Source organism: Cryptomeria japonica, chromosome 7 (genome assembly GCF_030272615.1).
Source record: "Cryptomeria japonica chromosome 7, Sugi_1.0, whole genome shotgun sequence".
Taxonomy (NCBI): Eukaryota; Viridiplantae; Streptophyta; class Pinopsida; order Cupressales; family Cupressaceae; genus Cryptomeria; species Cryptomeria japonica.
This window is the reverse complement of record NC_081411.1, coordinates 438738985-438811073: the sequence shown is the minus strand read 5'-3', so window position 1 is coordinate 438811073 and position 72089 is coordinate 438738985.

Below are 72089 nucleotides of genomic sequence, written 5' to 3'. Positions count from 1 at the left end.
AAACCTTACAAGCAAAAATTGAGAAAAATGCATCCAAGTATTGCATTACTGGTTAAAATAGAACTACAAAAGTTGTTGGATATAGGTTTAATTAGACCTATTAACTATGTGGAATGGATATCCAACCTGGTATGTATGACTAAGCCCACATGAGGCATAAGAATATGTACTAATTTTTAGGATCTAAATAAAGCTTGTCCTAAGGATGACTTCCCGCTACCTAATATCGACATGATAGTTGACCTAACAGTTGGAAATGGGATGCTATCCTTAATCGATGGTTTTTAAGGATACAACCAGAATAAAATTGTACCAGAAGATCAACATAAAATGGCTTTTACATGCCCATGGGGAACATACTACTGGAATGTGATGCCATTTGGTCTCAAAAACATTGGAGCAACATACCACAGAGCCATGACAACATTGTTTCATGACATGATCCACAATATAATGGAAGATTACGTGGATGATATATTGGCTAAATCAAAAACAAGAGAAAGTCACCTTGCAGTTATTACACAGACATTTGATTGGTTAGAATAGTATAATGTCAGATTAAACCCGAAGAAGTGTGTGTTTGGCATAACAATAGGTAAACTGTTAGGGTTTATAGTATCAAATAGAGGAATTGAAATAGACCCTGCCAAGGTCAAGGCAATCATTGATATGAAACCTTTGTCGACACTTAAACAACTCAGAGGGTTACAAGGAAGACTGCAATCCATAAGGAGATTCATAGCACAATTGGCAGATAAGTGTCACCCATTCCAACATTTACTTAGGAAAGGAGTTACTTTAAAATGGACAAAACAATGCCAAGAAGCTTTCCAAGCTCTGAAAGATTATCTTTTGAACACACCAATGTTAATATCTCCTACTCTAGGACAACCTCTATTATTATACATATCAGCAACAAACTTAGCTCTAGGAGCTCTATTGGCACATTATGACAAAAATGGAAAAGAAAGAGCCATTTATTATATAAGTAGGACTCTGATCGGCTATGAGCTTAATTATACCCCCATAGAGTGAGCATGCTTAGCATTAATCTTTGCATCCCAAAAGCTCAGACATTACATGTTGAGTCATAAGGTACAACACATTGCACGCTTTGACCCACTCAAGTACCTATTGAGTAGAGAAACATTGACTAGGTGATTGGCTAAGTGGGTTATGATCTTGAGTGACTTTGATATAGAATACATAGATAGAAAAACCATCAAAGGACAAATTAAAAATATCAATTAGCAAAGGCTCCTTTATAGGATAGTCACCTGTTGCTAATAGACTTTCCAGATGAATCTGTGTTTACATTAACTACCTCAGTAATGTGGAAGTTATACTTTGATGGGTCATATACAAGTCATGGATCTAGAGAAGGGATTCTCTTCATTACTCCTCAAGGGGACGTTATACCTAAGTCATTTAGGATCAATTTCCAATGCACCAACAATATGGCTGAATATGAATCTCTCATCATAGGGCTTCGTACAGTTGTACAATGGAAAATACAAGAGTTACAGGTCTATGGTGATTCGCAGTTGATTGTAAACCAGGTCAATGATGATTACAACATGAAGGATGACAAACTCATTCCTTATAAGAAGTTGGTCAAATGTTACAAGGAGCACTTCAGCAAAATTACCTTTGAACAAATCCCAAGAATACAAAACAAGGCAATAGATGCAATGGCAACCATAGGATCTCTTCTCAATATGCCTACTAATGAAACTCAGTTTGAGTTCATCATAGAACAGTTGATGCTACCTGCATATGAGACTCCCCTATCAGAATATGTATGTGCAATCGTGGGTCCAAAATCACCTTGGTATAATGAAATATATACATATTTACATACTCAATACATGTCACCAGATCTGTCCAGGAAGCAAAAGAAGACATTTATTCATTAGGCATCTAGGTACACCATTATAGCTAATACTTTGTATAGAAAGGGTTTCAATGGAACTCTTCTCCGATGCCTAGATGAGAATGAGGCACACCATGCTTGAAGAGAAGTCCATGATGGAATCTGTGGGGCTCAGTAAAGTAGTCTGCCATTATCAAAAAAATTGTTGAGAACAGGTTATTACTAGCCAACCATGGAAAAGGATGCTTATGAGTATGTACAAAAGTGTAAACAATGCCAAATACATGGAGACCTTATTCATGCACTAGCACAAGATCTTCAACCCATCACATCACCATGGCCATTTTCACAATGGGGATTAGATTTAGTGGGTAAAATCAACCCTACTTCTTCCAATGGGCACAAGTTCATCTTGACAGCCACTGAATACTTTACCAAATGGGTTGAGGCAATTCCTCTAACATACATCACTGGAAAGAAGACAGCAAAATTTATGCTCAACTACATTATATGTAGATACGAAGTTCCAATGTGCTTTGTTACAGATAACATGCATCCATTTAAAAACCAAGAAGTGAAAGAATTATGTGACAAAATCCACATACAACAGAGATTTGCCACGCCATACTATCCACAAAGTAATGGACAAGCGGAGGCTAAAAATAAAACAATACTAAAAATTCTTAAGAAAGTAGTCACTGACACAGGGCGGGACTGGCATCTTTAGTTAAATCCTGCTCTTTGGGCTTACAAAATAGGAATACGCACACCTACAACAGCAACACCATATTCCTTGATCTATGGGATAGAAGTGATACTCCCCATTGAAATAGAAATACTGTCTCTAAGAGTTTCCTTACAGAACATCATACCAGAGGAAGACTACAGGGTAGCAAGGTTACAAGAAATTGAAACCCTTGATGAAAAAAGACAAACAACATTTAACCATCTACAAGGATATCAAAACAGACTGAGACGAAGTTATAATAAATGGGTCCGCCCACAAACTTTTCAAGTGGGAGATCTAGTACTTAAAGATAATCAAAGGAACCTAGCAAAATGAGAAAGGATAGGAAAATTCGAACCTAACTGGCTAGGTAATTTCATTATAACAAGGGTCATAGGCAATGGAGCATATAATTTGGCTACCATGGAGGGAGATCCACTCTCTAACCATATGAACAACATGCACCTCAAGAGATATTATACTTAAGGGTTGTATAGTTTAGGTTTTATTTTCCACATTGCATGTCATGTCATTTAAAACACTCCATTACATATAGTTTCTTTTTTAAATGCATCACATTCTCAAAGTTCAGCAATTACATATAGCAGCATCAATAAAACAAGGCAATTGTCCAAGTTTATCATTTGTTTGCATCTAAGGAAACACCAGGGTCATTTCCTTTCTTAGATATTTGGACATGAAATCTTTGAGGTCCTAAGGTCATTCATTATCAACATTACCTTGTAATGACACTTTACTTATGGTTGGGTAGTGATTTCACTATTTGAGACTTGTTAACCCAAAATCTATCAATTTCTATATCTCAAGCATATTAAGAAGATATCTAATTCATTCTAGACACCTAGTTGATCATATGACTAGTGAAAAATCTAAAATTCTACTTCAGCACCACTATAATTATCACACCCAAGTAGGTTTCATTACTTACAAGTCAAGACAAGAAAATATAAAAAGAAAAAAAGCTATGCCAAATATCCACCTCAAGGAAAAAGAGCAATGATATATAACTGAAATATCATGTATACAAAGTATGATAAAAAGCTTGACTATGGGAACATGCAAGTAACTCCATTAGAGGTATGAACGCCTACTAGCAATGGAGCAATATTTGGGAAATTATAGTCTATAACCTCGTCGGAGCTCTCAAGGCTTGTTGGCAGCGAGGCTCTATTTGGGATGCTTTTGAAGTTAGAATAATCCATGTAGCTAGTCATATAGGATGCTAAGGATCTTTAGGGACCACAAGAGAAGGAATTAACTCATCTACACACACATGGGTAAATGAAGATCTAAGTTTCAAGAACCAATGGGGAAGTTTTCTGCATCTCCATTTGTAAATCCTAGTCACTAAGTGTGTTGAGATGAATGTTCCAAGGGACCTTAGGGATCGAGTGACGGCTTATCTATGAGATGTCTTACACCTTCATTTCAATTGGTGTATTAAAAATGCTAAAACAAACATAGTCAACCTTGTTCGAATAGGAAATGCATCTTCATCTTTCATATTGCATTCACATAGGTCATCTCAAAAATTCATTTGTCTCCACATACATTTTGCAGATGATCATGTTTTATAGGTCTGCACACTGGGGGGATAACTAAAAAAAATCCCAAAAAATCATATAAAGTCCTAAAAAAATCCAAAAAACCATACAAAGTCATGAAAAAATCCTAAAAATCAGATAACGTCCTTCGAAAAATTCAAAAACAGTGAAAAACACAAAATTCAAAAACACTGAAAAACACAAAATCCAAAAAATCATATAATGTCCCACAAAATCCAAAAACATTGAAAATCATAAAATACCAAAAACATCCATATAGAGTCCTGAAAAAATCATAAAATACCAAAAACATCCATATAAAGTCCTGAAAAAATCATAAAATCCCAAAAACATTCAAATAAGATCCTGAAAAAATCAATCCAAAAACATTCAAATATCGATCTACATAATCCAAAAACATCGGAAAAAGATCTTGGAAAAGAACTAAAAATTGAAAATCAATCAATCAAAAAACTTGCAATAAAATGTCTTGTGAGAAACAAATACCCTAGCAGATATCCAGCAAACGCTTCGCACAAAGTTAACAAAGGATACAACTATCCAATCAAACATCTGCAATCAACTGACCAAACTATCTTATCAATCATATCATATCCATATCAAAGTGATCATTATCTTATCTTAAACAGGAGAGGATACACTCGAAATCAAACAGGTCAGTCTTAAACGGGGTCCGCAACTTTCTGAGATCAGACATTATCAACTATCACATCAAGCAACTGAGAACGAAGGCACAAGGTTAGTATAGCTGCTGAATTTTGTTCAGGTCAATCTTTATCTTTGATCATTTGGTGACAAATTATGTTCCTATGCTACTCAAGGATATCCACAAGTGACTAGAGGAGCCATGATGGGCATTATATTTTTCTTTGTTTGCTGCTTATCTACTATGTGTTTGTTTCTTCAATAAGATATCTTTACATATTGGTTCCTTATACTCTGATGTTCTAAGCTCCATTATTCAATAATAAGGCTCAATGATGAATATATATTGCGCAATAAAATAAATAATGATATAGGTTCGTGAATCAATCATTCTCATTCTCATCTCATTTGCTTATTGCTAGTTTGTTGATTCTTTTCTCATCATCTCTTTCAAAATCATTTTCTAATTCTCATCTAACATTATTCTTTCATCAATTCATTCTCTCATATTCTGTCTCAATATCATCTTCACATCACCTATCTCTATCTCTAATCAACTAACTATTCTTTCATCTCACATTCTTCTAATTTCATCAAATTCAATCACATATGCATGATTTCAAAAACCAAATTGAAAATCAAAGTCAAGTTCTAAATATATTCAAATTCAAATACTAAATTGAATAAATAAATTCAATTATTTTAATTAAAATCTCATGCAAAGATTAAATTAAAATTCTAAATCTAAATGCAAGCACATGCTAAATTAATTAATTCAATCAATTAATTAATTAAATCATTTATCTCTCCAATCTTTGTTTCCATCTTTCAGTTAGCTTTTTCTAAATTAAGTTCTCTTTGTCATCCTCTTTATTTCCTCCAATCATTCTTTTTCTTCCTTCAATCAACTTTTTCTCAGTCATTTGACACAATTAATCTATTCAATCTATTGAGTTTCACTCCTACAATCACTAGTTCAACTATCAAATTTCATGTGAGCTCACCTGAGTTCCACCTTTTGATCAATATGTTCCACCTTTCAATCAATCTTCTCCAAAAATATATAAATTGAGCATTCAATCTCCATTTTCAATCCTCCTCCATCTTGGACAATTACTCTAAATCATGAACTTTGAATCTTTGTGTCACTTGCAGGTTACCAGCATAATATCTGAGAGCCATCATACCACAGAGAGGAGAAGAGCAATGGAAGCAATACACGATCTTGGGATAGGAAGTTTTGATTTCATTTGATTATTTTAATTCCTATTTGCTTGATTTTGTTATTCCATTGTATTATTTGTTAAATTCTTTGGTTAGAAGGGATTTGTGATTTCCCTTTTGCTTCTAATTGATTACTTGTTTTTAAGATGAATTTTACATGTACACACATGGTTTTACCTAATTTGTGGGGATTTTTTGTTTCTTTAAAGGCAGAGGATGGTCTTAGAGTTGTTTCACCACACCATCAGATCTATCGATTTGATCTCTCTCTCTCTCCTCTAATATTTTTGTAACCTAACCCAGGTGGGGTTAGGCTTTTCTCAAATGGAAACCATCTGAGTTATGCTTAAACTATAAAAGCAATTTTGTAACATTTTGATCGGATCTTCTCCTCTTTTTCTCTTATAGTAATCTATGATTTGTACAACTGTAAAATTGCCTTGCCTTTACATTAATAAATTCATCTTTTTGCCTCTATTTAGTTTTAGCAATTTGTGTAGTGTTACCTCCTTTCTTGAATGTGTTCTTATTTGTTTTTCTTTAGTTGCAGGTGTTTGTGTTGATCCCTCTAGGGAGGTTGATTGTGAACTATCTTAGTTCCTCTCTTCATTTTATAGAATTTTGAACTTCACCCTTCTTTAGGAGACTAATTAGAATAGAATATTTTGCATACTTGGGTAGTTTTATTGATGTTTTATGTAGTTATAGGTGGGGTAGATCTGTTTTAAGTCTAGGTGCAATCCTTATTTCTCTTCTTTCATGCAACCCTTCTCTCTCTCCCTTTTCCCTATCAGAACATAGATTAGTTTTATCAGTGTTGGGTTGGTCCAACACCTGCATCTAATTGGAAAGGAAGTCACCCTTCTTTGGAGATTCAACCTCACAGTAGTGCAAGGTCCCACACTTAAGAGGTTGTTTCCATGTTTCACAAGGTTGGTGATCAGGTCTGATCACCAAAGGTGCAAACTTTTGTGACAACCGTTTGTATAAATAAAAGTAGGGTAAAAGTACAAACCTGTGTGACACTTTTATAAAGGAAAAGTTTAACACAACAATAAATATTCAATTTCGACACCATAAAAGTGGCATTTGTATTTTGAATTTGAAGATGATGTAAACTGATGAAATGTGTAAAATTTGATGAAGTTTGAGTCTATTATTTGAAAAAAAAATGTCAAGGATTGATATGTTTTTCTGCTTTTAAAGTCAAAATTTTTATTGCTAAAAATCAGGGGGTTTAGTTCCCACCAAAAAACAAAATATAAATCAACTTTTTTTTTTCTTGATTTTGATATCCCTAATAGATGACATACATATACAGTGCATAAAAAAGTTTTAATTTTTGATTTATATTTTCTTCGTTATAACATTTTAAAGTCGAACTACCTGAATTTGAGAACTTTTTTCTCCCACCATGTTTTGTTTATTTAATTTTTGATAATCAAAAAAAAAAAAAACCCTTTTGGAGAAGACTCTCTCCTCTAGTGAACCATATTTTTTTCAATTTTTTTTTAGCTGATTCAATTATTTTTTTGTTTTTCAAACCAACCTCTTACTGAACATTAGAATACCTACTTGTAGTATTTAATGAATAATATATATTATATCTAATCAAAAAAATTTAAAAAAATTAATATGAGTAGATTCTTGACTTCGACCTCTATAAAAGGGTATTTTTTGTTTTCTAATAAATTGAATTTACTTATAGAATTTTGTTGTAGAAGCTAGAAGTTTCAGAAATTTGTCAAATTTGGTGATGTGGCTGCCACTTAGAATGCCACTAAGGAGGTTCCAGCTAGAAGGGTTCCAGCGGAATGTTGAAGGTCGACGTGATCGGTCATTTGAGTGACCATGCCTCTTAAACCCCATTTAAATAATGATCTATTTTTTGTTTTTAAATATGAAAATCAAGGAGTACGAATTAATATAATTGATTTTTGAACTAAATCAGTTGTTTTTCAAATAAAAGAAGCATTTTTTATATAAAGCGGCGAAGATTTCCAATTTTTTTGAAGATTTTGGTTGAAGGCTTCTACTTTTCTCAAGTATGTTATATTAAAATAAATGTATTTTTAGATTTTATTAAACCTTATTTTTTGGATGCATAAATTGTTAGAAAAAATTGCATTGAAATGTTATTTACCTTTTATTTTGGGATTCATTCATGTAATTGTTTTTGAAAAACATTTTTTAATTGTTGATCCAATAATGTATTTTTACATGAACTTTTTATTTACATGTATGGATTCATTTATACGTGATCATATATATATATATATATATGATCACGTATTAATATATATATATATATATATATATATATATATATATATATATATATCTGTGTGTGTGTGTGTGTGTGTGTGTGTGTGTGTGTGTGTGTGTGTGTGTGTGTGTGGATTCATTCTTATTTACATGTACATGGATTCATTTTTATTTACAAATAAACTAATGAAGTTTAAAAGACATTCAAAATAGTTGTCATCATTTTTGTTAAGTGAAAGATAAAATATTACAAAGACTGTAGAAATGTTTTTTAGATAGATCAATTTTTTTTAACATGACCAACTAACTAACTACTCTAAAATGAGAAGTTTGAGTGGGAACTTGCACGGGCAACCTGCCCCTTCAATTTCAACGAATCTGTAGGGGAATACTGCAAACGCTGGCAGTCAAGGACTACTGGTGGGTGAAAAGACTAGGAGCAGTTAGGATGACAACATATTTTTTGAAGATGGGGACCCAAAAAAGGTGGGGATTCTAGATGACCCTGGAAAGGAACCTCATCATGTGGGGGGGGGAGTAAACCTTGGGCCTCCCTCTTTGGTATCAAACCTAGTGGTAAGTCGGCATTCCCTCCTGTAAATAATATTTTGAATCCAGCTTCTGGGTGTTTTGCGATTGTTGTCTCTGATCTGGTGATTGATCACAATATCTTTGTTATGTCTTTATCATTAGTTGGTAAATTTATGGGCCCTTGGCCTAATATTGATATTTTTTAGATCTTTCACTAAGAGGAGATGGTGCCTGAAAGGGTAGATTGAAATCATAGCTATGGCTAAAGGGTTTTTCTCATCTACCTTCTCTTGTGAAGAAGACTTGTCTGATGTTATTTGTGGAGTTCATTGGGTTATTGGGAAGAATTTTTTGGCTTTGAAGCATTGGTCCCCTAATCTAGATCTGAATGAAGGTATTTTTGGTTCTACCCTTGTTTGGGTTAGATTGTCTAGTTTTCCCTTGGAGTTCTTGCATGATGATGTATTTAAGGGTTTGGCTAGTTCATTTGGGGAACTTATTTCTGTTGACTTAATGGTGACAGCTAGAAAAGAATGGTTTATGCATGGATCTATGTTTGTGTTAATCAAAATACTGATCTCACATCCTTAGTGGATATCATTTCTAGGTTGGGGAAATGGACCCATCCACTTGAGTTTGAGACTATGACTTTTATCTCTTTTAACTGTAAAAAATCTAGGCATTGGGTTTTAAAATATCCTCTACAAATTAATAAGGTTGTTGCCCCCCCAAACTGAAATTTGGATACAAAAATGGTCTGCATAAGTAGATTTGGAAAGAAAAATGTCAAAGGTGGCCCATAATCAATATGGTAGTATTGAGACGGTCAAGGATATTGGGAACCTGATTCTTCTAGTCTGATTCAATTAGAGAAAGATGGAGATATTGATGTTATCAAGACTACATTGCAAGACCATTAGGAGGAGAGGAATGATATGATAAAAGGTAATAGTGAGGATGGTTCTAGTGAAACATAGTGTTTTAGTAAAGATGGTTGTATGTTTAATCCAATTATTCAACAACTTAAGGAAGGAGAAATTGATGTTGGACTTAATGATGTTGGAGCTACTTTTCTAGTCATAAGAGCATGGAAAAGGAGGATTAGAATGAGGTTGTGAATTGCATGTACTCTCAATCTAAGGAGAATGTGAAGTCTACCTATCTTGCGGAGGAGAGGTCCCCTCTCCCCCATAACTTATTGGAGGAAAAGAAGAGTAAGTATGGTGGTGGGAGTGGTCCATTAAAATCAGGGAAAGAGAATCACTTTCCGACCCAAGAGGCTATGAGGGGTGAAGATCCATTTATCCAAGTTGAGAAAAACAAATATAAGAAATCTGGATAGATTGTTGGGGCTCCACATGTTGGTGTTTCTACAAGGCAGAAACATAAAGATGATGCTGGTACACTGAATACCACTCCTGGTAGAAAATCTACTAAATAGTTGAGAGAGAAAGAATACAGAAGTAACTTGGCGGATGGTAGTCAGACAACTATCTATGAGGTTTGTTCCCCTGGTAAAAAAGTAAAATTTATTTCCTGGAACATACAGGAACTTAATGTGCCCCATAAACAAGATATAGTTCATAACATGATTAGAGATCATAATCCGGATATTTTCCTTATTCAAGAAACTAAAATGATTAGGAAAAATGTGGAAAATATAAAGTTTTTCAAGCATTGTGGGGTTGCTGGTAGTAGCTCAGAAGGTGTTTCATGGGGAACTACTATTTTTTTGGAATTTGAATTACATAAAGGGTGAAATCTTTGATGTTGATTCCAATTTTGTTTCTGATAGATTTCACCATATTAGAGATGGTTTTTCTTGGGTTCTCTCTAATATATATGCTCCCAACTCTAAAGCAACTAGGAATAAGTTTTGGAAGAAACTAGAGGTTCATCGCTCCAAGCACTATAATGAAAACTAGATTACTGTGGGAGATTTTAATACTTCCCTTCACAACTCTAAGAATTTTGGAGGTTCTCATATCCAAATGGATAGTCGGTTGGACTTGATGGTGTTTATTGATGCTAAATCTCTACATGATATTGACCTTCAAGGTGCCTCGTTCACCTAGACCAATAGGAGAGTGGGTGATGATACGATTCAATTTCGTCTTGATTGGGCTCTTATCTCCAATAACTTGTTGGTTAAGTATGTCTTCTCCCTTATGTCTCTCCCTATGGTTGGTTCAAATCATTTCCCCATCTCTTTTTGTTGCAGATGCTATTGATGGTAAGATAAACTGTCCTTTCAAATTTGAAAAAATATGGTTGTCCCAACCCCTGCTGGAAGATTGTATCATGTGATGGTGGAATATACCTATGGTTGGGTCTTCTATGTTTAGAGTTACAAAAAAATCAGATTTGTGAAAGATAATGTTAGAAGATAGAATAAAGAAGTGTTTGGCAAATTTTTACTTCTAAATCTGCTATTCAATGTGAGTTGAAAGACATTCACGATAAAATTCAAGTTGAGCGTTATTCCTTGGGATATTTTAAAAAGGAAAATGATATTTTGAGAATGTATCATGATGTCATAGCTAAGGAAGAGGTCTTTTGGAGACAAATATTTAGGGCCTTATTGTTGTCTGTTGGGAATAAGAACACAAGATTTTTTCATTTAACTACCCTCAAACATAAAGCTGCCAATAGGATCTCTAAGTTAGTGGTGGATGATGGTGTGATGGTGAAAGAGGAGGAAATATGTGGGGAGGCTTCTCATTTTTTTCCTATCCTTCACTTGGCTGAGGCTAATCTAGATGTTGATGCTTAGAATTCTCTTTTGGGAGCCATCCCCTCTATCTTGAAAGAAGAGCATAATAAGTTCCTGACTGCTATTCCTTCTAAAGATGAAATTAAAGTTGTTGTCTTTTCTTTTGATGGTAACAAAGCCCTGGGTCGAGATGGTTTTCCATTGTTTTTCTTTCAATATATTTAGAATATTATTGAGAAGGATGTTTTGGATGGGGTGAAAGAGTTTTTTGGATCTAGATCTTGCTCAAATAACTCAATTCTACCTTTATTGTGTTGATTCCAAAATATGTTGGGATTGATTCTATGAATAACTTCCACCCAATAAGCCTTTGTAATTCATTCTATAAGATTATTTCTAAGGTTCTCACTCTAAGGATTTTGTCCATCTTGTCGAATATCATTTCTCCTCAACAGAATGGATTTATCCCTGGTAGACTGATTCTAGATTTTATCATTACTATGCATGAGAACATCCATTCCTTGGAGGTATCTCATAAAGAGGGATTGCTTATCAAGTTGGATCTTTCTAAAGCTTATGATAGAGTTGATTGGTCTTTTCTTTCACTAATCCTTCATGCGTTTGGATTTTTTGATAGAGTTATTAAGCTCATTTGGCAGTTGGTCTCCACGCCTTTCTTTGCAGCTCCTGTTAATGGATCCCCTTCTTTCTTTTTCAAATCTTCCAGAGTTTTGAGACAGGGGGGTCTGAGTTTTTCCATCCTCTTTACTATTATGGTGGAGGCTCTTTTCAAGTATTTGTTGAAACTGGTTATGGATGACTCTTTCTAGGGTTTGAGATTGTCTTCATCCAGTCTTGTGTGCTCCCACCAACAGTTTGTTGATGAAACTATTTTATTGGGAAGTTCTTCTATCAAGGAAGCTAGAACTTTGAATAATGTTATTGATCTGCATAGAAAAGCATCTGGTCAATTGATAAATTGGAGTAAAAGCTCTCTTTTATTTTTCAATACTCGAGATATTAGACAGAGAAGGATTGCAGATATTATTGGTTGTGTTATTGGTTCTTTTCCTTCCACTTATCTAGGCCTCTTGCTTTGCTTGAAACAACTGGATTTTTTTTGTTATCTTTGATTGGTAGTCAAATAAAAATTGGTTGGCTAGAAAGATTCTTTATTAAGTTAGGCTGGGAAAGTTCAACTATTCAAAATCTCCCTATTTATGCTCTTAGTCTCTTCAAAATCCCTTCCAAATTTGCTGAAGTTATTGAAATAATTTAGAAGCGGTTCCTCTGGTCTAGGGTGGAGGAGAAAAAGTTTATGTCTCTTCTTTCTTGGGAGATTGTTTGTATACCTAAATTTGGAGGAGGCATGGGTATTCGAAGTATCCAATCTTTTAATCAAGCTCTTTTGGCTAAATAGATTTAGAGAATTTTTTAAAACAATCGTGAATGGAACTTGATCTGGCGTAGTAAGTATTTGTTTTTCTCCCCCTCTTTGCATGATTTTTTTAATGTGGGCACTCTCCCTTTTGGTTCTTTTCTTTGGAATAATGTGCTTAAGGCTAGGGAGGTTGCTTTGAAGGGAAGTTTTTGGAAGCAGGGAGATGGCAAGACTATCAGATTCTAGGAAGATTCCTGGCTCCCTTTTGGTCCTCTCTTTGATATCCCAGATTTTTCTCCTTTTATGGATGATTGAAAAGATGCTTTTGGTGTTTTTTTTGTTGATTACTGGAGAGATTCTGGCTGGGTTAGCCTTTCAGAGGATTTTCCTCACTTGTCTGAACTCTAAGGACTCTCTGATTTGGAAGGGGACTTCTTCTAGTCGATTCTCGGTGGCTTCTATTATTTCTTTGTTGTCTCTTGTTCCTTCTCCCCCCCTTGTTGGGAAAAATCTTGGGTGAAGAACCTTATTCCTAAAGTTAACATTTTTTTCTGGCTTATGCTTCAAAATAAAATTCTTACTACTGATAGTTTATGTAAAAGGGTTTATTTTCTCCCCAATAGATGTTTTATTTGCTTGCAAGAGGAGGAATCAGTTTCTCATTTGGTTCCTCACTACTCTTTTTCTTTTGAAAGTTGGAGCTGTGTGTTCCGAAAGTGGAGCCTTAATTGGGTCTTCCCCTAGTAGACTTTGGATTTCTTTAAAAAATGGAGATGCCCCTCTTCTAATTATTCCATCAAGTTGTTGTGCTCCTTTATTTTCCCTAATATTTCTTGGAGGATTTGGAAGGAGATAAATAATCATGTTTTCAAAGATTTCTCTCTCCCCCATAGTGTGGTTGCTGAAAATGATTTGCAGAGATATTTCTAAGAATGTTAATATGGTCTTCAATGCTGGATCTGTTTACTCCTCAAACCTAATCAATGACTTTGATATTGTTGTTTCTAAGGAATGAAGATTGGTTCTTCCTAAATGTCATAGACAGAGACATAAGACTAGAGATAACTATGTGTGGAATTCCCCTCCTTCAGATTGGGTTAAAATTAATTTTGATGGGTTAGCTAAGGGCAATCCTAGGTTGGCTGGGTGTGGGGGAGTGATAAGGGATCACAATGGTAGGTGTATTGCAGAGGTGGCACTCCCCATGGGTACCCAGACCAACCACCTTGTTGACTCCATGGGCACTTTCCAATATTTGCAAATTGCTAAGCAACTTTGATGCAGGAAGGTGTGGATTGAGGGAGACTCAAATAATACTATTCAATGTCTTAAGGAGAAGAGTTCAGCTTCATGGATGATTCAGAATATTATTAATGCCTCCAAGAAAATAATCAATACTTTCAAGGAGTTTTATATTTCTCATAACTATAAAGAAGGTAATTGTGTAGCAGATTATTTCACTAACACTGGGGTTACAATTAACACTACGAAGGTGTGGTTTAATGAAGACACCTTGAATTTTGAGAGTCAATCACTCCTTATGAACAATCAAACACATGAAAGATATGAGGAGATCCCTACTATATTCAATAATGAAAGTTATTAATATTGTCATCATTTTATGGCAAGCATTTGGGTTGGTTGCCTTAAGTTGCTATTATTACTGCCAGACTTCGCATGTTGTATGGGCGCTATTTGATTTTTCTCTTGCAAACCCTATTCTTCTAAAGTTGGTTGTCTCTAAGCTGATTTTTAATACTATGGGGGGTCAATGGCGCTAGGTGGAACCTCCTAATTGGAAGAATAATCCTACTATTTGCAATAGATTACAAAAGGGGGTGTGGTGACTTTTATGGAGAAGTTGCATGGGCACAATCAGAGTGTTACGAGATAATTTGTGAAGGGATGGAAGGATGGTAAGGTGCATCTGTTTGGTATGGTGACTGAGATTAATGAAGAACTTATTGTTGAAGTCATAGGGATGTCTACAAAGGGGATTAAGTTTTATAGAGATAGAAAAACTCTGATGCTGTTGTGAAGAGAATCTGTTGGATACAATTGTTTAATTGTGTGTTGTCTTTGATGTTACACAAATGTCATATCAGTCTACCGAGTTCAGAATGTTCGGCAAAGCAGTCAGACAGAGTCTACCGAGTTCAGACGGTAAGAGAAGCAAGTTAAGTCGGTCTTCGAAGAATATGTGAAGGAAAGTTAGTCTATACCGAGTTCACAGTCTTTACCGAGTTAAGTCGGTCTTCGAAGAATATGAAGGAAAGTCAGTCTTTACCGAGCTCGCAGTACTTACCGAGTTCAGTCGGTTATCGAAGAATCAGCAGTGTTCACCGAGCATCAGTGAAATGTTTATGCAGCCGACCGAAGCAATATTTAATTTATTGAAACTTGTATATGTAGCCGACCTATGTAATATTTATTGTAACTTATAATTGAGCCGACTTGGTAACCTGAATGGTATATATGAGAGATCAAGTTGCGATTTTGAAGTGTAAAAAAAAAAAGGAAGAGTGAAAAGTATGGAGATGTGAAGGAGCAGAAATGTGCGAATTCTGATGAAGGATCAGTGATATCCTTGAGGTGCAGAAAAGATATATGTGATCAGTAAGGATCTATTGGCACAGAACAGAGATCTATATCAGCAAGATAAGTTGTGTTTAATTCAGGTCACTTCATTGTTGCTTTCTAACCATTGTAGCAGTGATACCGAAATCTCTTAACAGAGTTGGTCTAACAACCATTTTGTAAATCCTCTGACAAGTTGACAATTCGGTTGAATTGTTCTTAAGACCTTTCACAAGGCCACTCCTAGCAGGGTGATCAAATCCTCTAACCGGGTCACACCTAACAGTGTGTTTTGTAACCTTTAACAGGGTTGGCTCCTAACAGGGCTCACTTTAGAAGAGTGAAAATCAGTAACTAGTTACATTGGTGGTTTTCCCAAAATTGGGTTTCCATGTTATATCTGGTGTTACTTGTGTTCATGTTATTTGTTTCATGCATATTAATGTTTGATGAACAATGATAAGCTAATTTACCGAGTTACAACAGTTTATATTTAAGACATCTAAGGGACTTGTGGATTTATTTTTGTGGTAACTGATTCACCCCTCCCCTCTCAGTTACTCCATCCATATTTCCAACAGAATCCCCAAGAAGGAGAGGAATGTGAAAGCCCGGTGAAAGCCAATAAAACCTATTTTGAGCCGAAGCTGATTAAATACACATGGCAAGGGATTTTGAAGGTGATTATGGAATTCTTCACTCTGAACAATAGGTTCATTAAAATTTATGTGTATAACTTTGTGTTCCTTAACCAATTTTGTCATAATGAGAAAATGTTGTTCCCATTTTATTTGTTGTCTTCTTTGAATGCAAGTATTGCCGATTTCAAGGAAAACCCCCATGTTAATCCACACCAAGGTTTAATTGCTCTGATTTTTTAGCATTTGAATGCTAGGATTCTAAAACCCGAGTAAGCCATCCCCTATTTTTGTTGAAAATATTGATGGTAGTGAGGAATTAGAGTCGAAAGGATGGCAAATCGATAGTGATGATGGGGATTATGCCCCTCATTTTAGCAAAAAGGCCAAAATTGGGGCAAAGATGGTTGTTACGGGTGTGAGTATGGGTTTCCATGGTGTTGGTGTGGAAGGCTTGAGTAAATGCCCTAAGGGTAAATCTCAAAAAGCCACTTTGAAGGTTTCTGATATCTCTGATGACTAGGATTCCATGGAGAAAACTCAAAATGTTGAGGTGTCATCTCCCTCTCATGGATCGGAGTAGAATTCTCAGGATTCAACAAATTTTTCCCCTCATAATTTTTATCCTAAACAAGAGATACCATTTGATGTGCTTAATGTCACTAAAAACTACTCTTTGGAGGTTTTGTGTCTTTTCAGATGGGTATTATATGAAATAAAAAATATCAATCTTAAGCAGCAGTGTTTATCTTCCAAGATGGAAGTAATGTAGGCTAATGCTAAAGATTTATTGCATAATACTGTGAGAACTCACCCTGTTGATGCTAGTAAAGTGATTATTGAGGGTACTTTGATTGGTATTTTGTGGACTGAAAGTGGAAAACAGGTGATGAAAAATTGTTTGTCCAAGAATATGGAAGCTACTCAACGTGTTAAGGAAAAATATGACAAAAAATTTGTGGATATGGAGGCCAAAATTGCAAAGTGTGAGACTACCCTCAGGGGAAGTATGGAAATTAGTTAGAACATTGTGAAGGCTTCTGCAAACACTATGTCTACCATGGTCAACAAGCTGGAGAAAGCTCACATGGACATGGTTGTTGTGAACATGGATAAGGAGATGGTTGCTGGTGTTGATGATTCAGGTCCTCCAAGAAAGTGCACTCATGCTAGTATGAAGAAGAAATCCATTGAGATACCTCAAGATATTATGGACTTGAAGAATGTCACCAAGAAGATGCACTAGCTTAGTGTTGATGTTGAGAAGAACCTTAAAAATTGGGGTTAATCTTTTTATGTTGCTAATTTTGAAAATTTTGCTAGTCTTTTGTTGTTTTGTGGGTTGAGCGGTCTTTTGTTGTCTCTCAATCCTATTTGGTTGTTTTTTGCTATAATTTTGTTATGATTGGACTCTATTTGATCTATGTTTTGTAATTTGTTGTAAAGGGTTTCGGGTCCCTTCAAAACTTGTTTTTCCCATAATAAAAAATATGACTACCAAAGAAATAAGAATATTATTAAAATAAGTCTTGAAATTGTTACTAACTATTGTACTAATTGAAAAACAATTTGAGTGAGTGAATTTGCAAAATATATTACACTAATAGAAATGAGTATGACACTAAATTGTGACAAATAATTTTATTTCCATACACAACTCAACTTCTTTCTATTTCAAAAATTGGAGTTTAGGTTCAAATGATAAATCGATGATGAGAATGATTACTATATTAGTAATAATTTGAATGGAAACAAGTCTTAAATTTCACTCTCAATAATGTGTTTTAGAAGGAAGCAAAAAATAACTTCAATAATGTATGGATCATTATTTAAAACTATATATTTTATTTAGTTGTCATTACCATATCACCAATGGGAAAAATTATAGTGATCTTGAAATTATATAAATTTGTCCACCTTACTTTTATAGCTCTTTTTTTTCTATTTAAATGCTACTACATATGTGCAATCCATCCTCAACACTTGTATAACAAGCTAACACCTATCTAGCAAGTTTAAGAATGCAAAATTATACTTTTCATAATCAACATTGTGAGCAAATCATAGATCTCTTTTTTAAGAAAAAGGAAAAGTAACTTTAACTTTTGTATATATACTATGTACTAACAAATCTTTTAGATCTAGAACAATAGTTATATTTATATGTGTTTACAAATGAACTCTATATGTATCTAACTCTAATGTATTGTTCAACATTTAAAATAACTTGTGCATGATCTATGATTTTTTTCTTATATATGGTATATATGTGCTTGTGTGTTTAGGTGTTCAATTGAAATTGAATCTGAATATTTTGTGCAATGGGGAATAAGAGGAGTAGATCAAGGTTGTATGATCAAAAAAGGGACAATAAGATGAAAGGTCATACAAAACATAGTCAACAACAATCCATTGATGTTCAAGATGAACCTATTAATGTTCAAGAAATGACAACTTAGGTATGATGTCAGATTGGTATAGTGTCAAGTTCAAAAATTTTCTCTGGTATGAAAAATGGATGAAGATAGTCCTTTCAATTAACTTCCTTCTAAAGATATGGTGCCTGAAAGCATGATAAAAATTGCATTGTAAGAAAATGTGGGATGATTATTTTGAAAATAAGTCTATTATTGGAAGAGCACAATTATTTGCTAAGTTATTTAGCAAAAGAGAAATGACCCCTATTTTGGAGTTGTTGGGTGTTGATAATAAGAAAATCTCAAATGATACATCAGTAAAAGAAACTATAATTGAAAATTTGCAAGCATTGAAATGTATTGGCAGCACAAGCCAAGGTGTTGAATTAAGTGTTGCACGTAGAGCATTGATGACTATGATTTCTAGTAAGAAATCATCTCATAAAAATCAAGTTCATGCAATTTCTCAATTAATCAAGGTATCTAGAAGAATTGTTTAAAGATATATTAGGAAGAGAAATATGTTAGATGAAAACATTGAAAACAATTGGGTAAATATCTATAGGGTTCCTCAAAAAGATGAAATGTTTGAAGGTGTAAAAAGATAGGTCATTGATTATTGGACCAACCACTCTCATGTTTCTTTCAATAGAAGGGACAATATATAGATGATATATGAAGATGGTACAAAAAATTTCAGATCCAAAATATTTTCTAGATACAACAGAAAGTGAATTGTTTGAAGCATTCAAGAAAGAATTTTCAGATGTGAAGATTTGTCAAAGTATGTTTGAGACATTGCATACTTTCTTTGTACGCATAAATAAGGTATGTGAAACTTGTTTTTGTTGAAATCATGTTGAATTTCATCTACACTTGCAATCATATAAAAAAAGTCATGGCAAAAATTAATCCAAATCTAGTCATTCATACAAGTACAAAACAATTTGTGAATCTATTTTATGTGATAAATTAGAAGATTTAGATGAGTTCAAAATACAGTGTATAAAAGGTGCATGAAATGATTGTGGATATTTGAGTAAGTTTTTATTGTAAACTAGGAATATTGATTTTACAATGCAAGTTATGTGGAAGAGATTTGAATATGAGACATACCAAACTAAGTCAAGACCTAAATCCAAAAAATCATGTTGAAAGAGAGTGAATTGCCCTACATTGAGTTTATGACTAGATTTTGTAGTATCATATATCCACATATCCAACATTGTCATGGTGCAAGATGGAAAGCTAAACAATTTTTTGAGTCAAAGAATTGTTTTCCACTCAATTGTATTCTTTCAATTGTAGATTTCTCCGAGAACTATACATTTAGTCCTCATAGAGAAATTCAAAGTCAATATTATTATTTGGAGCAAGTTGCAATATTTCTACAAGTTTTCTATAGACATGCACAATTTCATAAAGATGGTATAGAGAGTACTGAAAATGAACGCATTATCATCAAGGAGCTTCATTTCTATATCAGCGATGATATGTGTCATGATAGGAGCTATGTAGCACATTGTTTTGGAATGATTTTTGAAGATATTAGAGAATGTGGGAATAATTGTTCATAGCATTGGATTTGATTATATGGATGTGTCGATAAGTGTTCTTCTAAAATTGATTTGAAATTTTCTTATTTGTATATGTGGAGGGGAAAAAGGGAGACTGGGTGACTAGGACCTAATCCCACTTTAGCCAACACATTGGGAATAGGAAAGAGCCTAGAGAGATAGATCACTTTGGATACTTCTTGTGAGAAAGAGAGAGCCAAGGATTATCTCTTACGTTTTCTATTCCTCTTGTTGTAAATAAAGATAAGATTTGAAAGATTGATCAACTAGACTACTAGATAAACAATGAAGCATATATGAACTGAAATTGCATACACTTGTAGATCTGAAATTGAGATACTAAAAGAAAAGAAGGGGGAGGAATTTGGATGTGTACTTGGTGTTGAAAAATGAGCCACATTGACCTAGACAAGAGTGCCACGTTGTGGTCCTATCTCTGTAAATAGGGAGTTGTAATTGAGAGACTGCAAACTGAACGTTCTGAGCTTCCACCCTGCCAAATTTCACTTGAAACTAGGAGGACCGAGGCATAGGACTAGGGAATCTAGAAAGGACCAGAGCAGCACCTAGAGAGGACCAAAGTGCCCAGAGAGGACTAGAGTTCCCTAGCATGCCCCTATCCTAGTGATTTTTGCTCAAATTTGATCTTTGGGGCTGTGTCTGTGTGCTTTGTCGAACTTGAAAATTGCAGTGATGATCGGATCCTATACCTGCACCTGTAATTGAAAATAGGGTTTTGGGTGGCTATATAGGGTTTTGCCAAGTAGTCAAACCCCTATTTTGGTGGGTATGTGCAGGATCATGGTGTGCCAAAATCGACCCTTAAGTGACAATGAAATTTCAGAAAATTGGAGTTATGCAACTTGACATGAAAATTTGAATAAGTCGTGAACATTATTTTTAAAATATGTAAGAAGAGAATCTATAGAAAATTGAATTTAGTTTCTAAGATACTAGTTGTTTTTTAAAAAAAAAAATCCTATTTGATGAAAATTTCAAATTTCAATGCAGTGGTACTTAAATTTTAGGAAAAAGATAAGAAGTAGACATATGTTTGACCACCCTAATCACAATAAAATTATAATATTTTTTTATAATATTTATAATATAAGTATTACACTCATGTCTGGATGTGACACACATTTTTTAATAATTTTTTCTAAAGTAAATAATTATTTATGAATTTTTTACTATAGCTTTTTCAGAAATGTAGAAACTCCTACGTCTGACCACCTTAAATTGGTCAAAACCTTATGAAATATATTTTTTTTTTTTTTCCCTATAGTATATGAAGCATAGGATGTGATGCATGGTTCGGATTCAATAAATATTATACTGTTTGAAAGTTATGAGTGTTTTTCAACCAGTCTATCAATCAAGACTATTGTCAGAATTCAATTAGAAAATAAATAATAATTTTTTATTAAATTCAAAATAAGACAAGCCTTATATTGTTGGAAAGTTGAGAAAGTCCTTAAAAAACCCTTTTTGTTTGATCAATTTTGGCTACAAAAAAATTTGTCAGCCACTAGTGTAAAGTCTAGAAAATCAAGGAATACTGAAAAACACAATTTTTTCAGATGACTTTCTAGGCTTGTCACTTCCAAGCCAAATCCCAAAGCATTCCCAAGCCAAATTTTGAAATTTGAAAATTGTACAACAAAAATCGAATATCCAATTTTAATAAGGGGTCATATTGTGTCCTACGACCCCTTCAGACACCATATGACCCCTTATGACACCATATTGGGTCGTTATGGGTTCTATGATGTCCTAAGGGGTCATATTATGTCCTATGACCCCTTAGGACACCATATGACCCCTTAAGACACCATATTGGGTCATTATGGGTCCTATGGTGTCCTAAGGGGTCATATTGTGTCCTTCAACCCCTTAGCACACCATATAACCCATTAACACACCAAATTGTGTTGTTATGGGTCATATTATGTCCTAATGGGTCATATTGTGTCATATGACCCCTTTAAGACATCATATGACCCCTTAGGACATAATATGACCCTTTACGACTCTATAAGGTGTTGTTATGGGTCATATGACCCCTTATGACACCATATGATGTCATTAGGGGTTCTATGGTGTCCTTAGGGGTCATATTATATCCTGCGACCCCTTAGGACATCATATGACCCCCTAAGATAGCATATTGAGTTGTTATGGGTCTTGTGGTGTCTTAAGGGGTCATATTATATCCTATGACCCCCTAGGACACCATATGATCCCTTAAGACACCAAATTGTGTCATTATGGGTCATATTGTGTCCTAAGGGTTCATGGGACATAATATGACCCCTAAGGACAACATACGACCCCTTATGACACCACATTGGGTTGTTATGGGTCCTATGGTGTCCTAAGGGGTCAGATTGTGTCCTACGACCCCTTAGGACACCATATGACCCCTTAAGACACCAAATTATGTCATTATGGGTCATATGGTGTCTTAAAGGGTCATGGGACACCATATGACCCCTAAGGACAACATACAACCCCTTATGACACCATATGGTGTTGTTAGGGGGCATATGGTATTGTAAGGGGTCATATTGTGTCCTACGACCCATTAGGACACCATAAGACCCCTTAAGACACCATATTGGGTCGTGATGGGTCCTATGATATCCTTAGGGGTCATATTATGGCCTATGACCCCTTAGGACACCATATGAACCCTTAAGACATCAAATTGTGTCCTTATGGGTCATATTGTGTCCTATGACCCCTTTAAGAAACCATATGACCCCTTAGGACACAATATGACCCTTTATGACTTTATACAGTCTCGTTATGGGTCATATGATCCTTGTTGACACCATATGGTGTCATTAGGTGTCCTATGGTGTCCTAAGGGGTCATACTGTGTCCTACGACCCCTTAGGACACCATATGACCCCTTAAGACACCATATTTGATTGTTATGGGTCCTATGGTGTTGTAAGGGGTCATATTGTGTCCTACGACCCCTTAGAACACCATCTGACCCCTTTAGACACCAAATTGTGTCATTATGGGTAATATTGTCTTCTAAGGGGTCATGGGACACCATATGACCCCTAAGGACAACATATGACCCCTTATGACACCATATTGGGTCGTTATGGGTGCTATGGTGTCCTAAGGGGTCATATTGTGTCCTACGACCCCAGAGAACACTATATGACCCCTTAAGACACCAAATTATGTCATTATGGGTCCTATGGTGTTCTAAGGGGTCTTGGGACACCATATGACCCCTAAGGACAACATATGACCCCTTATGACACCATATGGTGTCATTAGGGGTCATATGGTGTCCTAAGGGGTCATATTTTGTCCTACGACCCCTTAGGACACCATATAATACCTTATGATACCACATCAGGTTTTTATGGGCCATATGGTGTCCTTAGGGGTCATATGGTGTCCTATGACCCCTTAAGACACCATATTGGGTCATTATGAGTCCTATGGTGTCCTAAGGGGTCATATTGTGTTCTATGATCCCTTAGGACACCATATGACCCCTTAAGACACCAAATTGTGTCATTATGGGTCATATTATGTCCTAATGGGTCATATTGTGTCATATGACCCCTTTAAGACACCATATGACTCCTTAAGACACAATATGACCCTTTACGACTATATACAGTGTCATTATAGGTCATATTACCCCTTATGACACCATATGGTATTGTTAAGGGTCCTATGGTGTACTAAGGGGTTATATTGTGTCCTACGACCCCTTAGGACACCATATGACCCCTTAAGACATCAAATTGTGTCGTTATGGGTTCATATGGTGTCCTAATGGGTCATATTGTGTCTCTCTCCCTCTGTCTCTGTCTCTCTCTCTCTCTAAAATATGAGTAATATAATTGGATGTCTGATTTTTGTCATTGCCATTAATGTGGCAACAGTAAAAAAAGGAGGCAACGGGAAAATTTTTTGGGACCATGAATTTATACACTAAAATTGAATATCCTATTTTATCAGATATCTAATTTTTGTAAATAAAAAAGAGCCTTGTGGGCCATTTTGTGGATTCCAATGGCCCACAGTCTGCATATTCTATTTTTTGTCAGCAATCATAGATTTTTAGATAGGTTGAGATAAATTTGTGGTTTTGAGAAATTCTTAAAGTCAAATCTTACATTGTCAATCATTTAGGAGCATCTTTGTGGATGTAAATGGGGCGTAGTAGTTGTCAGGAGTCTAAACGCAAAATAAAACTTTCAAATGACCAAATTGAAGTGTATAGAGAAAGAGATAAAGAAGGTCATAGGAGGAGAAGACAAGGTATGTTAAATATTGCTAATGTTACTTCAAGTGAAGATGAGATTGAATTTGAAAATGTGTCACAAGTTATTGAATATGAAAATGTAGATTTTGAAAGTGAAAATTTTGAAAATGTTGAAAATGTTGAAAGTGATAATGAAAATGCTCAACATGTGGAAAATTTTGACATAGGAGGTGAACATGTGGAAAATTTTGACATTGGAGGTGAACATGTGGTAAATTTTGACATTGGAGGTGAAAATGTGGAAAACTTTGACATTGAAGGTGGAATTGCTCAACCAAGTGAACAATATGTAAGACTTGATGACTTCAGAATTGAAGACCCTCTCATAAATGAAAGACAAATTCCAAATCCAAGACCTTCAAGAACCCCAAAATGGTTACTTTAAATCAATGAGAACATTATTGTGAATCTTGAAGGTGAGAGGTCAACAAGAACCCTTTTGTTGTGGGCTACACAACTTTTCGACCAAAATTTTAGCAATAAAACATTGACCGAGCAATGCCAACTCTTTGTTAAATTGCTAAAGATGATAAAGATGATACCATTGCTAAAGAAATTGAAGATTCATATGAACAAGAAGATGGAGATAAATTCTATTATTGCCAAAAATCTATTTGATGCTCTCAATTGTATTTGAAAGAATACCAAAGAAAGAGATAAGAGAGTTGCTCGAAGAGTGATTATAAGCTCCTTAGTAAGCCATCAATTAAGGAAGGCTCGTCAAATGAGATAGACTTGTGTTGATTTTAACATAAACCATAAATCTTTGGATAGAGCACTTGCATGAAGAAAAAGACTTGATGATTCATGTCAACAAGATACATGGGCTTTTGGTGGGAGACTTCCATGTGTTGATACAAAGCTAATTGAAAATGTGAAGGAGGAGATTCAACAATTTTGGCACTCTAATTATAGAGTGTCACCCAATGTAAAGGGCATTTTTAAATTAAGAATTGACAACCGAGACCACACACTGCATCCCAAACATTTCTTGGAATCAAGCCAAACAATGTTGTACAAATTTTTTTGTGAAGTACATCCAACTGTGCAAATGTCACAAAGGGCCTTTGAATCTTTGAAGCCATTTTATTGTGTTCCTCTTAAGATTTGTAATACTTGTTGTTCCAAGTACCATGTGGAGTTTTCAATGTACCATGAGCTTTTATGTCATATTCGTTCTAAGATGCTTACTAATGAGATGTTGCAGGATTGTGGTGCAATGCTATTTCTGAGATCATCAAGAGACTTGCAAGATCTATTTTTATGCCCTAGAGATGATGGCTGCTATTTCTATAGAAATGATTGTCTGAATGAGAAGTGCTCATAATGTGGTGGGTTGTCAAAGTTTGTTTCATGTTTTCATGAGGGCAGTGAACACAATTTTGGAAAAATTATGTTGAGAAAAAAAGATATGAGACATTGAAATATACTTTGAAGAGTGGAGGTGAAGGTTCTAGATGTGAATTAGTCTCAAGAGAAGTGAGTATTTCTGATTTTATTTTGGATTTTAAGGAAAATATTTTCTACAAGTATGCAAGGCACACCCATAGGTCTCAGTGGTTGGATCAATAGTTTAGGATGTGTAAGAACTCTTTCCCTATTGGCACTATTGTATCAGTGGTTGATTTTGTAGAGAACTATACATTGCAACCACAAAATGAGGTACAGTCTCAGTACCACAATTCAATCCAAGTTGCTATTTTTGTCCACATTACATATAGACATGCTCCTGATAGTACAAAAGAGGACAAGAAGATAATCACAGAGTATCATTTTTATATGAGTGATGATAGATCACACTCCTCCAAGTATGTGCAACATTCTTTCAAGAATTTTTTTGAGTTCTTGCATGATAAAGATATTACGATTGATCAACATATCATATGGTCAGATAACTATATGGGTCAATTCAAGAATGCCTGTATGTTTTATTGGTTGAGTAGAATGCATGTAGAGAGGCGTATACCTCATATTTGGTGTTGTTTTTAGGCAAGGCATGGGAAGGGGGAGAATGATGGAGCAGATGTATGTTTGAAGATAGCTCTAGTTAAGGATAAATTGAGGATTTCAGGTGCAAATTTCTTTTATCCACATTCTATTGTTGATTGGTATAGTTCAACATTGTCACATGGAGGTACTCTTGATTCAACAGTGATCAAATTCTTTTTGTTGGTTGAGGAGGGCATAGTGGGAGACAGATTGGATTGCCAAACAATTAAAGGTTCTTCAAAGATGCATTCATTTCTCAACTCATATGCAAGTACATGGACCATTTGGACATGAGCATTGGCTTGTTTTTGTCAGAGTTATGTTTAGTGTGATTGGGATCAATGCAAGTCAAGTGAGTGGGTTGATACGTGGGTTCCCCAATATCTAACTCCTTTATCTCAAACAATATCCTTGTCAAATGATGACATGGAAAATTCACTTGAGTATGACCATCTATCAGATCTTGTACAACCAAGACATGTTTTTGCAGTTGTTGCACTGCAAGGGAATGAAGAGAGATCAAAATATAGGTTGGCACGATGTGTACAGGGAAAAAAAAAGCTAACACAACCAGTGACAAATGATGATGGGTTCAGATATCCTACATGTTCAGTTGTTGTTGTGGGAACTTGGTTGTGAACATACATGATTAGAAAGAATGGCATGCCTGCATTTGAAGACTATGAGAGACACAAAACCATTATAATGTATTCACACCTTATTATATCTACAAATATCAATTTGTTGAAGCATCAAGAAAAAAAGAAGACCAAAGAGATATGGACAGTGACTACTGTTGATCATGAAGCAATACAAGATACTCTTAAGCAAAGAGATGACTCTTCAGGCATACTTGAGTAGTAGGTCTTTAATGGTGCCTTATTTTTTTTATCATGCATTTCATTTCAAACAATGATAATTAAACCTTAATGTTCAAGTTTGTTACGTGTATATTAAGGATGTGTTCAAAATGCAGGTCTATTGATGAACATTTTTTGTTGGCAACATCGTTTTTGCATGCACATAGCGGGTACACTCGATATAATTGGAAGGGACATATTTTTTCAACATGACTTATTATCATGCACTTTATGAGCTTTACAATTTTTATTATTAGACAACACTATTTGACAATTTTTGATGATATAATTTTCGCAAAACCTTTATGCTCATGCAGGTCTTTTTTGATGATATACAACAGTATCACATTATGATTTTTGCGTCAACATAGTGGGTTCTATTGATATAATTCAAAGGGACGTATTTTTATGGTATATAATCCCACCTTTTCATTTATTATCATACATTTCCATTGAAGTGATTATCATAAATCCTTTATGTTCATCCATGCATTTTATGTGTAGACTAACAATTCTTAAAAGTACAGGTTCATGCTAGATCATTCACCGTTGACAAGACCCTCTCTTGGTGATGGTACATATTCCTTTGTTCATTAATGAGATTAAATTTTGTGCATAAAAACTAAGTCAAGTGAATGTATTTCTATTTAGAAATGACCATATCTACCATCGTCTTCAACCATGCAGAGAAATGTAGTGAGAAGGGCTTTAATCAACATGCGTGTTTCTTCAAAGTTATGCTTGTATACTTTGCAGAGAAACTAGTAAGTTTCGTAACTATACAATCTTGTAAGTCTTAAAAATGTTTCAAATGATCTATTTATAATTTGACAAAATAATTTGTATTAAGTGTTATAATATTGTTTCTTTTAGCACATTCATTCCACATAAAAAGGTTACTTATGTTGGTCTTCATTTATATGCAGGCATTGTTGTACGTAAGCTTTTCTCTTAGGACATGAGGATGTTTGATAAAGATGAAGTGGGATGTTGTATTTGTATATGGATGTGAATTGATGTAACTTTGTTATGATGATATACAATGTCCTTGAGCAAATTGGCTTAGTTATATTGATGATATACAATGTATTTGTACATGAGTACATTGGTGTAGTTATATTGATAATGAAAATAAATCATGTTTGCATATCCCTTCATGGATGTCACATGAAAGTGTAATGGTAATTATGTGTATACAATACATGGAAATATTGATGATCATTATGTGTCTATAGTGTAATTCTTGTTTATCTATGTTTTTCATTGAATGAGACTCATGATTTTTTTGCCAACTTTGCATAAAATGCCGCCCTAATAAAACCTAAGAGAAAATTTTTAAAATGAGATAAGATTTTGTAGGTACCCCTCTCATGGACCCATAGGTTCAAATGGATCATTAGAACGTGCCATGAATTTTGAGTTAGGGCCCGTCAAAGTTTGACAATTTTTAGCACTTAGGGTGCTCAAGGGATGACGTCGGTAGGGTATGACCCCGAGTGTTCTACCAAGTGGGGGGGAAAATGGGAGCATGCATAGGGTAATAATGCCTAACTGGACATGTCAGAGCCAACAATTCATTATCACGATGAGTAGAACGAGAAATTGGTCTTGCGACAACATTCGATTGAATGAGACTATCAATTTTTTCACCAACCAAAAAAATGTTTCCCTAATAAAACCTAAGGGAAAATTGAAAAAATGAGATAGGATTTTGTAGGGACCCCTCTCATGGACCCATAGGTACAAACGGATTATTTGTAGGTGCCATGGATTCTGAGTTAGGGCCTATCAAAGTTTGACAATTTTTAGCAGTTGGGGTGCTCAAGGGACAACGTCGGTAGGGTATGACCCCGAGTGTTCGACTGAGTGGAAGGATAAAATAGGAGCATGCATAAGGTAATAATTCCTAACTAGACATGTCAGATCCAATGGTTCATTATCAAAATGAGCAGAACGAGAAATTGGCCACGCGACAACATTCAATTGAATGAGACTAACAATTTTTTCGCCAACCGATAAATGTTGCCCTAATAAAACCTAAGAGAAACTTGAAAAACTAAGATAGGATTTTTTAGGGACCCCTCTTGTGTACCTATAGGTTCAAATGAATCATTTGCAAGTGCCACAAATTCTGAGTTAGGGTCCATCAAAGTTTGATAATTTTTAGCACTTAGGGTGTTGAAGGGATGACACCTGTAGGGTATGACCTCGAGCGTTCAACCGAGTCGGTGGGGAAAATAGGAGCATGCATAGGGTAATAATGCCTAGATGGACATGTTGGAGCCAATGGTTCATTATCATGATGAACAGAACGAGAAATTGGCCACGTGACAACATTCGATTGAATGAGACTGGCGATTTTTTTGCCAACCGAAAAAATGCTGCCCTAATAAAACCGTAGGGAAACTTGAAAAAATAAGATAGGCTTTTGTAGGGACCCCTATTTTAGACCTGTAGGTTCAAACAAATTGTTTGCAAGTGCCATGGATTCTGAGTTAGTGCCCACTAAATTTTGACAATTTTTAGCACTTAGGGTGCTCAAGGGATGACATCGATAGGGTATGACCCCGAGGATTCGACTAAGTGGGGGGGAAAAATAGGAGAATGTATAGGGTAATAATTCATAACTAGATATGTTGGAGCTGACGATTTGTTATCACAATGAGAAGAACAAGAAATTGGCCACGTGACAACATTCGATTGAATGAGTGATGATTTTTTTTCCAACCGAAAAAATGCTTCCCTAATAAAACCATAGGGAAACTTGAAAAACCAAGATAGGATTTGGTAGGGACCCCTCTCATGGACCCATAGGTTCAAACGGATCATTCGTAGGTGCCACAGATTCCGAGTTAGGGGCCATCAAAGTTTGATAATTTTTAGCACTTAGGGTGCTCAAGGGACGACGTCGGTAGGGTATGACCTTGAGCATTCGACCAAGTGGGGGGGGGAATAGGAGCATGAATAGGGTAATAATTCCTATCTGGACATGTCAAAGCTGATGGTTCGTTATCATGATGAGCAAAACGAGAAATTGGCCATGTGACAACATTCGATTAAATGAGACTAATGATTTTTTTGCCAACCGAAAAAATGCCGCCCTAATAAAACTGTAGGGAAAATTGAAAAATAAAGATAGAATTTTGTAGGGAGCCCCCTCATGGACCCATAGGTTCAAATGGATCATTTGTAGATGCCATGAATTATGAGTTAGCACCCGTCAAAGTTTGACAATTTTTAGCACTTAGGGTGCTCAAAGGACCATTCATAGGTGTCGGTAGGGTAATGACCCCGAGTGTTCGACTGAGTGGGGCTCCATTATAGGAGAATGCATAGGGTAATAATTCCTAACTAGACATGTCAGAGCCAACAGTTCGTTATCATGATGAGCAGAATGAGAAATTGGCCACGTGACAACATTCTATTGAATGAGACTGATGATTTTTTCACCAACCGAAAAAATGCTATCGTAATAAAACCATAGGGAAAATTGAAAAACCAAGATAGGGTTTCGTAGGGACCCCTCTTGTGGACTCATAGGTTTAAACAGATCATTTGCAGGTGCCACAAATTCTGGGTTAGGGCCCGTAAAAGTTTGACAATTTTTAGCCCTTAGGGTGCTAAAGGGACTGTTTGCAAGTGCCGGTAGGGTATGACCCCGAGCATTTGACCGAGTGGGGGGCCAATATAGGAGCATGCATGGGGTAATATTGAATTGTATCAAGTATTGTTCATTAAATTAATTGTATTGTATTATTAATTAAATGAATTGTATTGTTCATGAATTATATTGTTCATTAAATGAATTGTATTGTATTGTTCATTAAATAACCATTATTAACCATTGTTAATTATTGGAATGAAAATTAAAGATTTCCATGATAACGCCATGCACAAATGAGCAACAATTTATATGATCAAATATCAACTTGTGTATATATGAAAATGTCAAATGATTACAAATATATGTTTATACATAAATATGGCACAAACACCAACTCAAACAAAATGTATGTCTATATATGTGAATGTATGTCCATATACAAAATATACATGCCAAATAGACATGTAAGAATCCTAAAATTATCTATAACATCCTAAGTTGTTGATGGATCATCAAAATCGATCCTCTTTGCAACACTGCTCGACTCTGACGGATCCTGCACAAGAAAAAACAAACCACTATTAATATTAGCTATATTATATAACTCACATTCAAAAAGTTAACATAAAAATGAACTATAATTGAACTATTCTTGTTTACCTCATCTCCACATTTTCTCTTCAGCTTTGTAGGAATCTTGATGTATGTCTTTGGTAGAGGAGGTATGTTTTCAATATTTTCATACACAACCTACATATGTTCACAAACATGACATTGATACAAGTTAGCATATAATTGTCACTGATAATAGCAAATTATATCTACTAAACACAAAAGAAAATAAACACACGTACTCGAGGCATCTCTTCTTCTACTTTATCTTCAGGTATACGGGTGTAGTCAACAAGGACATGAAGCCAAGAATTCTTTGTACATATACACAACAAGTATATGAAACTATCAATCTATGTCTAGATCTATATAATCACTATAAGTTATTTAAACTATTCATTCAATCATATTTGCATTCAATTACCTTTCCCTTGTCTCCAACTGCACTACCAAATTCTAAATCACACTGCCTCACACTCATGCTGCTTGTGCCCTACAAGAGTAAAATAAGATATACATGCAAGTTACTACATAATCTAATTAATACCAATATAAATGATGAGCATTTATGTACAATAAAATACAAATGACTAGGTGCAATAATATATGTATCGTCAAGCTATCAAGGCCAAATGAAATGGCCATCAAGGTGCCCTCCTAAATCTATGTCAACTCCTCCTCGATCATCAAATATTAAATAGACCATGTAAATAAAAATTAGTACTTAATATTATCTAGATTATAAATTTTCATTTAAAATATAGCATGAAATGTGAAAATACAATTCTTACCACTACATCATCAATGTATGATGATGGTGCCTCCTTGTCTCTAGCATGCGAGAACTCCCCAGGGTATCCTCCAGTCTGTGTCATAACATCTAGTGCATTGTGCATCTCATGCACCTCATAATCTGCATTGTCTCCAAGATGATCAATAGGTTGTCCAACTAGACCCAAGCATACGTGCCCACACATGACAAAACTATGGGGCACACAAATGTGTGGAGCTGAGGATGACATGTCAACACCACTAGATGCACCGCTACCATCAAAAGTAGGCTAAGCTACTGACCCAGCCTGAGAAACCAAAAGGCTACTCAAAGAGTGAATAGACGATATGGTATGTGATGCCACCTCACAAATGATATCTGGCTGGTATACTAGAGGTGGGGGATCAACAGGAGGAGGGGGGACATATGGGCCCTAGACTACTCTAACTACCCTAGGTCTATTTTGGGGCATACCTAAACCCACACCCTGGAAAGGTTGGATGTCAAATTAGTTCACATGTTTTCCTAAAACAAACTCAGCATACAATTTTTTTATGAAGTAGAAGGGGACATCAAGATTGTTGTTGGGTGGTTTGTCAAAACCCATCCACCAACGATCCCAAAAGTTTTTTACAATACCATCATTTGTGCACCATTTAATAGAAAGTTTTTTTTTTGGTCTATGGGTTGAACAGTGTGGGGGATTCACAAACAATGAGGTGATATCAACCTTGGATATCTTGAGATCCTTGCTCTCCTTAAAGGACAAGTCATCCGCATATTGTTCCCTCATAGAATATTGCCACAAAAGGGTGACATTGTGCTCCTCAGTCATGGTTTCCATACTCTTTATGATCGACGTGAGAGGATCAAATATTGAGTTTAGGTGAGGGATCCTATGATATACATCTACAATCCCCCTCAATTCTTTCAAATTTTGTGCAAATAAATCTTGATTTGAGGGGGGGTTTGGCAAAGGAGGGTTTGGTTGTTGCGGTTGTGGTTGATCAATGTTTCAACTATTATCCCACATTTTTAACCTAATTGAATGTAAACAATTGAATTTAGTTAACAAATTTAAACAATTTTGTATATGATTTAAAGAAACCTAGTTTCATGAAAAAAACCATATTTTCAATGAAAACCCAAATAAACATTAAAAAGAATACAAAAATTGAATGAAATGATTGAAAACAATAAAAAACTTACCTTTCAATGTATTTTTTAGCAATTTTTGGGCGAAAAAACCAGATATTGGATCCAACCAGATATCGGATTCCCAAAAATCGCGCAGCCCATGGGTGAAAAATAATTCACGAGCTATCACAGTCCAAATATATTGTCTCTGAAAAATCTTAAATTATTTTAAAATAACATTATATAATATATATAATATAATAATGTATTAAGGGGTTAACCCCATAGTGCAATGGCAAGTTGCATCCCACTGTTGATAGTGGGTCATAGGTTCGAATCTCTACCCGAGCGATGCCCCCCATGCCAGTTTCCCCCTATTCATGCCTTGGTGCGTGCTTGGATCGTCATTCTGCCTCCTCCCACTGTGATCAATGCTTCCCCTATGTTTGGTGTTAATGCCCTTGTATGCTCGTTGGTGCCTTCGATGATGTCTTCCAAGTTGTCCAAGACCCTGTGACTATTGGTGCAGTGTGATTCTTCCTCGATGCAACTACCCCTACCATGACCTATGCGAACCTACTGCCAAATGGAGTGATAAGGTGTTCTAGTGGAGGGATAAGTGGTTGATATGGAGTGATAAGGTGGTGTGTGAAGAGATAAGGAGAGGGAGATATAAGGTGTATGGAGAGCTAAGGAGAAGGGAGATATAAGGAGTATTGTGGAGAGATAAGGAGATGGGAGATATAAGGAGTATTGTGGAGAGATAAGGAGACGGGAGTTACAAGGAGTAATATGGATCTGATGGATTGATAAGCTGCATGAGACTTACATTGGATGCATTAATGCCTCAACTTGTTCACCACGGGGATGGGGTCCCCCTTTGTGACCCCACTGGTTCATAGCTCCAATCAAAAGCATCTATATTAGAGGGGCAAGACCCCATATTGTCTTAAAGTTAGTGGTACGCTACTGAGTAGCTGAAATGTAATACCTATTACCAATCAAAAAAATATATTTTAATATATTATATAATATGTATTATAAAATATATATAATATAATATATTATTATATAATATAATATAATATAATATTTTATAATCTAATATTATATTATATATTATGTATTATATAATATATAATATAATATAATAATATATTATATAATATGTAATATATAATATATTATTACATTACATTATATATTATATAATTTATTTTTTAATTTAAAATTACAAATAAAAATTGGATTTTACCATTCCAACGTGTACTGACACCCAGGCCAAGCAAAAAGTCAACACAAATTTTTTGCGTTTTTAGGTGAGTGAAGAAGGGTATTTTTTTTACATCGCCACTTTTAGGCCCCCATGATCCTGCACTAACCCTGGTGATTTCCACCTCAACAAATAACTGATTTGCATAGTAAAATAGTGTGTGTAGGAATCTTGTGTGTGTGCAAGACCCTAAAATGAATGCAAACAATCTAGAGCAACCCTAAAGATTAAACCCTAAATGCTTGTAATTGACAAAGTAAATGCCCTAAATCAATGATGCAAAGTGATCTAAAGCATGAATGTAAATATGCAAATTGATGTAATGAATCTCATGCAAAGATATGAAAACAACATTAAATCATACCCAAACCCTAAGGGAGGGGTACAAGCCAATCGTTAGTTGGTGATCTCCTATTATTCTTCAATGTCTTCAAAGATCCTAATTGATAATGAATACTTGACAAATACTTGATGAACGATTGATGAATGTTGTTGAAGACTCCACATAAGCTCATATTTCACTACATAGAAGACTCCTTGTGCTTGCTCCACAAAAACTTCCTTGTTCTTAGATCTTTTGTTCTTAGTCCCTTCAAATGAATAAAGAGAGCTCTTATGTATGAAACCCTAGATCTTAGTTTCATCTTTAGGCCAACCTAGGATTTGAATTTCCTACCAATTTCTTGGGGTTAAGCATTATAATATCATAGAATTATTCTCCCAAAATTTCAGGAAAAATGTCGAGGACCATGTTGCACTTGCACATGGTCTAACCAACTTTTCACCAAATTTTCAAGGTCCTTAGATATGATGATATTAGAGTGAATCTCAAAGTTACAATTGATTTCAAGATGTTTTGATATGTGAAATCAGGCCTTAAAAGTCAAAATAAGACATAATTAGGGTTTTTTGTATTTAATGATTTATTGGAGGAATAAAATGAAAAGGGGCACAGTTAGGGTAAAGGGATGCACTTTATAATGTGGGGAGTGATGAAATATGACTTTAGATTTAATTAAATTTTTAAAGGGAAATTACAATACAAGATGCAAATACACTAAGGTGGGTGCTAAACTAAGCATAGAATTGTACCACCCTCGAAAGGGTGTAAAATTTATGATGCTGCAATATATATACATACATATATATACATACATATATATATATATACATATGTATGTATATGTACGTATATGTATGTATATATACATATAAATACATATACATATATTCATATTTATATATATATGTGTATATATGTATGTATATGTATATGTATATATATACATACATATACATATATACATATATACATATGTATATATGTATGTATACACATATATGTATATATATATACATACATACATATATATATGTATATATATACATACGTATATGTATGTATGTATATATATACATATATGTGTATACATACATATATATATGCATGTATATATATGTATGTATACACATATATGTATATACATACATACATACATACATACATACATACATACATATATATATGTATATATATACACACATATATACATATATATGTATATGTATATATATATGTATATGTATATATGTATGTATGTATATACATTTATATCTATATATAAACATACATATATACATATATACACGCACATATATATACATATCGTGTAGGGGAAAAAGTGAGACTAAGTATGGAAGTCCTTATCCCACTCTCATACACACTCACGAAATAGGAAAGAGCCTAGGGAGGTGACACACTTTGGGCTACTTCTTGTGTGGAAGCAACAACCAAGGATCACCTCTTAGGTTTTCTATTCCCTTATTGTAAATGATAGAGAGGAATGATTCAAAAAATGCAACCAAACCTACGATACAAGTAATCAAGCAAACCCTAATCTGGAAATGCATATCAAAGGAAAACTGATATACTGTTGAAAAGTATAGATTAGGAGGCAAAATCAAAGGTCCACCTACAACTCAAATTTGAGTAGAAATGTCCAGGACCAAGGCGCCACGCCACTATACTGATTATGTAAGTCTGGATCTAGAACTAACAAAATAGGTTTTGAAGGCTAGAAGACACTGTTATGCCAAATCCTTCTTACAGAGGGTAGGACCAAGGTGCCACACCGCTATCCTAGGTAGGACCAAGGCACAAAACCCCTGTCCTTAGGGTTTTTGATGAAATTTAAACCCAAAAAGTGTCTCTGTGTGCTCTTCTCATCCTGAAACTTCCAGCAACGCTCGGATCCGAACCTATACCTGAAGCTATAAAATAGGGTTTTGGGTGGCTATATAGGGTTTTGCCTTAGTCAAACCTCTATGATGGTGATTTACACCTCCATAAATAGCTGATAATGTATTGAAAATGTGTGTGCAAGATCCTAAAATGAAAGCAAACAATCTAGAGAAACCCTAAAGACTAAACCCTAATTGCTTATAATTGACAAAGTAAATGCTCTAAATCCATGATGAAAAGTGATCTAAAGCATGAATATGAATCAAAATGAAGCTTATTCAAAGACATGAAAATAATATGAAACCATACCCAACCCCAAGAGAGAGGTACAAGCCAATCTTCAATCAGTAATCTCCTATTGTTCTCCTATATCTTCAAAAGCCCTTGATTGATGAAATGATGATTGATGAATTCTTGATGGATGAATGTTGAATGTTGTTGAAGACTTCAAAGATCTACTCTTTCGCTACAAAGAAGGCTCTTTATGCTCCAAAAACTTATTCTTAGATTCTTAGAAGAAGACCCCTTCAAATGAAGAAAGAGAGCTCTTAAGTATGAAACTTTGTCTTAATTTCATGCTTAGGCCAACCTAGGATTTGAATTCCCCACTAATCTTTTGGAGTTAAGAATTATTATATCATAGGATTATGCTCTCAAAATTTTAGGAAAAAAGCCAAGGACCATGTGCATTCCTGCCACAGTCTGACCAACTTTTCACCAAATTTTTGGGCCCGTTAGATATGATTATGTTAGAGCGCATTTCAATGTTACAACTAATTTAGAGATGTTTTGATATGCAAAATCAGTCCTAAAAGGTCAAAATAAGACAAAATTAGGGTTTATGGTTAAATGATTTATTGGAGGAATAAAATGGAAAGGGGTACGCTTAGAGTAAAGGGCCCAGCTTTATAACATGTAAAGTGATGAAACATTACTTTAGATTTAATTAAATGCTTAAAGGGAAAATAGAAATGCAAGATGCAAGACACACTAAGGTGGGCGTTATCTTAAGAGTGAGATTGTACCACCCTAGCAAGGGTGTGAAATTTACGAAACTACATTGAGCCCCCACTTTAGTGATCATATGAAATGACGTGTATATGAAAGCTAAAGAATATAAAAGTATACATCATTTGAAAAAGGATATATCCATAAGTTGTCGGATGAAGCCCCCAGGGGTATCTGCAGTACACAATTAGGAGCCGCACCATAAAAAACCACATGTTAGATCACAAATCACCTAATACTTACTTAAGGAAGGTGATAAAATTTGAGGGTAGCTATATGCCCCCCCTATTTCAGCTTGCTAATTAGTGAGATGAAATAGGGTATCATGTTTACCACAACAAATTGTGATAAAGATTTTTATGAAGCAAGCTCACAACAAGGCTTTATTGTTCATTCAACCATATTATGGAACTAATATGGAGTGGGATAGAAAACTCATGATTCCAATGCCACCGACCATGTGAGAATCATAGCTCCCTAGCTCAAGATATGAGAGATTGAAGTAAAAGTGCAGAAATTAAGGTTTTCACCTTAAAATCATAAAACAAAAAAGTGCATAACTCATAAATATGAAAGTGACACCTTAATTTGTCACTATTTTTGACTTTTCTGCACTATTCACTATAAGGGAGCCCACCTATTAGTCAGAATGTCTTGATGCTGACCTGAGCTACCTATGCGGATGTAGATCTTGTGCCAGTCCATACTCATTGACCGGCCACTCAAAGAGGTGAGTGGACCTTTCATTTCCTTCCTTTTGATTTTTTTTCATGATTTCAGTGATTTCAAGATTGTGATGTCATCGCCGAAACTAGGTTTGTGCCCCTTATTTGGGCACCTTGGGGTCCTAGGGTGCCTTGGTCCTCCTAGGGTACCCTAGTCCTCCTAGGGTGCGTTGGTCCCACCTGGGCTCCCTAGTCCTAGTAGAGAACCCTGGTCCCTATCTGGTGTGACCAATGATGACATGAGATCAAGCGATTGAATGTTGGAATAGATAAAATGAATGCTTTGATTGATTACTGATGATAGAATGTTTTTCTTTTTGCAGATAGTGTTGTACATTTGTGAGCATACTTTTGGGCTCACATTCTGAATCCTTTAGGAGAAGATCCCAGGGCTGACACTGAGGGAGAGGGAGTTGCTGCACATGGTGGGCTTGTGGTATGCGATGACTATGCTAGCCATCAGATTCCATTTTGTGATGCTTATGGCATTGATGGAGAGGTAGAATGTAGACACCTCGACGTTCCTATTGCCTATGGGAGAGATGATGGTCACCCTCAAGGATATATACAACATCTTGCACCTTCCCATTAGGGGGGATATTATGAGATATCGATCCGACCGCACTGAGGAGGATTATAGCAAAGAGAAAGTATATGCTATGGGGAGAGTGATGCTCAGTGAGATGAGGGTCTATATCATGGTCATCTAGCTCCTATACTTGACTGATGAGGTTCCATTACTAAGGTGACTCATGATAACTACCATCACATTGGCTGTGTGCCCTAATGGGAGTGACACACACATGCATGATTTCCTCATGTACACTATCTGAGAGATGGAGAGACATGGGAGAGTATACTCTTGGGGTTGAAGCATGCTTGCACATATCTATCACAACCCTGGGGAGTATGTATTTGGATAGGGATGCAACCTGATGACATGCACATTACCATAGGTGTGGATTTATGAGCATATTACATGTACTAGGTCCACTGGAGTCCCAGAGAAGCCTAGGGTATTTTCTTATCCATCTATCCATGAGTGGTGATTTAGTAATCTCCTGCATTGGATATTGAGCTTAGACAGATTGAAAACAAGAAGAGTCATATGGAGACCCTACCTTAGGATGTACATGTGGGCAAGGATACACATGTAGTTATTATGCATGTAGAGGAATTGTCTACTAGAGGGATGATACAACCACATATTCATCCCCTTCTACTTCGGCTGAGTTTGGTGGCAGTTTTGGTTTAAGCAGTGTGTTCCTATTTATTTTCCTATGTACATCCATCATTCTTGCATGATGTCAAGACCCGGAACCATTCCTGGGCCTAATAGTGATGAGATCAACATCATGGATTTAGATGGGTTAGATCGAGATGTTGTGACAAACTATAGACATGATGTGGACCCTCACACTGATGGTTCATCACATAGTGGGGGAGGGCATATCCTAGAGCCATCTTCCCACTAAACTTCCTTGGAGGGAACCCTGGACAATGGAGACAGATGAGTGATAGATGAGGACCCAATACATCTAAGGAGGGCTTAGATGATGATGTGGGAGAGAAGGAGGAAGGTGGAGATAGATATTATCTTGATACCAAAGAGGGAGATTAGGATAGAGATGATGAGGAGGAGGATGAGGAGGATGAGGAGGAGGACAAGGATGAGGATGAGGAGGAGGATAAGGAGGATGACGAGGAAGATGAATAAGATATGATTCCTCATCACTCCAGAGATGGCACCATAGTAGTAGATCTATCGAGCATCTCATCACAGGTGGAGAAGGACCTTATAAGGGGTCCTAATTCTAGTCCCCATCAGTCCATTCCCACTGTATAGAGACAGTATAAGTGTGGAGAGCCTAGCAAGTCCCAGTCTCAGGTGGTCTCTGTCTATGATCCCTACTAGCGAGAGGGGGATCTAGGTAAGGTTTTTAATTTATGTATCTTTTATTTTATATTTGATGATATAAAATGTTACTAATGAAAATCTCTTTCCTTTTCCCTATAGCTATTGTCCAAGAGTGACGCTCTCTCATTTAGAATGAAGTGACAGACCTCATCATGGTTTCACACATTCCTAGTTCCTCACAGATAGCACATAGATCATAGATGATTTTAGGATGCCATGAGGATCTATTCACCCCCTGTTGAGCATCATATTTAAGAAATGTAAAAAATCCATGGTTTAATAGGGAGTTAAGATGATTTTGAAAAGAGTAATAAAAGGCTAAATATGCCCTTGATAAAATCGATAGATACCCTAAAAATCCCACCGATATTAAAAACCCCTAAGACATTGCCTAAGCTAAAGTTGTCGATAATAGATGTCTATCCTTCACCAAAATGCCTAGTCTGACCGAAATGATTCTGTCAAAGAAGCCTACCAATATCCTATCGATAAAGTGACTTATTGAACAAACCTTTTCCATGATGGATCTCCAAAAGGTTGAAATAAGACATAATTAGGGTTTATGATTAAATGATTTATTGGAGGAATAAAATGGAAAGGGGAACACTTAGGGTAAAGGGCCCAACTTTATAACATGTAAAGTGATGAAACATGACTTTATATTTAATTAAATTAATTAATTAAATGCTTAAAGGGAAATTATAAATGCACTATGCAAGACACACTAAGGCAGGTGCTATCCTAAGTGTGAGATTGTACCACCCTAGCAAGGGTGTACAATTTATGACACTACATACACATATATCCATACATACATATATACATATATATGTTGGCATTCTACACTCTAGTGAGAAATGATGGTGTTGTCATTTATGGCAACCTACTGGCAACCTTTAGGAAATCTTGTGGCATTCATCTGGTAAACCACTGGCTGGCACCGACAGACACTTCACTGGTAGTAGCAACAATGCATACCAACACCCCAACCAACAGGAATAAAATTTTGTTTATTGTATTTAATTGTAAATATATTTTTGTAATGCTGACATGGCATATTGTAATAGACTCATATATGTATGATCTTGTAAATCATTTTGTGATAGGATATAGGAGATGAGATAGGAATGAGTGAATAAAGGAAGATATAAGCGAATGCATAGGACAAATTTTGTATAAGGTTTATGGTTATAGTATGAGCTTAAATCTGTACTAAACCTAACATAGTTGATGCTAATTTGAAGCAATACATTGTATTGGATTTTCATAATCCATTTTTTAAGTCAGTGAGACTTCTATTTTGTAGATTGAGCAGTGAGCTCTAAGTAGTTGGCCTTCCTGCATGTGCAGGCCTCCATTGTAAGTAATATTTATTCATTGGCCAGTGAGTGAATATTGTGGGTCACAAATCCCACTGAGGTTTTTCCCACACCAGGTTTCCTCATTAAACATCTTGTGTTATGGTATGTTTTCTATGTTGTCTTTATTGTTCCTATTTATTGCATTAATTCTTATTTACTGGTACACTATTTTGGAATGCAAAATACTTAATAAGGTTAAATATTTTGTTAACTAGTTAGATAATGATTCACTCCCCCCTCTCAGTATCTTTGGGACTATCATTAATCCTAACAATTGGTATCAGAGCTTGGTCCTCTATTTTCAAAAGCCTAACAGCTTGAGGAAGATTCTAACACTGGTACAGATGGAGAACTTAAGAAAGAAATTGGAAGGAGCTCTTGTAGACTATGATTCAGAGAAGTTGAAGAATATCAAACTTGAAGATGATCTGAAGACTACACAGGAATTCATTCAAGGACTTCAGGAGAATCTTACTATTGCTATAAATAAAAGAAAAGAACTTCATGAGAAGATTCAGAATGATAATGATGAAAAGGAAACTCTTAATGAGCTTGTAAACAAGATGAGATAAGAAAAAATGACTATGAGGAATGAAATACAAGATATGACTATGAGATTTTGTAAAGACATTGAAGATAGAAAGAAAAATGAAGATGACTTGACTAGGAGACTCAATGATGCTGAAAATGAAAATCTAAGACTCAGTTATGAAAATGATATGTTAAAAACAGATCTGATTTACATGCAACATGATAAAACTGAACTTATGAGACAAATGGGAATTCTAGAAAATGAGTTGGCTACTGGAAATCAACATAAAGAGAAATTCAAGAAAAGTTCAGAAGAACTTGATGATATGCTGAAAAGTCAGAAACCTAATGGAGACACTAATGGACTTGGATTTGAAGTTGGTGATAGTTCTGGTACTGCAAACAATCATGATCATAGTAAACCGGTAAGACAACCTAATGCTTACAAATTTAATGGGAAATGCTTTACCTATAACAAGTATGGTTATAGAGAAAATCAACGTAGATCTAGAAATAATCAGAACATTAATGAACCCACTGGTCAATGTTCCAAATGCAACAAAGTTGGTCATAATTCTGAAAACTGCAAAATGAATGTAAGATGTTATGTTTGTGGAAGATTTGGGCACTTATCTAATCAATGCAGAACACAAACTGACATAGGATATGGAAAGGCTATTCAGAAGAATAATGTGACTTGTTACGCTTGTAACAAAATTGAACACGTTGCAAAATTTTGTAGAAGCAAGATTTCATCGACAAATAACAAAGGACCCAGTTTGAAAGGCAAAGAGAAGGTTGATGAGGTAAAGCAAGAATTTTCAAAACAATGGATTAGAAAGATAGATCAAAATGTTGATGAGACTATTTCTTCACCGGTAGAACAAAGTATTACTCCACTGGTAAGAAATTATCCATCCAACTGTGAAGTAACCCTTTGGGGGTATTGTAGCAAGTTGAACATCATGCAGATTACCCTCGGTAGATGATGAGAAGATAGATTTATTCTTTACCAGAAGATGTGTTAAGTTTTCACTTAATCAGCGAGCATTTATTGCGGTTGTTGAAAGAAATTTCATTATAAATCATCGGTTTTCCTTCATTTTTGAATCACCGAGCATTCAAACTACTAGAAAGCATGAAATTTGAGTGAAGGCATTCAAGGCAAAGAAGTGAAGTGATTTCTTTCAAGCACTCAAACATTATCAAGTAGCTTAAGGTATTTTTCAAATGGCTTCCTCTTCTGCTCCCGAATTTATTGTAAACCCTACTATTGTGAAAAGTGTAAAATGCCCTAGGCCCGTTTTCAAAATTATTCCTGAGATAGCTAAGCAAGATGATTCCATAGGCTCATTTTCAAAAATTCCTAAAGGTGTAGCTTATGCTGAAGACCCTAGAATTTATATTCACTACAATATTGAAGAATTAGGTTCTATGGAAGTGTTAAAGATGTTTAAAACCATAATTTGTGATGAAAATGGTAATGTCAAACTCGAGCACAAGGTTATTGAGACTTTAGGTTTTGTAGAAATCTCAAACATCCATGAATTTCTAGAGGAAGATGTAATAATTGTTCTAAGTAGGGCACATGGAGAATTTCTTTTGTTAGATTCAGTCTGCAAATTCACCGGACAAGCAATTAGGGTACTGACAGGTTTACCCTCAACCGGTAGTAGACTAGACAAAACAAAGAAGATACCTAACAACACAATCATGACCTTAACCGGAGCAACATCTGATAGCAGATCTCTAAGAGTGAATGACATCAAGGATATCAATGTGAGATCCATAAGTATGATTTTATGTTACAAGACTACACATGCAAACCAACTTATTTCAGTTTCTAGTCTTTGTATTAAAAGTGCTTATGATATGGTAAATGATAATGCAAAAATAGATGTGTGTGAATGGATGAAGGGTGAACTAGCTGATAATTTGAAAAGGATAAAAGGTGACAAGAAAGGGACATTTCATTTTGGTAATCTTTTGGTATGCCTTATGTTGTATTTCTCAAAACAAATTCTTGGTATTGGACAAAAATATTTTGGATATGACATACTGGTAGGCAAAAAATTGCAAGAAGCTTTCACCGGCATGGTTACTGCTAGGGAAAACAATATAACTGAATCTTTCAAATCTTTCCAAGCCAAAATGAAAACCAGAGAGAGACTACCACAAAGTATAGTAGATAAATAAGATAAGGAAATTTGTTTTGTGATTAAGAAAGATGAAATATGGAAGGAAGCAGTTCTTCCTAGAACTGTAGGAGTAACTGAAATGCGGTATGAGGCTGATGTGAATATTATTGAGACTTATGTTAAAGCCCTATTAGAAGCACCTAGAGAACCAACGGAAGAAGTTTTTGGCAGTGTAGAAACAATTGAGAGCGGTGTACAAATAATGAAACAAGGAAGAGAAGAGAAAAGTATATAAGAGATGCATCAAAACAAGTAAAGGAAATAAAAGAAAATGTTATGAACATTACTAGAATTAAGGAAAGTGAACTTGAAGGATTGAAACCACAGGCACATATCTCACTAGTTGGCACATCATCTGACAGTGAAATACCTACTGAATTTAAGAGAGTTGATAGGAAGAGAAAGCCTTCACCAATACTCTCTCCTCCACCCAAGAAAACAAGAACTCTAAGAAAGAAGAAATAAGTGGTAAGACAACCGGCAAAGAAGTTAACACCCAAGAAGAAATAGAAATAGGTGATACTACCTTTGGATAATTTACTGAATGAAATCACTGATGACGGTAACTTGGCAAATGTGAGCAAGTTGTATAACACATTCACTGATTCTAAAAAGGAAAGTGTTGAAAACTGTATTAATCTACATCTGAATATCTACAAGAAAGTGCTAATTGAAGTTGTAGATGAATTACCAAATGATCGATATAGAAGGATAGATGCAAAGAGGAGTGCAGTAATGGAGTTAGACAAGAAACTTAAGGCTGAAAAACTTCTAGCTATACATCTAGTTAACTCGAAAGAGGAGATTGATGAATTAATTTGTGAAGCTAACATATCAATTTTTTCTAGTGGTCACTAACAAGTGAGGTTAATGGTTGGTAGAGTAAATGAAATTACAGAGGAAACAATTGATAAATGGGATATCTTTTTTATAGAAAAGGAAAAATAGGAAGAATTAAACCGACCTAAGAAAACATTCAAAGTATATCAAAAGGACAAGGACAAAGGGAAAGGTAAAGTTGGTGGAATACCAAACATCAAAATAACTGACAACTTACCACCACCCTTGGATACTACATCGGTACATACTGATGATACACCGGTTACTAAAAATGTGGACATAACACATGATGACACTAACCCTAAATCAGAAATTCTATTTACCATGAATGTTGATACTTAGGAAGTGGGCATTGTTGTTGACAAGGACAACACAGAGGTACAGAATGATATTGTTGTCAGTAAAAACATTGTTGAGCAACCGACAAAAAATGTAGAGGTTGAAATACAAACAAAGCAAATAGAGCAACCTTTGGACAGTGGAATAAATACTGGTAGTATAGATGCTGTCATTGAGAAACCGACAGAGATAGAGATACCGACAATTGATAACATAGAGAAATCAATAGAGAAACTGACAGAGAGGAACATGTACATGTTGAGATAGTAAAACCGGTAATCACTGAGAAACCCAAACCACTACAGGTTGAAACACAAACTCAGACTGATCCACCGAGGTTAATACAAGAAAATTGGTAACAAATGTTGGAAGCACTGAAATAATAAAGGCAATTGGTTAGACATCCGAATTCGGACCTACTAATGTGACAGAGGTACTTCTGGACTCAATTAAGAAGATAAATAATTGTAATGCATTGGCATACAAGGCAATTGATGATACAATACCTATTCTTAAGATGATTGCACCAAAATGAGTAGATCATGTAAAGGATTCTTTAGGTCAGTTAGACACATTATCTAAATTTATTGTTGGAAATGTAATAACAGTAGATAAGGTAAATGAGGATACATTCAAAGAGAAAATGGAAAAAGAAAAGGAAAAATTATTTGAGGAGACAATAAAGAAGTGCACTGAACATATTAAAACACTTTTACCGACACTGAATACAACAATTTTGGAGTATACGAAACTATACAGAGAAAGCCACATCTATTGACCCAGGACATTGAAAAAGAAATAAGCAGAGTACAAAAGGAAATTCATGATATAGCTAATAACATTATTGGTTCATCTAAACCTATATCAGTTATTGAGCAAGAAATAGCAAGATTTGAGGAAAAGATGGATAAATTTGAGAAGGAAAAAGAAAGGATCAAGGCAAATGCCAAAGAGCTGAAGTATAAACTTAGTCCTAAACTGGATAACCTTATCCCTCTGATAAATGAGATCTCTAATACATTAATTCAAGGAGAAAGATCACCAGAGGAGCATATGCATCATGTTACTAGCACAATCTAATGAACTGAGGCAACCATGAATGATAGCAATAGATTCATGCAGAGTTTAAATTTGGTTTTGGCTGATATATTTTAGATTGTAACCAGCAGGTTACAAACATTAAGGTGAAATTTTGCACTTGTTTGACAATTTTTGATAACCTTTGTCATTGATGTCAAAGGGGGTAGTGGACAGAGAAAAATGGCTATTCAGAGGAGATCATCTACTTAGGGGGAGCACATATTTTTCGTAAATTTTTGGACTTCACTTTTTTAATTTTTCTCATGAGTGTTGTCATCAATGCCAAAGGGGAAGATTGTTGGAATTCTACACTCTAGTGAGAAATGATGGTGTTGTCATTGATGGCAACCTACTGGCAACCTTTAGGAAATCTTGTGGCATTCATCTGGTAAACCAGTGGCAGGTAGCGGTAGTGGTAGACACTTCACCGGTAGCGGCAACAATGCATACCGGCACCCCAGCCAATAGGAATAAACTTTTGTTTATTATATTTAATTGTAAATATCTTTTTATAAAGCTGACATGTCATATTGTAATAGACTCATATATGTATGAGATCTTGTAAATCATTTTGTGATAGGATATAGGAGATGAGATAGGAATGAGGGAGTAATAAGGAAGATATATGCAAATGCATAGGATAGATTTTGTATAAGGTTTATGGTTATAGTATGAGCTTAAACCGGTATTGAACCTGGCATAGTTGATACTGATTTGAAGTACTACATTGTATTGGATTTTCATAATCCATTTTGTAAGTCAGTGAGACTTCTATTTTGTAGATTGAGCAGTGAGCTCTAGGTAGTTGGCCTTCCTGCATGTGCAGGCCCCTCATTGTAAGTAATATTTATTCATTGGTCAGTGAGTGAATATTGTGGATCACAAATCCCACCGAGGTTTTTCCCACACCAGATTTCCTCCTTAAACATCTTGTGTTATGGTGTGTTTTCTATGCTATCTTTATTGTTCTTGTTTACTGCATTAATTCTTATTTACCGATACACTATTTTGGAATGCAAAATACTTAATAAGGTTAAATATTTTGTTAACCGATTAGATACTGATTCAACCCCCCTCTCAGTATCTTTGGGACTATCATTAATCCTAACAATATATACATATATATATACATAAAATATACATATACATATACATATACATATACATATACATATATACATATATATATATATGATAATATGATGAAACGATAAGGATCTGATCAACTATTGAGAGGAGGGGTGAATTAGTAGATAGAAAAAAATCTAAATTTTCACCAAACTTAATCCCAACTCATTAAAAACTTGCTAAAATTAACCAGTTTAGTTACTGTTATCAAAAATTGTAACTGCACTGTCAAACTTTACCAGTTGACTAAAATATCAAAGATACAATGTAATAAGATACAATTTCTAATCCTCCACAGGGGTCTGCTATTTGGAACTTTATGATCTCATGTAGGGAAGTGGTCTCTAATTTTCTCTCTTGGTAGGTCCATTTCGGGAAGGATATTCTTTTTGGGAAAGAATCCTGGAATGGCTTTCCCCCTCTTTCGCAGCATGATTCTCTTGCTTCTATTTCAGTTGTTCTTTCTCAATCATGGGGAGTTAGATTGGTTGATTATGTAGATAGTGTTGATCTATTTTCTCACAAGGTCTCATGGAAGAATCCCTCTACTCTGCCATTGTCCTTGCAGGAAATTCAAAATTTTAAATCTATTTTGCAAGACCTAGTGGCTTTCCTTTCTAACATAAAAGATTAACTTATTTGGTGCCCTTCTAAATCAGGAAACTACTCTATTTAAGAAGGATATTTTTCTATTCAACAAACGGCCAATCAAAATTCTCCTCATCATGCCTTTTTGTTTTGTTGGAATAATTTGGTATTACTTAAAGCTGGTGTTTTTTCCTGGCTCATGCTGCAAAATAGAATTTTGACTAGTGATTGTTTAGTCAAATTTAATATTGCAGCCTCCTTTTCTTGTGTCTTATGTGGTAAAACTCTTGAAGATGTCAATCATCTTTTTCTTCATTGTGAGTTTGCGATTAGTTGTTGTCATTTTGTCCTCCAAATGTTATCTCTTTTATTCCCTTTACCTTTATCTTTATGGGACATGTTTTAGTCTTGGCCAATTTTGTATTCATCTTCTCTATTTGCTTGTTTGTGGTTTATAATTCCATCTTCAATCATATGGTCCATTTGGTGGGAAAGAAACAAGCGCATTTTTAGATGTGACTCATCGAATTTATCAGTTGTTCTTGGGATTTTGGAAAGAAGTATTATTGAGAAACTTAATGCTCATGTTCGGAAATATTTTAATATGAATTTAGAGTTCTCTTCTTGGGACAATTTTGTGATCTCTTCTTGGAAAAGTATCATTATTCCTGTATCACCCGCCTTTCCAAGGATTCGAAAAACACCTATAGATAGAAATTCCATAAAATGGCATCCTCCTAATGCCCCATTTTGTAAATTGAATTTTGATGTACCCTCCTATGGAAATCTTGGTGATTTAGGAATAGGGATAGTTTTCCGTGATTATTTGGGTTCTTTATTAGCATTAAAAGCTATGCCGATTTCTCCTAGCACAAATAATATGGCCAAGGCTTGTGCTCTTTTAGAAGGTCTTATTATGGCTAAGGATTTGAATTTGAAATACCTTCATATTGAAGGTGATTCAACTATTGTCATTAATGCTTGCAAGGCAAGAAAAGTTAATAATTGGCATTTCTAGTATATTCTTGAAAAAATATGGACTCTTCTTGATACATTTGAACACCTCATCATCTCACATGTTTATCGTGAAGGTAATGCATTGACTGATTGCCTCACTAATATGGGTTGTGACAAAACTGTTATTGATTCCTCTCAATTAGGGGGTGATTTGATGAGCTTCCCAAACCTATTAAGTATAGCCTATAGAGAGTTGAGTATTTAATATTTCTTATTATATGATTGCTCATTTATATGAGTTGATATTATATTCTCTTGGTGAGGTATTTATTTTCATAATTCCATTTGGTTTTGATTTGAGGTACTTTTCTTAACTTGATCATCACTTGGCATTCATTAATGATGAGTTGGTTGTTATTGATGTTGTTCGTGTGTTTGGTACTCTCTTCTGGTGCAAAATCTAAAGATTTTTATTTTCACATTGGGAATCTGTCCTTCATATGCCATTTAAAGTTTGGCATAGCGTTGTTTTCATGATTATCTCTATACGCTGCTTCTTTTGGTTTGTCATATTTTTTGTGATATATCTCCTCTTTCTTTTCATTTACGACATAGAAATTTTGGACTTCATTTCTCTCTAGCATTTCCGCATTCACCTCTTCTCCTTTGGCATTTGTCTATACTAGCGGACCGCAGATCTCATGTCATTGTTGTCAGTCATGTTTTTGAACCTTGTGTTTCTTGTAAATTCTCTGCGTTCTATAGTACATATATATTTTGGTTGCAGATGTTTTTTGGTGCAGGGGCATGTCAATTTTGGCTGCAAGAGTTCTTTGTTGCAGGGTCTTCAAGCTATCCTAGGAACTTATTTTTTAAATAAGCTTGCATGCTCCTATTCTATAAAATGAGCTTGCATGCTCCTATTTGTAAATGAGCCTGCATGCTCCTTTGTTGACCTCTATTTTGTAACTAGCTTCGGCTAGAGGATTGTTCACTACTTCTCTTCTATAGTCATGCTGATGAGTAATGACTAGAGTTTTTCTTGCTGGTTCTTTTCTCTAGGAGCTCAGTTTGAACTATTTTTTAAAGATATTGTAAAAATTATATATTATTAATAAAATATATCAAGTGGCATTGCCACCTTGCCAAAAAAAAAAAAAAAGATTTGTAACTCACATACCATTTAACCAAAGCATTAAACCACTTTACTATCATTAATAATAGCTCATTTCAGATTACTTTCGATCATCTAATCATATCTAAGTCTATTTACGAGTTAATCATATCAACCATATCAAAAGATAACCATAAAATCATTCACCACTTGAAACAATGATTTTTCATGTGGAAACCCAAATGGGAAAAAAACACGTGGGGATGAATACCCACAAGTATACTAAACTCTTCTGAAGTTCGCCCTGTTAGGATCCAAGCCTTGTTAGAAGCTTATACAATAATGTCCTATTAAGAACAGATCTAGTTAGGCACCACCCAGTTAAGGGATTGAATACAATACCCTGTCAGGAGTAACCTCGGTAGAGGATTTTAAATCCAAGTTAATGGATCACTTGGTTAGAGGATTTAAACAACACCAAGCCTGTTAAAGCCTACCTTGTTAGGGGATTTGACTGTTGTAATAGTTAAAGAACAACATGGTCTTTGTTTATCTGGTAATAGCACTATCTTGTTTAGTTATATCCTTTTCTTCTCCTATCTACCTTTAAAACATTCAATAGACACTCCTTCTGGTTTGACAACAATCACACTACCACACTTAACCAAAATTGCCAACATAATTACAAAACAGATCATTGGCCTTATAAGAAAATAGAATAGGTTGATAACACATCACAAAACCTACAACTCTCATTGAGATACAAACATATTGGTTCAAACATGATTGTCAGATTACATAGCAATCAACTACGGATTGTCCTAGACAACTTCGACTGCTCCTAGATCACCGCTCATCAAATCTTGTAACTCATCTCACAGTTATCACTTAATGCTATGCAATTGTTCATTACCAAGATAAATAGTTATCTTCACACACTAAAAACAATTTGAAACTCATCATGTGCATCATGCATACATGGCATCTTCGTCTCTGATCACCATTCGATCATAGATCAACATAACCAATTCACCAAGCTCCATCGGTTAGGGTTTTGTTTATCAATTGGTTAGGGTTATCGGTTGATCACTTTGCTTTAAATACCAATACACTACTACCAGTTGTGAAACAACTCCATTACTTGTTACTATTGACATCAATGACAACACTATACTTCATTAATGCAATCTTCATGCAATGCCAACAATATATACATATATATACATATATATATATATATACATATGTATATATATATATATATATATATATATATATATATATATATATATATATATATATATATATATATATATATATATATATATATATGTATACATATGTGTGTGTGTATGTATGTATATATATATATATATATATATATATATATATATATTATAGGTGTATATATATATTAAATACATACATGTGTTTTAAATTTCAATCTGATTTGATTTTAACACCAAGTATATATTTGTAACTATTCATGTTAGGACAATTTAAGTTTGTAAAATATTTTAACTAGCTATCCTTACAACTTTGAGAGTGGACATGGAAAAGGAGACCATGATGGAGTAGGAGCATTTGTGAAGCGTACACTTCACCAACATGAACTTGTAGGTACATTCTCTTCATTTACTTTAATTTAATAATTTGTATATCAACCAATTTAAATGTATATGGGAAAGTCCACTTTTCTAAAGTGAGCTCTTGTGTAGAGGTAACACCATATTAAGTTCAAATGAAATTGTTGAATGGTGCAAAAGTCATTTTGCTAGTCGTGATACAACATACAACAAGTGTTATTTTTGAGAAGTTAAAGGTATTTATTCTTGTGTTCAAATTATTTTAAAATTCAACATGGCATAAATGAAAAGTGAATCAAATTAATTTTGTTTAATTGTGAGTTTGACATGTACATTTATTTTAAAACTATTTATTGAACTAGAAATGCAAATGTGTGTTTCTAAATTCATAAATTTGTAACAGATATTGATCAACCAAATCCTTATAATTATGAAATAATTAATGGTATTATAAATCTACATCAAGTCATGACTACGAGACATAGATTTCCTTATGTTATTATTGTAAGAGAAAAATCATGCTTTGGTGTTGATTGCATTGATAACAACACAAATACTCAATGTGAGAACATTAGAGATGGATATGTGGTGTAGGAGCACCTAGTTGAGTAAAACCTCTCCTTTTTGAGTATTTCAATGTTTCATGTTTGTAATGTCTTGTGTTCAGTTTATGATGTTGTTTTAGGTTTTGTGTGTCTTTTCAAGTGGTTTTGATCTCATTTTGTGCTCAAGAGGCCAAGTTTTGCTTTTCAGGATTTGAGCTGACAATTTTGGGTTTCTAGGCCAAAATGGGCAAAAATGTGTAAAATTGCCTAAAAGGTTTAGAAATGCTTTCCAAAGAATTGCAACATGATTGCTAAGTGTTTTTAAGCATTTTTTAGGTTTTTAGATAAGTTTATGAGGTTAGGTTGTCAAAAATGCCTCTTGGAGCAACACATGTTGTCATTTGGAATTGAAAAAGTTGTCATTTTTGGTCATTTCTAGTTAATGAAGTTGTGGAAGCCTCATGTCCATACTGGGCTTGATAAATAACTTTAAGGACTATAAAAACGCCTCCCTTCTCCTTTAAAAAGGTTGGTGATTGTATTGACTAAGGTTTCCTAATATGAAAATAATGAAATTCTGGCTTTTAATGTGTTTTTCTCTCTTTTAGAGCAACGGTCCATACTATAGCACATCTGGTCCATACTGTACCTTGTGGGAAGTGTTCATATTGTTTTCCCAATTCTCTCCAAGTTATAATTGTATTGGTTTTCCATTTGCAAGTTGATTAAATAAAAATTCTTTCATTTTGTGTGCTCACAGCCCTGTCAAGGGTTTGGAGTTTCAAAATGCAGCAACTTGACTAATCCAGGTCTGGGCTCCCACCAAATGGATTTGGAAAAGTTTTCATGCATGTACATAGTGTATATATGTTCATTTTATGCCAGAGCTATGCTTGGAAAGGTGAATTTGAGCACTTACTAGTCAAGTTGTCTAACTTGGCTAATATTCTTCCTTAATGCTCAAAATTTATATTCTAAAGCACCAAGTGTTGAAACAAACATGGACAAAGGTTTGTAACTATCCTAGAAGAATTTTGAAGGGATTGGAGCACCAAATTTTATCCATTTTGCATTGTAATGTGTCACTATTTGTGAAGGATAGCGAATTCCCTATTTTGGGAAAGTAATTAATTTTGTTACTAAATTGGCTCTATGAATACTTTTGTATTGGAAAATGATTCTTGATGTTGTAGTAGAGTTGAAGACTTGTTTGGTAGCATATATTTACAATGGTGGTGTTCTATTTGTGCTCCTAACCAACTGCCTTGCATAAATAATAGTGAAAAGTCAGAAAAATAGTGATTGACAGTGAATTTGTGCTCATTTACACTTTGATCACCAAGTGTTTGGCATAATGCTTGTTTGTGAGTGGAAAGGGATGCTTTTTTTTTTTGTGACTGAGGTTTCTTAGTAGTGTGGAAGCTTGAATCAATCTTGGTAGTGATAACCTATGGTAAATGCATCAAAACCCTCACTAAACCCTACATTTAAGCCCAAAATTTAGGACAGTCACTAAACTCGCTTCATGGAGCCTAAGACCTAAAAAATCCTTGAGATTAGACCTCTAAAACATCATCTAAGACAAGTTTGTTGGTGAAAATTCCCATCATTGGGTCGGGTGAGCAAAAAGATGCCAATTAGCCCTCCACGGGCTACTAGCCTTCTTGGTCTACAAAACTATATTTTCAAGGACCAGTTTGGTTTGGGCTTGTTGGAACTTGTGAAACTTTTGGTGAACTATCTAGGAACACTAAGATAGACCCCTCCACCTTCTTGACAAAGGACAAAATTTTTTGGAGTTTTCCACCTAGCAAAGGGGTTTGAGTAGAAGAGCGAAAATGCCTAACTGCTACAAGAACATACATGATCAAAGACAAAACCTTTTCCTTGCTTCATATAACCTTTGGAGAAGTTTGCCTAGTCTTGGTGCAGTAGGTATGTATGCCTAGATAGTAGAGCATTGAAGTTAGAAGAGTATACAATCAAGGAGGAGTGAGTTGAGTAAGGGTGTAAGCCTTCATCAAAGGATGGATGTTGGAGAAGCTATGCATGAGATACTTAGCATTAAAACCTAAAGATGATTCTACAAACATACATGAAAGTCACAAACAAGACTTTTGGAAACCAATTGAACCATTAGACCTAATTCACCTTGTTGAGTACTTCTCTATCATTTTTCCTATCATAGTAGTGGTATCAGAGCCAACGAAAGATTCAAGAGAAAAGGATCATTAGAAGAAAACATGGTGACTAATGTTGAGTTAGCTAAGAAGGTCAAAGACCAGGAAGAAGAAAATAGAGCACTCAGAGAGAGGTTGGATCAACTAGCAATGAAATTAGCTCAAGTAGAAGTCAAAACTGAAGAAGTCCATGATAAGGTTGGAGATCAGGGCAAAATGGTGGCAATAGAAGATGAGGTTCCCATACTTGACCCTGTCATTGAGCAAGAACCATTCTTGAAGGCTTTGAGAGCTATGAGTGGTAAAACCTTAGAGGGAGTGGATCTTTTCAGTGGGAAGATGGATCCAGATGCTCTTATAGAGTGGATTGAAGGTCTAGAAAACCATTTTGAATGTGATGGAATAACTGAAGCACAAAAGGTTAAGGTAGAAAAATCAAGATTGAGAGGGGAAGCCTTAACTTGGTGGAAGTTCATTCAAGAGGAAAGGGTGAAAGAAGGCAAGCAACCAATAGCCACTTGGAAAGCAATGGTAGCCAAAATTAGAGAAACCTATCTTCCTGAAGACTATGAAGTCCAACTTCACAGGAAAAGACAAAATTTGAGACAAAAAGACTTAGATGTCAGTAGCTACACTGAGGAGTTTCAAAAACTGTGCATGAGATCCAAGGTAGTAAAGGATGAGAGTATAAAAGTGGCAAGGTATTTGAATGGGTTAAGATGGAACATACAGGAAGAGATGAGTTTGTTATGTCCACAAAAAGTACATAAGTTTTATCAACTAGCACTTAAAGTGGAAGAGAAAAGTAGGAGAAAGCAAGAACAAAGCAACAGAGGAAGAGGCAGGGGTAGAGATGGTAGAGGCCATAGAGGAAGTGTTGGTGGAAGAGGAGATCAAAGATCCTAAGGAGAATCCAAACTTATTGATCAAAGTGGGGATTTGTATGGCAAGAGCAACTATAGAGGAAGGGGATCTAGAAACCCAGGTAGAGGCAGATCTAGTGGACCAGGAAGAGGGTCCTACTTCTCCACCATGAATTTCTACAACTGTCAAAAGTTGGGACACCTTGCCTATAGATGTCCAAAGAGACCCACCTCATCATAGGGAGGTGAAAGAAGAGTGAACTATGTTCAAGAAAATGCAGCAAGTAGTAAGGCTCATGAAGTGAGCTTAGCATCAGAAGATGGGGAAAGTTTGATGTTGAGAAGAGTCTTGATAAAAGAACCAATCAAGGAGGAAACTACTCAAAGAAGGTCATTGTTCATAATTAAGTGCAAAATCATGGGAAATTTATGCAAGGTGGTCATAGATTATGGATGCACAGATAAAATAATCTCAGAAGAAGCAGTTGGTAAACTCAAACTTGAGAGAATCCCACACACACATCCCTATAGAGTCACATGGTTGAATAGGGAGCAGCATGTCCTTGTAAATGAACAAACATGGGTATAATTTACCATAGGAGGGTATCAAGATAAGATCCTATGTGACATTCTTCCAATGGATGCTTGCCATCTACTTCTTGGTAGACCTTGGCAATTTGATAGGAAAGCCATCCATAATGGGGAAAAGAACTCCTACTCTTTTAAGAAGAATGGAGTTACATTCAAAATTCTGTCCATAAATTATGAGAAAGAGGGCAACAAGTCAGCAAATCAGAATGTTCTAATTGTGGGTGAGAAAGAGTTCATAAGTACACTTGAAGAAGGTGAAGGAGTGGGATTTTCACTCATAGTCAAACCGAAGGAAGAAAAGATAGAAAAGAAAGTTGAGATACCATATGAGGTGCAATAGATCCTTGATAACTTCAAAACAATAATCAGTGATGGTACACCTGCAGCCTTACCACCTCCTAGAGCCATTAGCCATCAGATTGATTTCATACCTAGAGCCTCTTTACCCAATAAGGAAGCCTATAAGCTGACCCCTGAACAAAATGAAGAAGTAGCAAGACAAATACAAGAACTCTTAGACCAAGGGCTGATTAGGAAGAGAATTAGTCCTTGTGCAGTACCTACAGTGTTGGCACCTAAGAAGAGTGGAACATGGAGAATTTGCATAGATTCTAGAGCCATCAACAAGATCACCATCAGATATAGGTTTCCCATACCCAAGATAGAGGATTTGATGGATTGCTTGGGGGCTGCATAGTATTTCAATAAGATTGAATTGAAGAGTGGTTACAATCAGATATGAATCAAAGAGGGTGATGAATGGAAGACAACTTTCAAAATAAATGAGGCTCTCTATGAGTAGATTGTCATGCCATTTGGACTCTCTAATGCTCCTAGCACATTCATGAGACTCTTGAATGAAGTTTTACATGATTTCATTGGCAAGTTTGTTGTTGTGTATTTAGATGATATTCTTATTTTCAGTAAAACTAAGGAAGAGCATCTGAAGCATTTAGCTATTGTTTTGAGAAAGTTATCTGATGAATAGCTAACCATTAATCTAGAAAAGTGTGATTTTATGAAGCAAGAATTGGTCTATCTTGGTTTTGTTGTATCAGGAGGAAATCTGAAAATGGATCAATCTAAAGTTGCAGCAATAACCAGTTGGCCAACTCCTAAAACAACTAGTGATGTTAGAAGCTTTCATGGTTTAGTACAATTTTACAGGAAATTCATCAGGGGATTTAGTGAGATTTGTGCCCATATGTTAGACACAATCAAAGGGGGTGTAAAGGTAAAGTTTTAGTGGATAGATGTAGCCAATAAATGGTTTGAATTATTGAAACCTAAAGTAGCTTCTCAACCAATGCTCATTTTACTAAGTTCTGATAAACTTTTTACTATTGAATGTGATGCTAGAAATATTTTTGTAGGAGCTATTTTAAGTTAGGACAATAGACCAGTTGCATTCTTTAGTGAGAAGTTAAATGATGCCAAGAAAAATTACTCTTCCTATGATTTAGAACTTTATGCATTAGTACAGGCACTTAGGAAATGGAGACATTATCTTCTTCCTAAAGAGTTTCTTGTATACACAGAAATTAGGCATTAAGTTTCTTGAACTCATAGGGTAAACTGAATCATAGGCATGTTAAATGGGTAGAATACTTGCAAGCTTACACTTTTACTCTTAAGCATAAGAAGGGCTAGTTGAATAAAGTAGCAGATGCTTTGAGTAGGAGGTTGTTAACTATTCATGAGATTGAAATATAGAGCATTGGTATTGATAGTTTTAAAGATATGTATCCTACTGATGATGATTTTGCCGAAGCTTATAAAGTTTGTCAATATTTTGAGAATCATTTCCATGGTGCATATGTTGATTTCACTTTGCAGGATGGTTCGTTAGTTAGGGGTGGACAGTTATGTGTTCCAAAAGGTTCTATGAGAGAGAACCTCATTCAGGAGAAGCACAATGGGTGCTTAAGTTGGCATTTTGGTCTCAACAAGACCTTAGAGTTGGTTCAAAGATTTTACTATTGGCCCAAGATGTAGAGAGACAGCAAGAGGTATGTTCAGCAGTGTTTGGTATGTCAAAAAGAAAAAGGTAATTCCTCCAATACTGGTCTATATCAGCCTATTCCCATTCCACATAGGCCTTGGGATTGCATTAGTATGAATTTTGTGGTAGGATTACCTAGAACTCAAGCAGGATTTGATAGCATCTTTGTAGTAGCTGAAAGATTTAGCAAAATGGCTCATTTTATTCCTTGTAAGACAACACATGATGCAAGTCATATTGCTTACTTGTTTTTCAAAGAAGTTGTTAGAATACATGGTTTTCCTACTAGCATTGTTTTAGATAGAGATGTGAAATTTCTTGGTCATTTCTGGAAAACATTGTGGAAGAGACTGGGTACTAATCTCTCTTTTGGTTCAACTTATCATCCACAAACTAATGGCCAAACTAAGGTTGTGAATAGGTCTCTTGGAAACTTTCTTAGGTGTTTGACAAAGGAATATGGACAGACTTGGGATCAGCTCATTCATCAAGTAGAATATGCCTACAATGATAGTGTCAACCGGTCTACAGGTAAAAGCCCTTTTGAAGTTGTTTATGGTATGCATCCAAGGGGTATAATGGATTTGAGAGAAAAAACCAACTTGCAGAGTGGAACAACAAATGACATGGCTCAATCCATGAAGGAGGTTCATGAACAAGTAAGAAAGGCTCTTCAAGATACCTCCCAAAAAGTCAAGGCAAGAGTGGATACTACAAAGAGAGATATTCAATTTTTTGTATGAGATTATGTGATGGTTCATTTGAATAAGGAAAGGCTGCAAAAAGGAGTTCCAAGAAAACTTCAGATGAGGAGAATAGGCCCTTGCAAAATCTTAGCTAAGTATGGGTCTAATGCTTACAATGTTGATTTGCCTACTGATATTTATTTGTCTCCCATTTTTAATGTTGCAGATTTGATTAATTTCAAGGGGCAGCCACCTGAGGAGATTCAAAGAGTTTCAGATATTACACAATCCCTTTCTGATCTTTCTTTACCTCCTCTCTCTATTCCTCAAGCAGGACAGGTTCTAGACTCCAAGGTTCTCAAGAAGACAAGGAATCACACCTATATGGAGCACCTAGTCAAATGTAAGGATAAGCCTATCTCAGAGGCCACATGGATACCTGAAACTAACTTTTAGAAAGCTAGCATACCTTCTTCTTTTCTGCCTCAAGGAGTGACATGACTTCTTTGTCTTTGAGGGAGTATGGTGCAGGAGCACCTAGTTGAGTAAAAACTCTCCTTTTTGATTATTTCAATGTTTCATGTTTGTAATGTCTTGTGTTAGGTTTATGATGTTGTTTTAGGTTGTTGTGTGTCTTTTCAAGTGGTTTTGATCTCATTTTGTGCTCAAGAGGTCAAGTTTTTCTTTTCAGGATTTGAGTTGGCAATTTTGGGTTTCTAGGCCAAAAAGGACAAAAATGTGTAAAATTTACTAAAAGGTCTAGAAATGCTTTGCAAAGAATTGAAACATGATTGATAAGTTTTTTTAAGCATTTTTTAGGTGTTTATATAAGTTGATGAGGTTAGGTTGTCAAAAATGCCTCTTGGAGCAACAAATGTTGTCATTTGGACTTGAAAAGGTTGTCATTTTTGGTCATTTCTAGTTAATGAAGTTGTGGAAGCCTCATGTCCATACTGAGCTTGATAAATAACTTGAAGGACTATAAAAAGGCCTCCCTTATCCTTTAAAAATGTTGGTGATTGTATTGACTAAGGTTTCCTACTATGAAAATGATGAAATTCAGGCTTTTAATGTGTTTTTCTCTCTTTTAGAGCGGCAGTTTGTATTGTAGCACATCTGGTCCACACTGTACCTTGTGGGAAGTGTTCATATTGTTTTCCCAATGCTCTCCAAGTGATCATTGTATTGGTTTTCCATTTTCAAGTTGATTAAATAAAAATTCTTTCATTTTGTGTGCTCACTGCTCTATCAAGGGTTTGGAGTTTCAAAATGTAGCAACTTGACTAATCGAGGTCTGGGCTCCCACCAAATGGATTTTTTCAAGTTGGCATGCATTCACATAGTGTATATATTTTCATTTTATGCTAGAGCTATGCTTGGAAAGGTGAATTTGAGCACTTACTAGGCAAGTTGTCTAACTTGGCTAATATTCTTCCTTAATGCTCAAAATTTAAATTCTAAAGCACAAAGTGTTGAAAAAAACATGGATAGAGGTCTATACCTATCCTAGAAGAATTTTGAAGGGATTGGAGCACCAAATTTTATCCATTTTTCATTGTAATGTGTCACTATTTGTGAAGGATAGCGGATTCCTTGTTTTGGGAAAGTGATTAGTTTTGTTACTAAATTGGCTCTATGAATACTTTTGTATTGGCATATGATTCCTGATGTTGTAGTAGAGTTGAAGACTTGTTTGGTAGCATCTATTTACAATGGTGGTATTCTATTTGTGCTCCTAACCAACTACCTTGCAGAAATAACAGTGAAAAATCAGAAAAACGGTGATTGACAGTGAATTTGTGCTCATTTACACTTTGATCACCAAGTGTTTGTCATAATGCTTGTTTGTCAGTGGTAGGGGATGCTTTTGTTTGATGTGGTAGAGTTTTCCTAGCAATGTGGAAGCTTGAACCAATCTTGGTAGTGATAACCTATGGTAAATGCATCAAAATCCTCACTAAACCCTACATTTAAGCCCAAAATTGAGGACAATCACTAAACCTGCTTCATGGAGCCTAAGACCTAAAAAATCCTTGAGATTAGACCTCTAAAACATCATCCAAGAAATTTTTTTTTGGTGCAAATTCCCATCATTGGGCGGGGTGAGCAAAAAGATGCCAATTAGCCCTCCACGAGCTACTAGCCTTCTTGGTCTACAAAATTACATTTTCAAGGACCCGTTTGGTTTGGGCTTGTTGGAACTTGTGAAACTTTTGGTGAACTATCTAGGAACACTAAGATAGACCCCTCCACCTTTTTGACAAAGGACATAAAATTTTGGAGTTTGCCACCTTGCAAAGGGGTTTGAGTAGAAGAGCAAAAATGCCTAAGTGCTACAAGAACATACATGATCAAAGACAAAACCTTTGCCTTGGTTCATAGAACCTTTGGAGGAGTTTGCCTAGTCTTGGTGCAGTAGGTATGTATGCCTAGATAGTAGAGCATTGAAGTTAGAAGAGTATACAATCAAGGAGGAGTGAGTTGAGTAAGGGTGTAAGTCTTCATTAAAGGATGGATGTTGGAGAAGCTATGCATGAGATACTTAGCATTAAAACCTAAAGATGATTCTGCAAACATACATGATAGTCACAAACAAGACTTTTGGAAACCAATTGAACCATTAGACCTAATTCACCTTTGTTGAGTACTTCTCTAGCATTCTCGCTATCAATATGTTTTACAATGGGAAATGAAATAGTTAGTCGCTATGCCTCCTTATGAAGATAATTGACATTATTTATATTCTTGATCCTCTATATTAAGATTATTATGAATGTGTTTATGATTTAGTTGTTATAGGTGTTGGAATCAGGGATCACTGAGAGGGGGGGAGTGAATCAGTGATCTACTAGTTAGCAGATTTTCAAACTTAACTTTAAACCATCAAAAATATACACTTGAAAATGCAATGCAAAAACTTAAAAAAATCAACCACAACATTATAACACTGGATTTTTACGTGGAAACCCAAATGGGAAAAACCACAGTGGGATTTGAATCCACAATATTATTCCACTATGGCTAGTAGAAAAAAAATATTACAAAATGGGAATGCATAGGCATTCAAGCACATTTCCTAGCGCTCACTACTCAAATACAATAAGGGCTATAGCCCTGAAAGGCTCACTGGCTTACTAATTGGTTACACTAATGAATTATAAAAAAATGAACTCCAAAATAGCATCTACAATGCTTGAATGAGTTTTGGTTGAGTGCCAAATATATCGACTGGATCACCTTTGTTGTTTTGCTTTGTTCTACCTTGTTCAGTGTCTCAATCAGTTATCGGATCAAGAATGCAGATGTGACAATGTGCCAAAATGGATTCTTGATCACCACTCACTCGCATGAAATTATACCCTCACATATAAAGATCACCTACACCAAACTTATATATTGACAATCACAAAATAGGTCATTTATCATGTCAGCCTGCTAGTGTAACATGTAGTCTCATGTCGGCTTGACCGGATCACAAAAGATATATGTGGATCACCAAAACAATAATAAGATGATGTATTTATGTTGACCCACTCATCCCAAACATGATTCAATGAACTACAATCACCGAAAAGCTTCCAGATCCAAAATTTCTATATTCATCCTAAAATACTAATTGACTAGCTACCTATTAACACCCGCTTTTGGTTAAGAATAATTATAGCTACCAAATTGAATCTCCATGAGGAGTTTCCATCAATGACAACCCTAAACAAATAATTAACCATTAGAAGCCACTAGATGAGTTTCAATTGCCACCAATCTCCCCCTTTGGCATTGATGGCAACACTCGTGAAAATGGCTAAGTGTTAAGCACTGTACACCAGATCAAAATAATTTCTAAGGTTCCCCCTTAGACAAATAATTCCACTCTTTTATACTATACATTTTTCACCTTTTCTCTCTCCCTTTGACAACAATGCCAAAGATGGGTGTAGTCCAAAACTTATATACAAAGATACTTGATGGAGCTATTTCCAAATACTTGAAGATGTCAGCAAAACTGGTCTTCAAGGATCCTAGGTGAGTATCCCACCCGCTCTTCAAGTTATCCAAAATAGTAATAATTTGTATTTTCATAGTTCATTCTATATTTTAAATAAATATTTATAATCTAGATAATATTAAGTACTGATTTTTATTTACATAGTCTATTTAATAGTTGATGATAGAGGAGGAGTTGACACATGTCCAGGAGGGCACCTTGATGACCATTTCATTTGGCCTTGATAGCTTTATGGTACATATAATATTGCACCTAGTTGTTTGTATTTTATTGTACATTCATTCTCATCATTTATATTGGTATTAATTAGATTATGTAGTAACTTGCATGTATATCTTATTTTACTCTTTTAGGGCACAAGTAGCACGAGTGTGGGGCTATGTGATTCAGGATCTGGTAGTGCAGTTAGAGACAAGGGAAAGGTAATTGAATGCAAATATGATTGAATGAATAGTTTAAATAGCTTATAATGATTATACACATCTAGACATAGATTGATAGTTTCATATACTTGTTGTGTATATGTACAGAAAATTCTTAGCTTCACATCCTTGTTGACTACACCCAGTATACCTAAAGATGAAGAAGAAGAAGAAGAGATGCCTTGAGTACATGTGTTTTTATTTTATTTTGTGTTTAGTAGATATAATTATTTATTATCAGTGACAATTGTATGGTAACTTGTATCAATGTCATGTTTGTGAACATATGTAGGTTGTGTATGAAAATATTGAAAACATACCTCCTCTATCGAAGACATACATCAAGAGTCCTCCAAAGCTGAAGAGAAAATATGGATATGGGGTAAACAAGAATAGTTCAATTATAGTTTGTTTTTATGGTAACATTTTGAATCCAAGTTAAATAATATAACTCATCTTAATTGTGGTTTGTTTTTTCTTGTCCAGGATCCTTCAGAGCCAAGCAATGCAGAAAAGAGGATCGATTTTGATGATCCATCAGTAGTTTAGGATGTTATAGATAGTTTTGGGATGCTTACATGTCTAGTTGGCATGTATATTTTATATATGGACATATATTTACGTATATAGACAAACATTTTGTTTGACTTGGCGTTTATGCCATATTTCTATATGGGCATGCACTTGTAATCATTTGATATTTTCATATATACAAAAGTTGATATTTGATCATATAAATTGCTACTCATGTGTGCATGGTTTTATCATGAAAAACTTTAATCTTCAATCCAATAATTAACAATGGTTAATAATGGTTATTTAATGAACAATACAATTCATTTCATTTCATTGTAAGTTTTGTTTGTATAATGAACAATACAATTCATTTAATGAATAATATAATTCATGAACAATACAATTTAGTTAATGAGCAATACAAATCATTATTACCCTATGCATTCTCCTATTCCCCTGCCCCCCCCCCTCACTCAGTTGAAAGCTCGGGGTCATACCCTACTGGCGTCATCCCTCGAGCACCCTAAGTGCTAAAAATTATCAAACTTTGATGTGCAATAAATCGGAATCCATGGCACTTGTGAATGATCTATTTGAACCTAAAGGCCCATGAGAGGGGACCCTACAAAATCCTATCTCAGTTTTTCAAGTTTACCTACGGTTTTATTGGGGCAACATTTTTTTGGTTGGCAAAAAAATCGTCAGTCTCATTCAATCGAATGTTGTCGTGTGGCCAATTTCTTGTTTTGCTCATCATGATAATGGACTGCCAGTTCTAACATGTCCAGTTAGGCATTATTACCCTATTCGTGCTCCTGCTCCCCCCCCCCCCCGCCCACTCGGTCAAATGATTGGGGTCATACCCTATCGATGTCATCCCTTGAGCACCCTAACTACTCAAAAATGTCAAAGTTTGATGGGCCCTAACTCAGAATTAGTGGTACTTGTGAAAAATCCATTTGAACCTATGGGGCCACAATAGGGGTCCCTACAAAATCCTATCTTGGTTTTTCCATTTTCCCTATGGTTTTATTAGGGCAACATTTTTTCAGTTGGTGAAAAAATCATCAGTCTCATTCAATTGGATGTTGTCGCATGGCCAATTTCTCATATTGCTCATCGTGATAAGGAACCATCGGTTCTGAGATGTCTAGTTAGGAATTATTACCCTATTCATTCTCATATTCCCCCCCGCCCCACTCAGTCAAATGCTCGAGGTAATACCCTACCAGTGTCGTCCCTTGAGTACCCTAAGTGCTAAAAATTGTCAAACTTTGACGGGCCCTAACTTGGAATCCACGTCACATACGAATGATCTATTTGAACCTATAGGGACACAAGAGGGGTCCCTACAAAATCATATCTTGGTTTTTCAATTTTCCCTATGGTTTTATTAGGGCAGCAATTTTTCAGTTGGCAAAAAAATTGTCAATCTCATTTAATCGAATGTTGTCGTGTGGCCAATTTCTCATTCTTCTCATCGTGATAATGAATCGTTTATTCTAACATGTCTAGTTAGGCTTTATTAGCCTATGTATGCTCCTATTCCTCCCCCCCCACTCGATTGAACACCCAGGATCATAACCTATCGACGTTGTCCCTTGAGCACCCTAAGTGTTAAAAATTGTCAAACTTTGATGGGCCCTAACTCAAAATCCAATTGAACCTATAGAGCCATGAGAGGGGTCCCTACAAAATCCTATCTTGATTTTTTAAGTTTCCCTATGGTTTTATTAGGGAAACATTTTTTTAGTTAGCGAAAAAATCATTAGTCTCATTCAATCGAATGTTGTCGTGTGGTCAATTTCTCATTCTACTCATCGTGATAATGAATCATCGGTTCCAACATGTCTAGTTAGGAATTATTACCCTATGCATGCTCCTATTCACCCCCTCCCTACTTGGTTGAACTCTTGGGGTCATACCCTAGCGGTGTCGTCCCTTGAGCACCCTAAGTGCTTAAAATTGTCAAACTTTAACGAGCCCTAACACGTAATTCATAGCAACTGCAAATGATCCATTTTAACCTATGGGGCCACAAGAGGGGTCCCTAGAAAATCCTATCTCGATTTTTCAAATTTCCCTATGGTTTTATTAGGGCAATATTTTTTCAGTTCGTAAAAAAATTGCCAGTCTCATTCAATCGAATGTTGTCGTGTGGCCAATTTCTTGTTTTGCTCATCGTGATCACAAATCGTCGGTTCCAACATGTCTAGTTAGACATTATTACCCTATGTGTGCTCCTATTCCCCCCCCACCACTCGGTTGAACACTCGGTGTCATATCCTACCGACGTCATCCCTTAAGCACCCTAAGTGCTAAAAATTGTCAGACTTTGACGGGCCTTAACTCAGAATCTGTGGCACCTACAAACAATCCATTTGAACCTACCGATCCACAAGAGGGGTCCCTACAAAAGCATATATTGGTTTTTCAAGTTTCCCTACAGTTTTATTAGGGAAGCATATTTTTAGTTGGTGAAAAAATCATTAGTCTCATTCAATCAAATGTTGTCACGTGGCCAATTTCTCATTTTTCTCATTGTGATAACGAACCATCAGTTCCTACATGTCTAGTTAGGCATTATTACCCTATGCATCCTCCTATTTTTCCCCCTCGATTCGGTCGAACACTCAAGGTCATACCCTATCGGTGTCGTCTCTTGAACACCCCAAACTTTAATGGGCCCTAACTTGAAATCCATGGCACCTGTGAACAATTCGTTTAAACCTACGAAGCCATGAGAGGGGTCCCTACAAAATCCTATCTCATTTTTTCATGTTTCCCTATGGTTTTATAAGGGCAACATTTTTTTTAGTTGGCAAAAAATCTGTCAGTGTCATTCAATGAAAAAATATAGATAAACAAGCACTACACTATAGACACATAATGATCATCAATATTTTCATGTATTGTATACACATAATTACCATTACACTTGCATGTGACATCCATGAATGAATATGCAAACATGATTTTTCATCATTATCAATACAACTACACCAATGTACTCATGTATAGATACATTGTATATCATCAATATAACTAAACCATTTTTCTCATGGACATCGTATATCATCATAACAAAGTTACATCAATTCACATCCATATACAAATACAACATCCCACTTCATCTGCATTAGACATCCTCATGTCCTAAGAGAAAAGATTACGTACAACAATGACTACATATAAATGAAGACCAAAATAAGCAACCTTTTTATGCGGAATGAATGTGCTACAAGAAACAAATTATAACACTTAATACGAATTATTTTGTCAAATTATAAAGAAATCATTTGAAACATTTTTAAGATGTACAAGATTGTATATTTATGAAACTTACCAATTTCTCTGCAAAGTCTAGAAGCATAACTTTGAAGAAAGATGCATGTTGATTAAAGCTCTTCTCACTACATTTCTCTACATGGTTGAAGATAGTTTTATATATTGTCATTTCTAAATGACAATACATTCACTTGACATAGTTTGTGAAAGTTTACAAAATTTAATCACATTGAAAAAGTGAGGGACCTAGTGTTTATGCACAAAATTTAATCTCATTAATGCACAAAGGAATATATACCATCACCAAGAGTAAACTAGTCAACACATAAAATGCATGGATGAACATAAAGGATTTATGATAATCACTTCAGCTGAAATGCATGATAATAAATGAAAAGGTGGGATTATATACCATAAAAATATGTCCCTTCGAATTATTTCAATAGAACCCACTATGCTGACACAAAAATCATAATGTGATACTGTTGTATATCATCAAAAAAGACTTGCATGAGCATAAAGGTTTTGCAATAATTATATCATCAAAAATTGTCAAATAGTGTTGTCTAATAACAAAAATTGTAAATCTCATCAAATGCATGATAATAAGCCATGTTGCAAAAATGCGTCCCTTCGAATTATATCGAGTGTACCCACTATGTGCATGCAAAAATTGTGTTGCCAAAAAAAATGTTCATCAATAGATCTACATTTTGAACACATCCTTAATATACACGTAACAAACTTGAACATTAAGGTTTTATGATCATTGTTTGAAATGAAATACATGATAAAGAAAATAAGGCACCATTAAAGACTTACTACTCAAGTATGCATGAAGGGTCATCTCTTTTCTTAAGAGTATCCAGTATTGCTTCATGATCAATAGTAGTCACTTTCCATAGGTCTTTGGTCTTTGGTTTTGCTTGATGCTTCAACAACTTAACATTTGTGGCTATAATAAGGTGTGAATACATGAGAATGGTTTTGTGTCTCTCATAGTCTTCAAATTCAGGTATGCCATTCTTTCTAATCATGTATGTTTGCAACCAAGTTCCCACAACAACAAATGAACTTGTAGGATATGTGAACCCATCATCATCTATCATTGGTTGTGTTAGCTTCTATTTTCCCTGTACACATCGTGCCAGCCAATATTTTGATCTCTCTTGATTCCCTTGTGGTGCAACAACTACAAAAACATGTCCAGGAGGTACAAGATCTGATAGACGATCATACTCAAGTGAAATTTCCATGTCATCATTTTACAAGGATATTGTTTGAGATAAAGGAGTTAGATAAAGGGGAACCCACATATCAACCCACTCACTTGAATCACACTGATCCCAATCATACCAAACATAACTTTGACAAAAACAAGCCAATTCTCATGTCCAAATGGTCCATGCACTTGCATCTGAGCTAAGAAATGATTGCATCTTTGAAGAATCTTTAATTGTTTGACAATCCAATTTGTATCCCATTGTGCCCTCCTCAACCAACCAAAAGAATCTGGTCACTACTAAATCAAGAGTACCTCCATATGACAATGTTGAACTACACAAATAAAAAATAGAACGTGCATCAGAGAAATTTGCACCTGAAATCCTCAATTGCTCCTTATCTAGAGCTCTCTTCAAATATGCACCTGCTCCATCATGATCCCCCTTCCCATGCCTTGCCTAAAAAAAACACCAAATATGAGGTATACACCTCTCTACATGCATTCTACTCAACCAATAAAACATACGGGCATTCTTGAATTGACCCGTATAGTTATCTAACCATATGATATGTCGATCAATTGCAATATCTTTCTCATGCAATAACTGAAAAAAAATTCTCGAAAGAATGTTGCACATACTCAAAGGAGTGTGATCTATCATCACTCATATAAAAATGATACTCCTTGATTATCAACCTGTCCTCTTATGTACTATTAGGAGCATGTCTATATGTAATGTGAACAAAAATAGCAATCTGGATTGAATTATAGTATTGAGACTATACCACATTCTCTGATTGCAATGTATAGTTCTCTACAAAATCAACCACCTATTCAATAGTGCCAATCGAGAAATAGTTCTTACACATCCTGAACTATTGATCCAACCACTAAGACCTATGGGTGTTCCTTGAATACTTGTAGAAAATATTTTCCTTAAAATCCAAAATAAAATCAGCAACACTCACTTCTCTTGAGACTAATTCACATCTAGAACCTTCACCTCCACTCTTCAAAGTATATTTCACTTTCTCATATATTCTTTTCTCAACATAATTCTTTCCAAACTTGTGTCCGCTGCCCTCATGAAAACATAAAACAAACTTTGACAACTCACCACATTGTGAGTACTTCTCATTCAAACGATCATTTCTATAGAAATAGTAGCCATCATCTCTAGGGCATAAAAATAGATCTTGCAAGTCTCTTGATGATCTCAGAAATAACATTGCACCACACTCCTTCAACATCTCATTAGTATGCATCGTAGAATGAATATGGAATAAAATTTAATGGTACATTGAAAAATCCACATGGTACTTGCAACAACAAGTATTAAAAATCTTAAGAGGTGCACAATAAAATGGCTTCAATGATTCAAAGGCCCTTTGTGATATTTGCAAAGTTGGATGCACTTCACAAATTTTTTTGTACGACATTATTTGGTTTGATTCCAGGAAATGTTTGGGATGCGACGTGCGCTCTTGGTTGTCGATTCTTAATTTCAAAAAATCCTTTACATTGGGTGATACTCTAGAATTAGAGTTCCAAAATTGTTGATTCTCCTCCTTCACATTGTCAATCAACTTTCTATCAACACGTGGAAGCCTCCCACCAAAATCCCATGTATCATGTTGAAGTGGATCATCAATTCTTTATCTTCGTGCAAGTGCTATATCCAAATTTTTAAGGTTTATGTTCAAATCAACACAAGTTTGTCTCATTTGATGAGACTTCCTAAATTTATGTCTTACTAAGGAGGTTGTAATCACTCTTCGAGTGGCTCTCTTATCTCTTTCCTTGGTATTCTTTCCAATAGAATTGAGAGCATCAAATAGATTTTTGGCAATAATAGAATTTCTCTCCATCTTCTTGTTCATACAAATCTTCAATTTTTTTAGCAATGGTCTCATCTTTATCAATTGAACAAAAAGTTGGCATTGCTCAGTCAATGTCTTATTGCTAAAATTTTGGTCGAAAAGTTGTGTAGCCCACATTTGAATGGTTCTTGTTGACCTCTTGCCTTCAAGATTCACAATAATGTTCTCATAGATTTTAAGTAACCATTTTGGGGTTCTTAAAGGTCTTGGATTTGGAATTTGTCTTTCATCCATGAGAGGTTCTTCATTTTTGAAGTAATTGGGTGTTACATATTGTTCACTTGGTTGAGCAATTCCACCTTCAATGTCAAATTTTTCTACATTTTCACCTCCAATGTCAAAATTTTAGACATGTTCACCTCCTATGTCAATTTTCTACATTTTCACCTCCAATGTAAAAAAAATTCATATTTACACCAAAATTATGGACACCTTCATTGTCAACTCCCAAATTTTCACTTTCCATTCTCACACCATGTTGAGCATTTTCATTATCATTTTCAACATTTTCAACATGTTCAAAATTTTCACTTTCAAAATCTACATTTTCAAAATCAATTTCCTCTTCACTTGAAGTAACATTAGCAATATTTAACATACCTTGTCTTCTTCTATGACCTTTTTCATCTCTTTCTCTATACACTTCAATTTGGTCATTCGAAAGTTTTATTTTGCATTTAGACTTCCGACAACTACTACTCCCCATTTACCTCCACAAAGATGCTCCTAAATGATTGACAATGTAATATTTGTCTTTTAGAATCATTCAAAAGCACAAATTTGTCTCAACCTATTTGAAAACCCATGATTGTTGACATAAAATAGAATGTGAATAATATGGCCCATTGGAATCAATGAAATGACCCACAAGGCTCTTTTTTATTTATGAAAATCGGATATCCGATATAATCGAAAATCGAATATCCGATTTTAATGTATAAATTTGTGGTCCCAAAAATTATTCCTGTTGCCGCCTTTTTTTACTATTGCCACATTAATGGTACTGGTAGAAATTAGATATCTGATGAAATTCGATATTCGATTTCAGTACTCATATTTTAGAGAGAGAGACACTAGGGGAGAGGGAGAGAGAGAGAGAGAGATTGGGGAGAGAGAGAGAGTGAGATTAGGGGAGACAAAGAGATAAATTAGGGGAAAGGGAGAGGGAGAGAAATATTAGGGGAGAGTGAGAGAGAGAGAGAGAGAGAGATTGGAGGAGTGAGTGAGAGAGAGAGACAGAGAGAGATTAGGTAGTGGGAGAGAGAGATTAGGGGAGAGAGTGAGGAGGGGGTAGGGGGAGAGAGAGAAAGATTAGAGGAGAGGGGAGAGAGATTAGGGGAGAGAAGGGGAGGTAGGAGGGGGAGAGAGATTAGGGGACAAGGAGAGAGATAGATTAGGGGAAAGGGGGAGAGAGAGAAAGGGATTAGGGGAGAGGGGGAGAGAGAGATATATTATGGTGTCCTAAGGGGTTGTAGGAGACAATATGACCCCTTAGGACACCATAGCACCCATAACAACCCAATATGGTGTCATAAGGGGTTATATGTTGTCCTTAGGGGTCATATG